Genomic DNA, 60,948 nt, shown 5'->3' with positions numbered 1-60,948 from the left:
CCTGAATTCAAGTTGACACCAAAAAGCTGTAAACATCACACCCAAGTCTTGAGCTTGAGCCAGGACTCAAGTTCTCAGTTGCTATCTCTCACCACAAAGGACACCCACAGAGATAACCTTGAATTCAGCTGTCCCTTCTGGTGGCTTCTTGAGTGGCCAGAGCTGGGCTGAGGGGCAGAAGATGCAGTTTCAGGTAGGTTCTGGTCTGTCCTGCTCTGAGATGCTCCAAGAATATCAAGTGTGTGTATGTGTGTGTGTGTGTGTGAGAGAGAGAGAGAGAGAGAGAGAAAGAGAGAGAAGGAGGAGGAGAAGAAGAGGAGAAGGAAGGAAGGAGGGAAGGAGGGAGGGAAGGGAGGAAGAAAATAGGAAGAAGAGGAGGAGGAGGAGAGCAACAACAAGAATTAAAGGCAAAAGATTTATTTGATCTAAAGAGAAACCAGAGTAGAACAACAAGAATAAGAACAAGAGAGAGCCCATACTCCATTTTCTGGAGGTATGGAGATGGATATCTGGAGGAGGCAACACTTGAGTGGCAGGCTGTTAGAAGGATCCATAGACAGGTTGTCTCTAGCCCTGAATTGAGGGGAGTTTTGACTTCACTTCCTCGGAAGTCATATGTGGGAAGAGGCATTGACAGGGGAAGGAGTTTGGGGCAGCTGGGCCCAGGGTCTCCAGCTGTCTGCTCTTTCTTCATCTGCTCATGATCTCAAATGGAAGGGACTGATCAGGTGATAACAGGGGTTGTCATGTCCCCTGCTATGTGTGTGTGAGGTGAGAGGTCTGCAGGAATATGACTTAATGGAGATTCCCTGATCTCCATTTTGTGGTACAACTCAGAGAAAACATGGAGGATAGGAACTGCATGTATGAGAAATCAGGGACACAGAGTAAGGTGTAATGTCATGCTCTCACCTTCCCTTCTCTCATTCTGAAATGTCTGTGTTGATTCTAGAATCACCCATATTTTTGATTTGTGAAAGAGGCCAATATACACCCTGATCTTCTTATATCCACAAACAGACCAGGTCAAAATCTGTAGGAAGAAAACCTAGGACCTTGGACCAATTCCACCTCCAATTCCACAAAGTGCTCTCTGAGCAATAGGGATGCCAGGTTGGGAGAGAGAATGACATTCTTTTTTCTTTGTGGGAAGACTTCTTGTGAGATACTGCATTGTGAGAACAGCAAACACAGTGTGTGCAGGTGATAGCAGCGTGGGAGCCTCATCCAATGACTTGAGATGAAGAAGCGAATTTGCTGAACCTTGGCAATTCCATTACTTGAGAGTTCAAGGCCAGTCTGGGCTACATAGTGAGACTCTCCCACACACCATCTCAAAAACAAAACAAAAATGCTGAAGGAATTAGGAAGCCAAGAGATGAGCCAGGTATGCATACATGCTTTTTTCCCTCAAAAAGAGTGCTCATTCCAAGGAGTTACTGAGAAATTAAACAGAATATTTGTAAGTCTCAGGGGGCTGGAGGGATAAAAGCTTGACTGGGGCTGTCAAAGTTTCTAGTGAACATTGCAGTCTTCCTGCAGGAGAAGACTATAGGGACTTATAAGGTCCCTAAATTGGGATCTTACAGAGTAAGTGTGGGCTGAAAATAAGTGATACCTCATAAAGATTGAAACCATACTTCTAATTCCCTCATCCCTGATTAAAGTGATCTACTTGCAACAAGCAAGAGTAAATGTGTACTGAATAAAATAGTATGACCCGGAGTCTAATGTCATCTCTGTAATTTTTCATAATTGTATCAGGCAGAATGCATCCAGGGAAACAAATTCACTGAGGGAATTACAAAAATAACAGATTAGCAGACCTAGCTGAGCACTGGTGGTTTATCCCTGTAATCCCAGTTTCTTAGCAGGCTGAGATTAGGAGGATCACAGTACCAGGCCAAGCCAGGGGAAAAAAAGTTTGAGAGATTCGATCTCAATGGAATAAAGCTAGGCATAGTGGTGTGCACCTGCTATCCCAGCGACAGTAGGAAGCATAAACTAGGGGAGCCACTGGTCCAGCTGAGCCTGGGCAAAAAGCGAGACCCTATCTCAAAAATAACCTAAGCAAGAGGGCTGTATGGCTCAAGTGGTAGAGTGCCTATCTCGAAAACACAAAGCCCTGAGTTCAAACCACAGTACCATCAGACGAGAGAGAGAGAGAGAGAGAGAGAGAGAGAGAGAGAGAGAGATACTGAATAGGAGGACAGGACCATCACTAAGCAGTTCATCTGAGCACAGGTGTAGAGGGACAAGATAGAGCTTGCAGGGAAATCTGAGAAGCTGAGCACATTCACTGCTATTGTGGGACTTCCAAAAGGGTCCTTCACAGAAAGTCCTGTGGGAAGCTGGTGTCTCTGTGAGGACATGGCCAAGAAGATGCTAAGGCCGATCATCACCAGGGCTGACAGGTGGGAAGATGAGCTGCATCCCCTTCCAACTCCACAAGGAAGGCCAGACCAAGGTAGCTCAAGTTTATTCACAGTGACATTTCCAGGCAGCCCCCGCCTGGAGGTCCCCTCTGCACCCCGGAGCCATTAGAAGGCGGGGATGGCCTCGATCCCAGCCCGCCCCCCGCCCCGCGGCGGCCCCTCCTCGTCCAGCCCGCGGCGGCCCTTGCCGATGGCCAGGCGCGGCCGGCCGCGGTTCAGGCCGTCCAGGAGCGCGCAGGCCTGGCAGAGCGCGCGGCTGGCCAGCGCCCCGCAGCGGGAGCAGGCGCCGGGACGCGGGGGCCGCGCGGCCGGAGCCAGCGCCAGGCGCTCGGCCGAGTGCACGAGGTCCAGCACCGCCGACGGCCGCGCCGCCTCCAGGCGCTTGAGCAGGTCGCGTGCGTGGCCGCGGAAGGCCTCGGGCGCGTACACGCACTCCTCCGAGAAGTAGCGCAGGCCGCGGAAGTGCGCGTACAGCACCACCTCCTTCTGCGACGCCAACTGCAGCGGGCGGCAGCGCGGCAGGGCGCCGCCCTCGCCGGGGGACCCCAGGCCCCCGCCCCGCGCCAGCCGCCCCGCGTCGCCCCGCAGGAAGTTCATGAGCACCGTCTCCGCCATGTCGTCAGCGTTGTGACCTAGGGGAGAGATGGCACGGGTGAGGCGAACGCGGAGGGCGCTGCTGGCTGTGCGCCCCCCTCCCCCAACCAGGGGCAGCCAGGACCCAGGGAGAGGCGGGAAGGAGAGGGGTCATGGAGATCCCCAGACCCCCAGGACCCAGACAGAGAAAGGGGGCCATGAAGACAACCCTACCCTGGGCACCCCAAGCAGCTAAGAGCCAGGAGAGGCGGGAAGGAAAAGGGGCCATGGGGATCCCGGACACCCAGCACCCAGAAAGATAAAGGAGAGAGAGGGGGCCATAGAGAACCCCCCCTAATCTTGGCAACTCTGGCAGCTAAGACCCAGGGAGAGGTGAGAGGAAGAAGGGCCCGTGGAGACTCCCAGACACCCAGGACCCAGAGAAAGAAAAGAGAGAGGGGGGGCCATGGAAGACCCACCCTCAGAGGCACCACAGGCAGCCAGGACCCAGGGAAAAGCAGGAGAGACAAGGGGACCTAGAGACCCCTGGGCACCACGGGCAGCCAGGACCCAAGGACTAGAAGGGAGGAGGAGTGGGCCATGGAGACCATCCTGGGCACTGCAGGCAGCCAAGATTCAGAGAGAGGCAGAAAGACAGGGGGTCATGAAGACCCTGGGCACCAGGGCAGCTAGGACCCAGAGAGAGATGGGGAGGGAGGGGGAGTAGGCCATGAAGACTCCAGGCACGGTGGGGTAGGAGGAGGCTGAAAGTGGTCACAGCAAGCAAGAAACTCAGGATAGCATAGACTCCTCCTTTGACACCCACCTGCTATATACCAGGTCCCATGCTGGTTACCCTTTCACATAAATGCTTGTGCCTGAAAAGCCCATTTCAACCTCAGGTAAAACTACCTCAGACTACACAACTACAAGTAGCAGTGGAGATTCTCCAGAGAGCTGGAGATACAGGTGCCCCCTGGGAATGCAGGTCAGTGTTTAGAAAGACCAGAGAGAAAGTTAGTATTTACACACCAGCCGCCGTAAAATTTAAACTCAGGCCAAACTTACTCTGCATCTTTTCCTCTTATACTTGAGTCTTTGTACTAAAGCATTAGTCTCTTGAAGGCTTTTCTAGTTGGCCATACTTCCCCTCCTCAGGGCGTTTGCATAATGTTTCTTCTGCTTAGAGCACCTCTCCCAAGCCCCTACTCTTACATCACCTGGTCAACAATGTAACCTTCAGGTCTCAGCTCACTCAGGAGAGACTTTCTTCATCCCTATTTCTTCCCTTTCACTAGGACCTGTACTGTAAAGTCACAAGGTTTGTAGCAGTTGTCAGAATATGGTTATTTTGTGAGAATCCAGCAGAGGCAAAGACTCGGTCCAGGAAATCATCATAACATAATGTTCACTGTCTTTCAGTCTATAGTCTAATTACCTTACAATAATCCATCTAATTCCCAACAACTCCAGGATCTAGGTATTACTAATATACCCATTTTACAAAAGAGCATACAGAAGCTAGGTAATTTGCCGCGGGGCTACACATCTTATAGGTAGTGTTTAGCAAATGACCAATAATTACTTAAGTAATGATTGGGAGAAAGCTTCAGAAAGAAGCTGATAGAAGTACTTCAGCACAATCGTGTTCAGACTACATATGGCTTCTGATGGGAGACACCCATTCCCACTCCTCCCTTTGTGAAGGACAACACAAAGGTCACTAAAAATGTTTAAAATTATTTTTAAAAACATGACAAAATGTCTTTTTTTTTAAGTAAAGGAGCCTAGGATTAGCCCCTCCACACCTCTATGTGGCAATGTCTTCATACCAAGAATGATGGCGCTCGCAAAGCCAACCCTACTCAAACTAGTACTGTACATGCCATACAAGTGAACCAGCAGTAGGCGCCACTCAACTTAGCGCATGCGCAAAACCCATATCCATACTAGGCTCCTTCCCTTAGGTCAGGCGCAGGGGCTCCTTTCCCACCCCTTGAACATGCGCACTAGTTCCCTTTCGAGCCGCCCCCTTCCTGCGCATGGTCCTTCTGGCCACGCCCCCTGCGCCCACCTGTCACGATGTGCGTGGCTCCCACGAGGCGCGCCCCTTCCTCTAGCGCACGGCGCCGCAGCACCCCGCAGAAGGTGCAGCAGGAGCGGCTGCGGCCGGAGCCGGCCGTGCTGCGGGCCACGGCGTCCATCGTCCAGCCCCCGAAGAGGTCTGCGTAGGCCACTACGGTGAGCGGCAGCTCCCAGCGCTCCGCCTGACACCGTACGGCCGCCAGTGCCGCATCCCGGTAGCCGCCGATGCCCTCGTCCACCGCCACGAGCTGCAGCGAGATGTCCAGGCGCGGTGCGAGCGTGCGCAGCACGTGCGCCAGCACGGTGGAGTCCTTGCCTCCCGAAGCGCCCACGGCCACCACGGCGCCGGGCGGCAGCAGGCGGCCCGCGAGCACCGTGTGCAGCACCTCAGTCTCGAAGGCGGCACAGAAGCAGGAGCCGCACAGCGCCTGCCCCGAGCGCGGGCGGCGGAGGGCGGCGCGCGCCGCGTGGCAGGAGGCGCACGTCGGGGCGGGCATCGTCGGGTCACGGCGGGGGAGGGCGGGTGGGGTCGGCTTGTCCTGGACGGGGAGAGAGAAGCGGGTTACACGGAAAGTCGGGACTTAATGGGGAGGCTGCCTGGGTAGCATCAGTGCTGGAATGGACCCGGCGCAAGGGTGTGCACGGGAAGAGTAGCTTCTCCCTGAGCCGGGGACCCGAGGGTTAGACATAGCTTCTGTGTAAAGGGGGCGCTGCCTTCAGGATGATTGCGCTCATCATGCACCCCAAAAAAGAGGGGAGAAAGGAGTTGATTTCAGGGGGAAAGAGAGAAAGACACAACCAGGTTATACTCAGAATTAGGATGTGTCTGCTCCAGAGGTGCCTTTAAAGGTCTATTGCACAGCCTCTACGCAGGCCACCTGTTACAGTCCTGATCAGGGGGATAATGTGGATATCACTGACCTCGGCCTTCAGGGCTGTTCAGAGAGCTCGGAGAGGACCAGTTAAGGACTCTTAAGTCCTGAGGCCGGAGGACTGCAGCTGTGTTCAGGGGCAGGACACTGTCTCCAGGAATTGGTCCTGATTGTTTCCTTTGAAAGGCAGGTGATCACTCCCTCTAGAGAAAGACAGACGAAGCTTGGGTGGCACCTCCACGGACACCAGCTGGGGTTGCTCCTGTTACAGATGCACAAGCTCCTATGGTCCCATGGACACAGGGGTCGATCCATCCTCCCCTTTCTTGCCTCATCCCTCCCCAACCACCCAAGATTCCAACCCTCCAGCCATACCCTCCTTGGTCCTGCCTGTGAGCCCAAGAAAACCAAGTTTAGTCTACCTCCCCAAGCCAATGTCACCTCCAGCTTGGGCCACTGTGGTAGTCTCTTGCCATATGGAGCAGGCCAGGCTGCTTCTAGGGTTTACCACAGTGTTTGGAATGATTTTACGTAACTGTATCCTGTCTGTAACTTCCATGAGAGCAGCGACCAGTGCCATTCACATGTCTAACAAGTATCTCAAATCCCTGATTTCTTTAACTAAAGGGACTTCTGTAGTAAAGGGAGGCTCTGAAGCCAGGGCATGATAATCCTAGCACTGGCAAAGCGGAGGCAGAAGGATCACAGAGTTCAAGGTCAGCCTGCGTTTCATATTTACATATAAATATGAAACGCAGGCTGACCCTGAGTGTGAGAGGAGGAGCTCTGTCTGACCTTCTGGCTGTTCTAGTTGTTCACACCAGAAGTTCTGAGGTCCAGGACCACTCTGGTTGACTCCAAATTGCAGCCTGCCCTGATCTTTCAAATTCTTGATTTAGCTTCAAAACAGATCCAAAAGCCAACCAGTTCTCACCATCTTCATTGCTGACAACCTAGTTTGGGCCATCTCACTCCTGGATCATTGGCATAGGACTCCTTGTTGTTCTCCCTGACTCAACTTCCCCACCTCCTCACAGGCTCTTTTCCACATAGCAGGCACTGGGATCCTACCCAGTATCTTCTCAATCCCTCTGTGGGTTTCATTTCATTTTAGGTAAACAGTAATGGCCTATGAGGCCCTATGCCATTTTCTCCTTTTTTTTTTTTTTTTTTTTTTTCCTGACTTCATCTCCTACTGCTTACCATGCTGGTTTGTGCTCTCAAGCATCCCAGGACCATGCCTGCCTCCGGGTGCTGGTACTGGCTCTTCCGTCTGCCCAAGTTCTCTTCCCTGTTGCTGAGCCCAGCAAGCAGCCTTCGGGGCATAGTTATGGTGCCCATCAGGCACATCTTTCACAGCCAAACAATGCCCCCTTGAAATCTTTCTATCCCACTGTTTTGTTTTTTTAATCAAGTTTTCCCTTTGCTCTCCTTGTTTCTCTCTTCTCACTCAGGGAGACCTCTTCATGGTCCTCAGACCCTGCCCTGCACCCCTCTTCTCATTCTCCTTTTGGGTGACTGAATCACAACATCCACCAGCCTGGTCCTCTAAATGCTCGACTGAATATTTACACTGTTTCTCACATCTCGGTGCCAAAACTGAGCATTCTCCACACCCCAAGGCAGAAACTTAAGTCTATGTATGTTATTGGGGTTTGAACTCAAGGCCTAACAGTTGCTAGGCAGGCGCTCTACCACTTGAGCCACTCCACCAGCCCTTTTTTGTGTTGGGTATTATCAAGATATTGTCTCTCAAGTATTTGCCCAGGCTAGCTTTGAACTGCAGTCCTCCTGATCTCTGCCTCCTAAGTAGCTAGGATTATAGGTGTGAGCCAATGATGCCCAGCTAGAAACTTAAAATCTTCCTGAGCTGTTCCTCTATCTCCCCAGAGCTCTACTCAGCTACTCAGCATCTCTGTAGGACAGCACTCATCTTTCCCATACTCTTAAATCCACAGTCACCCAGTCCTGGAGTCCACTTCCAGAGGGCTTCGTCAGATCCTGTCCCACTCCGGTTTGGGCTTCCAATTCTGAGCCAGTGAGCACTTGAGATCTTTTCTGGCACTTTGTGATCTGGCCCCACCAACCTCAGCCAGATGAACTTCTGGTGGGATTTTCAACAAGTGGGCTGGGCACTCTGCTAAACATGGTAATGACCTGGCTCTTACCTTCCAATCTCTGCTCAAACTTTCTTTCATTCATACGCACATTCATTCAAATATCCTTTGAGTGCCTCCTAGGTACCCAACATGCCCTAGGCACTGGGGACACAGCATAAGACACGAAAGGTTGCAGTTCTCCGGGCACTAACATTCTAGTGGAGGAGCCAAGCCATGGATAAGCAAGTCAATAACCACGATGTTTTCCAAATAGGAAAAGTAAGAAAGAGGAACAGAGTGGAGGGTGGCAAGGGCAGAAACAAGCAGAAGAGCGAGGTGACTCCTACCGTGATGCAGGGGAGCAATAATGGTGACTCAGAGCACAGTGAAAACAGCAGAGGTGGAGAGATGGGACTCAACACAGACTTGGCTGAGGGAAAAAGGTGAATAAGAGAAGAGAGGACTCCCCAACTCCAAGGTATTTTAGCTTAAGCACTTGGAAAGACAGTGGAGCCCATCTGGTGGAGAGGAGTGAGGTTGGGCAAGAAGGGGAAAACAGTATGAGTTTAGGGCAAAGAATCTGTAATTTCATTAGGACGTTCTCTGCTGTGGGAAGTTTCCTAAGCTGAGTCTGGCGTCTCCTTTGGGCCGCCGGGACGCCCTTCGTCCAGCCCCGACCACTTGGGGTCGTTCCCAGGGCACAGGAGGACGCGCTCGCGTCGCACCCGGTTGGAGGACAAGAGCGAGAAGGGAAATAAGCCGAACCCGGCCCTCAGGGTCCAAAGCGGGTCAGCAGGTAAAACAGCTATTAGGGCATTCCCGTCCAGAAAGAGGTGTTGAGAGATCACAGAGAAGAGTGCCATTCTGCCTACCAGAATGTGGAAGAGAAATAAAAAGACGTTCAATTCCGACACGCAAGGGCGACAAAGGGCGGAGACTCGCGCGCTGCGAGAATGGGTGCTCACCTAGGCAGAACACACGCTGGAAGGTCCCCGCTCCAAGAAAAAGCGGAAGTAGATGAAAGAACTATAATTCCCAGAAGGCCCTGGGCCGACCCGCCTGCCTACGACTCCCAGGTGCCTATGGGTCGCTTGGAGCCAAAACGCTTTTCTGCTACGAGACAGACTTGGCCTACAACTCCCTCCGACACTCGCGGCAACTTTGCTTGCTCCGCCCACCGCTCCCAGAGTGCACTAAGCCCGTCCGCTCCGTTTTCTGTTGCGCAGCGCCATGTGTGGCGTTTGTTTTCAACATGGCGCTGGGCAGTTTGTTTCAAAGATAAAGTGGACGTTTTTTAGATTGTTTTCTGGTCTCGTGGGGGTATAAAAGTTTGCAGTGTGCAAGGAGGGAAAAAGGCAAAGAAAGTGGATGCGAGGGTGGAAGGGGAGGCTAGCGCCTGCGCTGAATACACTCAAGGGGATGCGGTTGGGCTTCTGCAGCCATGGCGACGGGTGTGTGCAGGGTCGAGCGGCGGAGGCCGAAGGTTTCGGGTCACTGCGTGCGCGGATCGGTTTGCGGGTCTCTACGCGTGCTGCGGACTCGGGACTTGGAGGCGGTAGACAGTTACACGCAGTCTTCCGTCTGCCCTGCCGTGGACTCCTGCCAGGTGAAGTTGAAGTCTGAGGTCAGGATTGAGAGCCAGATCCCAAAACCAGGGACCAGAACGCTCTCCCTATAGTTCGGTGGAGCTTTGCGTCCCAGGCCCGAGCCCTAGACCCTCAACCTCCTTCTAACTCCCAAACTGCCCCCTTCTTCTGTATATTCTAAGACTTTGTCTTCTGTGAGACCGCAATAAGGAGGATTGAGAGTGAAAGGTGATGGGGGCGTGCCTCAGATGTCTCAAGGGTTGAACTCTGGTGTTTGGGGGTCCTCACGCCCTGCCTTCTGGTAAGCAGTTGTATGGGGCCTAGCCCAGGAGGTAAACTCAATGTGGAGGTCCCAGATGTTAAGGGCTACAGGAGCCCAGAGATTATCAGTACTGAAAGCCAGGATATGGTGGGAAACAACAGCACTTAATGAACAGTTAGCTTGTGCCAGATACAATGCTCTGCACCTTGCCTGCATTCTCTCAGCTTCCTCATCTATAAAATAGGCATACTACTACTGCTTGCCTCAAAGTGTGTGTGATGATAAACCTGTTCACATGAAGTGTTTGCAACAGTCCTCAACTTTATTTTCATCTCATTTAGTCCCCATAACCAGAGATGACTTTTTTTTTTCCCCCTGAGGCAGGCCTAAGTTTTAGCTCTTTTAGAGTAAGCAGTGAGATGAGAATTTCAAAACTTTAGGTAAGTTAGTCTAAGACACTGGTCCCCAACCAGGGAGGTTAGGGATGATTTGGTTCTCAGAAAATTTTTGGTAATGTCTAGAAACGTTGGTTGTTGTAGAGTAGAGAGGGAAGGGGTGGGGCTGGCATCTAGGAGGCAGGGACTGGAATGCTGCTGAGTCACCTTGGCTCTTCAGGTGACAAGACACACTTTGCAAAACAGCAGCCTTTCCTGTCTCAACACTAGGTGAGGGAGTCTCCAAATGTGATTCTGTACGCCCTCATCCTGGAGGACGTGTAACAGTTGCTATGTTGGCTCCATGGAAACCATCATTTGCATTTGACTCCTGCAGGAAGAATCATGCTCTGGGACCAGGAGACCACACATACCATCTAGGACTCTTCATTCCTCCAGTCTCACCAACACCCAACTCCCTCTCCCTGACCCGGATGATCCTTCATGACTTAACCCTGGTCAGCACTCTGAAATTCTTCCCCTTCCCACCGCAGGGTCTTGACACTTGCTGTTCCCCCTACCAGAAACACATGCCATGGTTGTCTCCGCATCTTACAGGTCTTGGATTAAATGTCACCTCCCCAGCCACCCTAGCCTTATATTATTCCTTTATTCTACTCCATTACTCCTTTTACTTATTTTGGTATCACTCTCACAAATGTTTTGTCCTCTTGTCTTTCCCAGCAGAATATAGGTTTCATGGGAGCAGAGATTATTGATTGTGTTTGTGGCTTTATCCTTATAGCTGCTTAGTAAACATAGATGAATAAATAAATGAACACTCAGTCCTTGGACTGGGTGATGCTGGGGACTCACAGACTTGCCCTCACAAGACTTCCAGGCTGGTGAGGGAGAGAGACCTGGACATATATCATTCCTGGTGATTAGAGATGTGACAGCAAAGATACCAGGGCCTAGGAGAGCCCAGATGGAGTACAAGAGAGCCAGGGACTTGGACAACACTCTCTAGACAAGTAGTACCTATGATGACTTATGAAAGATGAGCAGGAATTCATTGAGGGAGAGAAGAGCCTCTGTCTGCATTAACTCATCCATCCATTTCCTGGGGTCTCATGTGCTCAGAAATGTGGGGGACCTCAGCAAGTGTTTGATGGGGGAGATTGCTCAGATAGTCATAATCCAGGATAGACTGTAGCAGAGGGAGGCCACTGAACTGTGGAAACTGGTAGAGGCCACTTGATATTCGGGGGTGGAAGAGAAAAAGTATGCAAAATGAGCCAAAGTAGTGTAGGAGCCTTTCATACCAGATGCTAGAGATGTTGGAGAATCTGACCCAGTGCCAAAATAATGCTGAGCCCATGTCACACTCCAAGCTATGCACATTGCATGGCCTACCACTACAACCCCAAAAGACTGATCCAGCCATAAGCCCTACTTTACAAAGAAGCTCAGATTTAGAGATGTCAAGTGCTCACTAGGGAAGCAGCACATCTGGTGTCCAGTATTACCAGAGAGTTTGGAGGGAGTCAGAGTGACAGAGGAGAGACTGTCAATATGCACAAGGCAGCCTCTCATTCTGGCTTCCCTTCTGTGGCACCTGCAAAGCCAGTAAGGGAAGACTGGACTGAGCCCCAAGGAGCTCTGAGCAAAAGTGACAGGTTTGCAGAGTGGGAGCAATGACCTTCTGTTTCTTTTTCCCTAGTATGGAAAAGCAGAGAGGGCTCCTGTTATTTTTGGGCATACAACTGCTGCTTATGGGTGCATTCCTCTACCAAAACCACTACCGCCGAGATGTCACCTCCTTTTTGCGCCTCCTAATACAAAGCAGGCCAAAGGTGGGAGAAGAGCTGCCTTTTTTGGTCCATGGCTCCTCTCCAGGAATCCCTCGCCAGGACGTCTATTCCAACCTCAGCCAGATCCACTCTGTAGACATCCGTGAGGAGGATCTGCCCAACTGCTCCATCATCTCACCCTACATCAGTAAGCTTGGGGTGGGCCTTCTACACCCCCTAACCCCACCTCATATTGCAGGGAGCTGGAAATAATCCCTGGGGAGTGGAGTAGAACCTAGATGTAGAGAGCAGTGGACCTGGTGGCTGCTGGTGATGGAGTGTGTTCTGGTTACCTGTGGCTACAACACAACAAATCACCCCAATAATTAGTGTCTTTGAGCAAACAAACACTTTGAGAGGTTGCAGAGTTTATGTGACTCAGGAATTTTTGGAAGGGCTCAGCTGGGTGGTTGGCGTCCACGTTTTCATGCAGTTGAGATGTGACTGGAGTTGGAACCTCAGGGGACAATGCCCTTGGAACTGGCTGAGTATCTCTTTTTTTCCCCCGGCTACTGGAGATTGAGCTCAGGTCCTTGAGTTTACTAGACAGGCACTGTACCACTTGAGCCATGCCCCCAGTCCAGTATCTCACTCTTTATATCCATCATGGCCATCTCAGGGCCTCTCCAGTTAGTCTCTCTTTTTGGGCTCCTTTGGCTTCTTCAAAGCATGGGGATCTCAGTGAATCAAATTCTTACATAGCAGATAAAGGTTTCAATAGCAAGTATTCATATAAATGAGGAAGAAGCTGACCTTTTTTGATACAGACTCAAAAACCATATAGCTTTGCTTCTGCCTTATGGTATCCACTAAAACAAGAATAAATAAAAACTCACCTAACTTCAAGATGTTGGGAACACAGACTCGCCACTCAATACAGAAGAGTCAATTTTACATTATAAGAACAGCATGCTGAATAAGAGCTATTATTGCCATCTTTGAAAAAATATCTGATTCAGAAGAGGAATGGGGCATGACTGGATGTCCTCAGTGAGAGAGTGGGAGATCTGAGAACTATCCACAGGAAACATCTGGGAGCTAATATTTGGGAACATTGGTCCATGGGAAGAAAAGCAGCAGGTCCTCACCTGCTTGCTGAGAAAAGAGTGAGACACATGGGAGCTAGAGTAAGGCCAAGGGCCATATGTAATCAGGAATTGGGGGATGAGATAAGAATGACAGGAGGAAGTACTGATAGGTGGCAGGAGAAGCAGGAGCACAGGCATCTGAGTCCACATGGGTGTCCCAGAACCCTTCATACTGGAACATTCCTGGGTGGATTAAAACAACAGAAATTTATTGTCTCACCACTTTGGAGGCCAGAATTCTGAAATAAAGGTATTGGCAAGCGTTGGTTCTTTCTGGAGACTCTTGGAAAAGGAACCCTCCTAATTTCTGGTGTGTGCCAGCAATACTTGGTACTGCAGGGCTTGGAGGCATGCCACTCTAATCTGTCTCCATGGTTGGTCTTCCTTTTCTGTTCTTTTTTGTTTTGTTTTGGCTTCTTTGAGACCAAATCTCACTATGAAGCTGAGGCTGACCTGGATCTCACGTTGTAACCCAAGCTAGCCTCAAGCTCATGATCCTCCTGCCTCAGCTTCCTGAGTGCTGGGATTGCAAGCATGGACAACCACACCTGCCTTCTTTCTTCTCTCCAGGTCTTCCCAAGGCTTTCTTATAAGGATACCTATTATTGGATATAGGGTGCACACTGATCCATGTTACCAAGTTACATCTGTGAATACCCATTTCCAATAAGACCACTTACTATTTCCAATAAGGCCACATTCTGAGGTTCTGGAAGGACATGAATGAGAACGCACTAGTCAACCCAGCACAACTTGCAAGTTTGCTGGGGTAGGTGCTTGGACATTCTGATGTTCTACATCTCTCTCAGATGGTCCCTTGAAGGTGATGATCCCAGAGAACCTGACAATGGAGAAGGTGGTGGAGAAGAACCCATTAGTGAGGCTGGGAGGCCAGTACTGGCCACACGGCAGTGGTGGTACCCTACTATGGGCAAGCCCAACACCTGCAGCACCTTCTCTTCCATCTTCACCCCTTCTTGCAGCGCCAGCAACTGCACTATGCCATCTATGTGGTGAACCAGGTGAGGCAGGAGTGGCAAGGGCAGAAGGATCTGAGCATGACTTTGGAGAGTCAGGGTTGAAGTTAGTGCTCTGAGGTGAGTGTCAGGGTCAGAGAGTGTCTGCAGTGGGGGGAGGCTAGATCTGTGAATCAAGAAGAACTTGAATTGGGGGAATTTTGAGCCCATGGGTTTAATTTGTGTTTAGACTTGTTGTGTCTTGGATCAGCTTGAATGGCTGAGACAAAGACTCAGTCCTGCTGAATCTGGGCCTCTTTGAGACCAGGGCTGGTCAGCTTGAGCCTACTGTGTGGTAGGAAGGATTCACTGAGTTAATGAATATAGAGCAGTCAGGTCAATGCCTAGTACAAGGTCTAAGTGCTCAGTAAATGGCAGCAATGATGACAATGACTGTAATGGTATGATGATGAAGACGACGATTTTGAAGACAATGTTGCTGGTGGTGATGCTGGTGGCGACACTGAAGATGGAGTAGTGGAGGGAGTGTGTTGGTAATGTTGATAATGGAAGTGAAGTGACAATATTGACAGTGTTGAAGATAATGTGATCATGATTATGGCAACAGTGATTCTGATGCTAATGGTGAACATGATATTGATTGTGATGTTGGTACTGATTAAGGTGATAATGAAGAAGGTGAGGGAAGGGGGGTGATATCCTGAGGGTCACATGAAATGGGAGAAAGAGGAGAGTCAAATCCTATAGTGGTTTCTGGGCCTCGGACCTAGTCTTTGTCTGAAGACAGCAGAAACAGACATAGGTAGTACCTCATCACTCCTCCCATCAGCCTTCCTCAGATGGCCTCTTGAAGATTATGAAACTTTGAGAACCTTGAAGATGTCCAGAGGCGAGAAAGTGAAGATGCTGAAGTAACTGACTGGGATGAGGGTGGGATCCAAGAAAAGTTTTCCAGGGAAGGAAACTTTGAACTGCATCTTTCTGGTCAAGTATGGGGCTCTCATTCCACAGTGGGAATGAGGTGTTCCAGGTTGGGGAATGGTACTTGGAACCTGAGAGGAGCAACCTGGCAGGTAAGGGACGACTACTGTCTGATGGTGAAGGTGACACTGACATCTATGTCCACCCCAGGTAAAAAACACTACCTTTAACCGGGGCAAGCTACGCAATGTGGGATTCTGGGAGGCCATGCAGGAGGAAGACTGGGATTGTATCTTCTTCCATGATGTGAACCTACTCCCAGAGGATGACCGCAACCTCTATACTTGTGACATCTTCCCCGCCCATGTATCTGTGGCCATTGACAAGTTCAACTACAAGTAGGTGGAGAGGAGGGGACCTCTTGTGAGAGACTACTGCAAAGGCCCTGACTTTCCCTGCATCTCACCCTTCCCATCTGTACAGTGAAGTCAAGGTCAGGCTCTGGTCCCTGGAGCTAAAGTTGTAGGAAGGCAGGGCTGTTACAGAGGTTGGAAGGGGGAAATGAGAGGAGGGTCTAACCAGGGATGAGGTTTTGGAGAGAGGGGGCCATCAGTTGAGGTCACGTGGTGAATCTATCAGATGACTAGGGAAGGGGGATATCCCAGGGATCACAGGAGGGTTAGAGTGAAGCTAAACCCAGGACCAGGCAAGGATATACACTAGTCTTCAAGGGGGAGACTATCACAGATCTTGAGAGAAGTTACCACAGAGCTTAATGGAAAAGGATTCACCCAGAAATGAACCTTGGAGATCCTGGCCAGCAGGATCTCTGTTGCCTGAAATGCCTTGTGCTTTCAATGTTATCTGCCTCTCTAGGCTACCCTACCAAGGCTACCTTGGAGGAGTGTTTGCCCTGCGCCCCATTCACTACCTGAGGATAAATGGCTTCTCCAATGCAAACTGGGGCTGGGAAGATGAGGATAATGACATTGCTGCCAGGTGAGGGACTCTGCTCCAGGGAGCCAAGCAGAAGGGGCTCAGAGTCCCATGATGTGGGAGACACAGGATGTCCTGGACCGAGGGTGATATGGGCTGCCCTGGGATTGGACTGGGGAGGTGGGCTGTGGCACAGTCAGATGACACAAGGGCCTGGCCTCCATACCTTTTGCTCTGTCCCTGGAAGGGTGAAACTTAGTGGGATGCTCCTCTCACGGCCCCACCTACTGTTTGGGCGCTACCACATATTGGAGGGACAGGATCCTGGCTACAAGCAAAGTTCCCAGAGGTGAGTCAGTGTTGGGGGGGTGGGGCAGATGGCTTTGGACCCTTCCTAAAGACTGGGCTCCTGTGACTGCTTCTTCCCCTCTCCAGGTCCGGTCTTTTGGCTAGGATCCGCCAATGGTGGCAAGATGATGGCACCAACTCACTGGGCTACAGGCTGCTCTCTAAGGAGTGGTGGCCCCTCTACACCAACCTCACTGTGGACATCAACTTCCAAACCTTAGAAGCCCCAGTGTCTATTCGAGGAATATCTAGAGGGTGGGAAGGAGCTCCTGAAGCCAGGGTTTTCAGGGCAGCCCGATAATCCATCCTACCTGTTTTTTTAATTAAAGTTTATTTTACTCAATTCTCCTCTCTGCCATTCCTAATTACCACTCATCCATCCACCCATTTGCTCGCCCATCCATCTATCAATCCATTTACCCACCTATCCATCTATCCATCTACCCATCCACTCAGTCATCCATCCATCCATTTTCTTTCTTCCTCTCTTCCTACTCATTCTGCCATATCCAGGGGGGCCTTCTTACCAAACTGTAATAAGGCCAGGAAAAGTTCTCTTCAAGTGAGTGTGCTGAAAACGGGAATGAGAATTTTATGGTAAACAGTGTGCATAAGGAAAGTTCTGATCCAGCTTCATGTTGAATAATGGAATTCAATTTCTGAAAGCATCCTCATTTCAGATTTAATGAAACTCCACATTTAGTGAGTTGTAAGGACAAACATTTGTGGACTGCACATGGTGGACAGCCATCACGCTTGTGTTTATATGATTAATGCATGCAATTCACAAAGGAGGCCATCAGGTAAGAATTACTATCACTCCCATTGTGCAGCTGAGGAAATACAGAACAAAGAGGTTAAATCATCTGCCACCAGGCTAGTGAGAAGCACACCTAGGATGTGCAGCATCAGTTAGACCCTGACCCCAACTGCGAACACCCCCAAATCTTGTGTTGATTCTTAGAACTATCAAAGGATAGACCAAATCAATTTTGGGGGGGGGTGGGGTATTTTTAAAATTATTTAAATCACATATTTTATTATTGTTAATCATATGATTTGAAATATGACATTCCGTGTTTCACTATAGCTTTCACTGCCCAATAATAAAGAAGGTTATGGGAAGATAGGTAGCCTGGGGGGTTTTATCATGACTAGATTGTAGATTTTTTTGGTCTTAGGAAGAGTTGTACCAAATTCATTCTCATTCTTATTCATGTCTTCCTTCCCTTCTCCTCGCCTCTCTTCTCTTTTTCTCTTCCCCCCCTCCTTTCTCTCTCTGACAGGGTCTTGCAGTATAATCTAGGCTAGTCTCAAACTCATGATCCTTCTGCTTCACCGTCTGCATACTGGAATTGCACGCATGTGCCACCATGCCCAGTTTCTATCACATTCTTTAGACCTCAGTTTCTCATCTCTGAAATGGGGGTAGATTACCTCCTACAATGGTGGTGAGAAATGAATGAGTTAATTAACACAAGTTCCTTAACAGTAGTAGCTGCTGCCTCTGGAAATTCAATTAAAATGCAGAATCCCTCAATCTCACTTTGAGGTATTCATCTCTTAGTTCTCAAAGTCAACAGACCCATTCAGAAAGATTTGGACAGGCCCTCACATGAGTGAAAACCTCAGATTTCTCCCTACATTAACTCCAAAACTAGTCACCCCACCACTCTCCAGATTGTTTAGTCTATGCTCCAACCAGAACTAAGTACCAAATGGCTGCTCCCAAGGATCACTACTGAGAGAAAAAAAAAAGAGAATAATAAAAGGGTCAGAGACTGGAGGGACTGCGCAGGGGAGTGTGGAGGCAGGGGAGAAAAGGGAAGGAAGAAGGGAACAAGGAGTTGTGGACAATAGGCCTGGCAAGAAGTGTGAGGTCAAAGGTGTGGGATGCCAGGAAGGGACAGCCTTCTTTAAGAGGAAGTGCCTGCCCTAAGAGGTGGTTAGGAAGGGTCATGTGAGGAATGAACACCTTGCTGGAATGAGGCCCCAAGAGTGGGCCTCCAATTAATGTTTAGGGACAGGGAAAGCCCAGGTCAGAGGGTGTGGTCTTAGAAACCCTTTGCCTGTCTCTCCACTGTGTGCTTAAGATTAAATGAGGTCTGGATCTAGGGCTCTCATTAGTTTCCCTAAAAGTGGATGGTGCACCACCCTGAGCTCCAGGGCACACTATTTTCTTCATATTATCCAGATCCCTTCATCACCAGAGAGATCTCTGAGGCTCCCCTCCCAACTGAAGCATGAACACAAGCCTTAAGCCTGGAAGTCCAGGTGAGACTTGGTTTTCCACTGTGATGTGGAGGTGAAACATGTCACTGGCATTACCTCCTGGACAGGGAGAGACCAGTGAGACACAAACAGGACACATTTATCTCCAGAGCCCAACGTGGGTCACTGAATTTAGGCCTGTGCTCACTTCTGACCAGCTATGTGGGAATCCTCCTTGAAAGGGCCGGAACTGAGGCTGTTGGTCTGACCTTCAATACCCTCTCAGATGTAAAAAAGACTCAAAGCAAACTATTATCTTCCACTGCAGTTCCTCACCCCGCCCAGTATTGTCCAGGTATGCTTAGGAACGTGGGGTCCCCCTAAAGTTCTCTGAGTACTTGGCTTCCCAGTGAAGCTACAAGGGCTTAGCACACTCATGTGAATAAAGCACAATTACAGTCTTCCTTGTGTAGATGAAAAACCAGTACAGGTAAGACAAATGATTTTTGGCAGATGGACAGTGGAACTGGGAATCAGATCCAGGAACCTGGCTTCTTGGCCTGACCACTTAAGATTATGCTGCTCTGGTTTTCATAAGTATAACAGGATTTTTAAGGCAAAAATTGTAAAAGAGAGAATAATAAAAAATGAAGGAATGATTGAATAAATTATAGCATTTCAAAAAAATAATATGCATAGATAATGATCTGATCTTGTTTTTATTTGAGAAAGGGTCACACTGTGTAGCCCAGGCTAGCCTTGAACTCATGATCCTCCTGTCTCAGCCTCCTGAGTTCTGGGATGACAGGCATGTCACCACACCTGTTTATGACCTGATTTTTATAAAATAGATCATAACTCTCAACAATGTTAATGACAAAATAGGTTAATTTGCTCCTAAATCTAATCTTTCTTAGACTGAAAGAGAAACAGAATAGCTAGGCGGGAGACAGCTCAAACACTAGCACAGGGTTTATTTGGGAAGGAACCCTGCAGAGGGGAGTAGCTAGACAAAGCCAGAACCCCACTGCCTCTTACCGACTTGGAGTAGATATAGGGGAGGGGTGTGGAGGGGAAGTTTAGCTGGGTAGGAAAATTGCTAGGGGAAGCTAAAGAAAATAAGTGATAATTAGGTAGGTTAGTTGCTCAACCAGCTCCAGACACCCCCCACCAACTGCCAGCAAGGTGAGAATTTGTCACTCCTGGAGACCAGGTGTGGTTCTTCCTGTAAGTGGTGGGGTGTCTCCAGCAAGCTGCCTGCAAGGGTGTGTGTGTAGGGGGTCCAATCTTAACATGACGTCTCTATGTTCATCCTAACAATTCTCACACCTACACCCCCACTAAGCTCGCTTCATTTGCTCCTTTGTTCCAATCAAAACTGCTTCATGAAGCAAATCTCACACTGTGCCTTGAAAATTAACTCCCAATGTCACCCTACCTCCAGGGTGAGACCAATTCCTTTGAACCCCAAAAGCAGTTCCTCTCTACATCCCATGTTGATAGCTGTTTCAGGCAGTCTTCCATTAAACAGACAGGATGAATGCACCCAGGCAATTCCTTTCACATCTCACACCATAGTCCTCTACATGTGATTTTTTATTACACTCTCTGCCCCTTTCAGCTTACCTCGGTATATATTGAAACTATCCTAAAATAGGGCACAACATTCTCTTCTGTCTTCAGAAATTCAACATATTTTTAATATGCATGGTGTTCTTGGGTTTAACATAGATGTGATGAATGGAACACGGCCAGGTGTAGACACCTAGGTTGCCTCCTCCTCCCAGTTTCTACAACTAATTCTGCAATACATTATGTTGTAAATGTGGAGTGGGAGCCAATAGAAAACTTTCTCAAAGGTGAATACTTGGTGAACTCAACCATTTTGTTCTTATGATGGGTTGCACCAATCTACACTCCCCTGTTCAAATGCACAAGAATTTGTATTTTGCATTTTGTCTTTTCTCCTTAATTGTGGTGCCTCTAGCTTGGTGCTCTGTATGTTTCTCTGGTCCTTTTGTCCAGGTCCTTAAAGGCCCATCCATCCTGAACGCTCAGTCTTCATGTTTGTATTGTGCCTCCAGTTCCTGGACTTAAACAGTTTCCTGCTGCCTTATTTAGCTATGTGGAGGATGGTTCCCATTAGATGACTTCTTTCCTTAATTTTGGGAGTTCAGAAATTGGAATATCCTCATCTAAATGAGAAATTCTCCATCTGACAAATTTTATCAGTTTTTTCTGCCCTTCTGGACTCTTCTATCTCTGTCCTCTAACTGATTACTTTGGAGTTCCTACCCACTTTTCTTTTTGAATACACAGTTTGTATGGCTCTTTTCTTAATCCCTGTGGTATCAATACAAACCACAGCTTCTTATTTTCTTATTTAGACTATTGCTAAAGAGATTTCTGGATTCCACTTGTTTGTGAGTTCAGTCAAGATGCCACTGACAGATATTATTACACCAAACATTGCTATCTTGCTGATTTCTTTCAATAGATTTTGCAGATATATAGTTATCCCTTATTATATAGAATTCATATAGAAGTTCTCACAGCCACATATTTCCCACTTAAAAATACACCTGAGCAGTTTTCATCACTCATGCTCTGATCACTGTCATGTTTTGTTAGTGTCTATGAGGTATGTGGTCCACTTTGCATACAGTCTGTTGAGAAGTGTGTGCTTTTCCCTCCTTAATTTCCATTACATTCTTGTTAAGTCTGGAACACCATTTACCATAAAAGATACTGAATTTCTGAAGATAGACGGAAGAGAATGTGTTGCCCTTCTTTCAAAGGATATTTTTAAAATCCATAGAGGTAAATTGAAAGGAACAGAGATTATAATCAGATGTAGAGAAGTATAGTATGAAATGTGGTTTGTATCTGCCTTTGTGCTTCATTGCTGTCTGTGTAATAGAGGACTGCTTGAAACACAGCTATCAACATGGGAATATAAAGAAGAAGTGCTTTTTCTTTTGCATTTTTTTCTGGTGGGGCTGGGGTTTGAACCCAGGACTTCATGCTTGCAAAGCAGATGCCCTACCACTTGAGCCACCCCTCCAGCCAATTTTGCTCTGGTTATTTTGAAGATGAGGTCTCTCAAACTATTTTCCTGGTCTGGACTAGAACCACAATCCTTCCAATCTCAGCCTCCCAAGTAGCTAGGATTACAGGGATGAACCACAGGCAACTGGGAAGTACTTTTGAGGTTCAGAGAAAAATTGCCTCACTCTACAGCTGGGGTGGTATTGGGAGTTAATTTTATAGCACAATGTGTGTTACTGCTTCATGAAGCAGTTCTGAAGTGGAATGAAGCTGCAGATGAAGCGAGCTTAGTAGAGGTGGAGGACACGGGTATATGCTTGGATTTGGGAGTAAATTGAACTTTTTTGCATCAATATTTTTAAGACGCATTGGAGAGTTATGGAAACACATTCCAGCATAGTTTTGATAGCTTACATTGGATATTTGGGGCAGTAATTTAAGTATGATCAGGTAAGAATTTATGACCTGTACAAAGTGAAAAAATAAAAATGCTCCAGACCTTTTCCTGTGAACACAGTGTACAATCAGCAGAACAAGTTGCCATTTAGGAGTGAAAAATGCAACAAAGTTACCCTGGTTAAAAACTACACCAATGACATGAATAGAAATTTCTCCAAAGAATAGCAGAGAGCAACAAGCTTAGAAAGAGATGCTTAACATCAATAATGATTAGGGAAACAAACCAAAACCACACTGAGGTACCCCTCACACCCATTAGAATGGCTAATCTGACATGATCAGGAGACAATAACAAGTATTGGTGAGGAGGAGGAGAAATTAGAATCCTTGTGCATTGCTGGTGGGAATGTAAAATGTTGCAGCTACTGTGAAAAACAGTGTGGTCGTGCCTCAAAAAGTAAACATAGAATGTCACATGATCCAGAAATTCCACTTTAGGGGAGACACCCAAAGGTATTGAAAGCAAAGAGTCAAGCAGGTATTTTCATACTCCTGTTCATAGTGGCATTAGTCCAGAGATGGACAAATTAAGAGACAAAATGTGGTCTCTACATGCAAGAGCATAATACGTAGCTCTGAAAAGGAAGAAAAAATCTGATATATGCTGCAACATGTATGAACCTTAAAGATATTGTGCTTAGTGAAATAAGTCATGCAAAAAAAAAATTGTGCGATTCTATTTCTATGAAGTGCCTCAGTTAACAAACTCACAAAAGCAGGAAGTAGAATGCTACTTGCCAGGGAGAAAGGAGGAAGGAAGTTGTTTGGTGTATATAACATTTAACTGCTCCAGATGTAAAATTTGAGCTAGGCGTGGTGGTACACGCCTGTAATCCCAGCACTCAGGAGGCTGAGGCAGGAGGAACATGAGTTCAAGGCCAGCCTGGGTTATATCTAAAAGAAAAAAGCACTGAATGAGAGGAATTGGCCATATTTGTGCTAGCCTTATTGAGGATTATAGAAATTATTTGCAGAAGAAACCTTGACCAATGCATTAGGTGAGGTCTTTTTACAGAAGATGTTACAACTTGAGTGTCCCTTGTATGAAATGTATGGGTCCAGAAGTTTTAACATTTTGGAAAATTTGCACAGTCTTTACCATTAGAGCATATCTATTCTAGAAATCCAAAATCTAAAATCTAAAGTTGTTCAGTAAAGGAGGTTTTAAAGCCTTTCGGAATTTGGACTTGCAGTAAGCGTGCTCAGCCTTTATTTGCATGAAGTTTGTGGGAAATCATTAATGACAAATCTCTTATTGCGAGATAGTGACATTTTAAATTGTAAACAAAATGAATGATAGGGCACTATGAATGATGTGTGTATATATTTATGTATGATATATGTATATACATGAACATATATGTATATAGTTATTTATATATGATCTGGTCATACATTTCTTATTTAAGGAAAGAGAGAGAGAGAGAGAAGAGAGACACAAATTGCCAGTAACAAGAATGAAATTGTTCTAAGAAGGAGGGGGAGAGGGAAGGGAGAATGATGGAGGGGTGAATCTAAGATACATTGTAAGCATATATGTCAGTATCACAATGTATCCCCTGTACAACTGTCATATGCTAATAAAATAATAATTTAAAAAGAATGAAGGGGAAGCCACTGTGACGCCTACAAATGTTAAAGATAATAAGGGGAAATTTATAAATAAGTCCATGTGAATTTGACAGATAAAATTAAAAATTTTAAAAGAATAAAAGAAGTCTTGCCAATCTACGAATTGCTAAGAGGAAGGATGAAAGATCAAAGTAAATGAATATGTAATGTATTCATGAGCATGATATATATATTCATAAATGGTATGTATATGTCATAAATGGTGTATATATGTGTTCATAAACATTATATATAATATATGAGAGATATATTTGAGAGAGAGAGAGTGAAGAACATGAATTGGAAGACTTAACATAGTTATGGTACCAATTTTTCACAAATTGATCTGCAAATTCAAATCAATCCTAAACAAATCCTCTCAATGACAGCGTTCATAGAAATTGATCAGATGACTCTAAAATTTATGGACAGAAAATTAGAAAGTCTTAAACAGTATTGAAAATTGATAATAAATCCATTACAGGCGAGCCCTGTCACACTCCCTTGGGATTCTCACTGCTTCCTCCATAGCCCTCACCTACACAGCTGTATTCTAAATTAAGTGGCAGGAGTTACTTACTAACAAATGCTGTTGGCTGCCAGCATGGATCCTTCCCAGGCTGGTCATCTTCTCTCTGTGTTTGCTGAGACCACAACACCCAGCAGAGGTGTGTGCATGAGAAAAGCCCTGGAGGCTTGAAGAGCTGGTCACGTCCTGCCACAGTGAGGGAACAGATGTCTGGAGTGAGTCATGGAGGCCAGAGGGCAGCGCAGCATAGGAGGTGCTTGCTCTCTCTCCTTTCATTCTCCACATAGTCTGTTCTACAGAAATCACAGTCATCCTCAGTGTGTGCTCACAAACCTCCACGGTGTCGTGTGTGGTATCTCATGTACTCTCACCACCTGTCACCCTGGAGTCCTGGTAACATCTTTTCTGCCAATTCCTTCCCAGAAACTCAAAGTCAGCCTGAGAAGGAGCAGGCTCCCCCACTTTCTGTCTGTGTGTTCCCCATCACAGTTTGTGACTGCTGACTTGTCCTGGTCCTTGCAAGACTGTAAGGACAGTGACCTCCTCCTATCTCTTCTTCCCAGAGGACAGTAGTACACATCTCCACACATTTGTAACAATGAATGATTGAATGAATGAATGAAATGGAAGAAACATCAATAAACTTAAGGATTCAGGAAGGTTAAAATTAAAGATGGCTGGAACTGGGCATGGTACACACATGTGTAATCCTAGCACTTGGCAGAGTGATGCAGAAGGATCATAAGTTCCAGGCCAGCTGGGGCTAAATATTAAAAAAAAATTAGTCATCCTACACCAAAAGTGAATATTCACAGAGTTCTAGTGCCTTTCACAGAAGCTCCTGATTCTGAAACTTTGTGTCTCCCCACTGGGTGGTGACTCCCAGAGGACAGTGTCCAGGTCTGCTGTGTTGACTCACTGTGCAGAGAGGCTGATGATGGAGGGAGGAGAGTGCTGCTTACCCACCTCCTAGTCTCCTGTCAATTCCAGGAATGTTGACAATCACAGGGGTGATTCAGGGATCCTTCAGAGGGGAACGATTTTCACAGTGTATAAAATAGCCAAGGAGAAGGACATCAACAGGGAGGGAGGAGATGGGTTCAGGCCCTGCCAGAGGGATTTGAGGAGAGTCTCTCTCCCACTGTGGCCTCAGGGTCCCCAGGAGTGGCCATGGGTGGTAGGCAACTGAGCTCCCAGGGCTGACAGGAAGAGTTCCTCCTCTGAGGGCACTGTCCTGACCTCCCCCTTTTCTTTGGGTCCTCCTCCAAGCCGAGCCTTGCAACTCTTAGTTCCTCAGAGAAGAGCCAGAAGAAGCAGATATTGAATGGAGTCCCTGCAGCTCAAGGCTAGGCTGCTGCCACCACTATTGCTGCTGCTCTGGAGGCGGGATGGGGTGGAGAGTGGGAGGGAGGCCAAGGGTGGCTTTACCCTGCAGGTGCAGCAGCTGGTGATTGTGCAGGAGGGTCTGTGTGTCCATGTGCCCTGTGACTTCTCCTATCCCTGGAAGGCTGGACTGACTCGGACCCAGTTTACGGCTACTGGTACCGGAAAAGGGCCACTGGAAGCCAGAACACTTTGGTGGCCACAGATGACCCATATCTACAAGTGCAGGAGGCAGCCAAGGGCTGATTCTATCTGCTTGGGGACCCCCAAGTCAACAGCTGCTCCCTGGACATCAGAGATGCCAGGAAGAAGGACCAGGGGGCATACTTGTTTCGGGTGGAGAGAGGAGATTTAAAATGGAGTTATGCTTTGAACCAGCTGTTTGTGCAGATGGCAGGTAAGTCACAGCTCCAGGTAGGCCACAGGGGAAGGTCACTGAGGCTGCAGGGCAGGGCTGGGATGGGGAAGGATTGGGGTTCTAACATGAGGGGCTCATGGGAGGAGCAGGATCAGTGTCTGCTCTTCTCTCAGGATCACACATTGGACCCTCCCTCCTGACTCTGTGTCCCCCTCTCCTCACCAGCCCTGACACAACCCCGCCACATCCACATCCCAGGGCCCCTGGAGCCTGGCCGTCCCAGCAACCTGACCTGCTCTGTGCCCTGGGCCTGTGAGCAGGGGACGCTGCTCATCTTCTCCTGGATGTCAGTTGCCCTCACCTCCCTGGGCCCCAAGACCACCCTCTCCTCAGTGCTCACCCTCATCCCCCAGGCTCAGGACCATGGCACCAACCTCACCTGCCAGGTGACCTTCCCTGGAGCTGGTGTGACTGTGGAGAGATCCGTCCAGCTCAATGTGTCCTGTGAGTGCTGGGTTGGGACACCTGGGTCTTTGATGTAGAGGGAACACTGAGGGCAGTGTGGTTAGGGGTCAGGGCCTGGAAACAGGTTGATGAGTCTTGGAACCTGGGAGGGGCAGGTCAGGAGGATGCAGCCTCCACACCCCCATTTGCATAGCTCCTGGGGACAGAGGGGTGATATCCACCCAGCCTGACGGCTGATGACCTGCCATGTTTTCCTGTCTCAGACTCTCCACAGAACCTGACCATGACCATCAGTTGAGGATCTGGCCCAGGTAGGTAGAAGCCTCCTGGGCTGAGGATCCAGGGCATCTTCAGCTCAGGAAAGGGAGGGCCTCTTCATCCTGGTCTCACCCTGCTGCCAGAGACAGCAGGGTGTCTCTGCTGTCTGCTTCTTGGGAAGCCAGTGTTTCCTCCCCATCCTCAGCATCCTCAGCCACTTAAGCCCCTGTCCCCACCCATCCCTCACATCCTCAGACTCCTACACAACCTCTAGGCCACCATGGGACATTGACACAACAAAACTGAACCCTCCGGGCCCTTCTCGTCCATTTGTGGATCTACCTCCAGCCTCCTCTCTTTCTCCCCCAATGGCTGTGATCTAATTGCTTGTGGAAGGAGACACGGTCACATGGACAAACACTCAGAACACATGCACAGCAGTCTTTTCCCAGAAGCTCAGTCCCCTTCCTAGAAGTGACTAGTGTCCTCATAGGCTGTGTTGAGCCTTCGTTTGTCCACCTGAGAATCCGGGAGATCACTGATGGCAGTAGATGGGTGGTCCTTGTTTTCATGATTGTGGTACCCACTGCATGGATGAACCCTGATTCTGTGGGCACCTACTACTAGTAGACAGTGATGGCCCTGATTTCCTTCTACCAGCAGAAATATACAATGCACAGTCTAGAACCTACTTCTTCACGTGTGTGTGTGTGTGTGTGTGTGTGTGTGTGTGATTAATTCCTAAGAAAGGAAAATATCTGATGATATATTCTCTATAATTTTGAGAGGAACAGCAGAATGCTCTCCATCAAACTTATGTTTCCAGCACTGAAAGATGATAGCATGTGTTTCCTGCAGCCTCACTGAACATGACTAGGGTAAAACACTTTCTTGATCATCTCCAATATCAGGTGACAATTGGGATGCCATGGCATCAGGACATGGGCCTCACTTACGCTAGGCAGATGCTCTATCTTTGGAGCAGTTCCTCCAGCCCTTTTGCTTTAGGTTATTTTTCAGATCGGGTCCCTCTTTTGACTTGGGGTCAGCTTCCTCCTACCTATAGACACCACATAGTTAGGATGACAGGCATTTATCTCCATGCCAGCCTTGACTGTTAAGATGGACACTCCCTATCTTTTTGCACAGGCTGGTCTCCAACTGCAATCCTCCTGGTCTCTCCCTCCTGAGTAGCTGAGACTCCAGGCATAAGCCACCATGCCCATCCCTGTTTCTCTTATCTGAACAATGGGCCTCTTTTTTGCCACAAACTAATTATGTTTCTTTTATTCCTGCCACTGCAGTTCTCTTCTTTTCTCACATTTCCAGAGCAATTTGGCTTTTTAATTTATTATTGAAAGCATTTTCCAAGCTAGAGAAATTAACATTTCATGCTGTGCTACTTGCCTTTTCTTGAAGTTCAGTGATTTTTATAATGTGCAGGAATCGATTTTGTAGTAGTCACACCAATCCATCTATTTTTGGTGTATGAGTTCCCCATCTGAGTTTATAAAAACAAACTCTTTCTGCTTGCCCTCCTATGATCTGTTTCAGAATTGCCCCCATACTTCCACCCTGTGCACACCCCTTCCATCCAACCCTGAAGGTCAGTTCCCCTTTCCTTGGATGAGCTTAAGTTTTTCTCAGATGTGCACTCTCTGTTCCCCTTCCTGGAAACCCTTCCCTACTTTCTTCGGCTCCACAGTGTGGACAGAGTCATTAGCATTGCATCCCAGGGATGCTTCTGTCCTGACTTGTCTCTGTCACATGTCACATAGCTTCATGAACACTTACTCCTAAGTCTCCAGCTGACCAGACTGAATTTCTGCCAGGGAGTCTCTTCAGAAACAGACTGATAAATCAGTACCTGGTTTCAGGTGAAAATGTGGATGAAGGATGAGAATCATGAGGGCGAATCTGGCTTCAGGGTTTTCAATGAGAACATCCAGGGATGAGGATTCCAGGGCTGCACTGACAACTTTGTGGGCATCCTGTCAAAGACTGTCCCTCTGTGCTTCCAGGGGCCTGAGTCCAGTAGGACAGAGCCCATCGGGAAGAAAGCTCAGTACAGAAGGCCTTGGGCTTGTACACACTCCCTGTCTCTAGGTCCATCACACAAATCTGGTGTCCTTCTGTCTATGACTTTGTGTTTGAATCCATCCACTACTCAGTCTCCTTCTGTATCCTTCCTTTTCCTCTTGAACTCTGTGCACTTTTTCTTTGACTCTCTATTTCTTCCTCTCCAGCATCTACAGCCCTAAGAAATGACCTGTCATTGACTTTCCTAGAGGGAGAGTCCCTGCATCTTGGGTGTGTTGCTGACAGCGACCCTCCTGCCCTGTTGAGATGGGCCTGGGAGAGCTTCACCCTGAACCCCACACAGCCCTCAAACCTGGAGGTGCTGGGGCCTCCTGAGTGTATTTCAGGGATGAAGGCACATTCACCTGCTGACCTCAAAACTCCCTGGGCTCCCAGCACATCTCCCTGAGCCTGGCCCTGGAGAGTAACTATCAAGGTCTGCTCAAGAGACCAGGAATGGTAGGACCTGCAGCTCAACTCTCTGAGTAAGGAGCTCTGTGGCTCAGCAGGATGAATAAGGTTTGTTCTATTCAGTCTTGAGTCAGCTCTGAAGCTCAGAAGCACCTGTGGCCCTGTCCCCTGTTTTCCATGGATGATGAGGAAGAGAAGCCTAGGCTGATGTGGTGCCATGTCCAGGGATGAGGAAAGTCTGGAGGAGCATATCCAAGGCCAACTGTGAGAGGAAGGATTCAGGCTGTGGTTCAGCAGTTGAATCCAGCTTTGTCCACTTCTCTCAGGGAAGTCAGGGCCCACAGCAGAGGTGGTGCTGGTGGCCATCGAGGAGGCAGCTGTCAAGATCCTGCTTCTTGGCCTCTGCCTCATCTTCCTCAGGTGAGCACTGGTCCTGAGATGAAGAAGAGGCACAAGGAGGTCAGAAGGCTGATGCTGAATCCCAGAGTCACAGTGCTTAGAAAACTGAAGGAGTTGAGAGGGGCAGGCAGGAAGCTGGTGGTGGTGAGAGCTCCACATGGACCAAGTGTTGTCTGTCCCCAGCTGTGGTCCAATGTGGGGAGGTAGGTGGTCCCGCTAAGGAGGTCCTGGGGTTGGACCATCTCTCTCTGCCTTGCTCATCCCTCTGGTCCATGAGCAGGAGGACATAGGGGAGATGGCCACTGTTCATTGCCCCTTGAGTACACACATACCTGGTCTCTTCACTCAGAGTGAGGTCCCCCAGGAAGAAGGTGACAAGGTCTGCAGCCATGGTGGAGAATGCAAACACTGTCACAGATTAGACTCTCAGGTGAGTGACACCATATCAAAGCATCCCACATGCCCCTGGACAACTTGGCAGGGTGACCCAGGTCAACATGGCCACAATTGGGCCACCCCCCACCTTTCCCTGCTGAGGTCACCACAGTGCTCACTGCTTAGTGGCCTCATCAGTGACAAGAATCGTGTGTGGTCCTTTATTTTGAGCTTTCTCCACATCCCTTACCCCATGAATCACTCATTGGTCCTCCTTCCCTCCTAACCCTGGCCCATCCTTGCTGCTTTCACCTTCTTGGTCCTGGTCCTCATATCTTTCTTAATCACTGAACTGACCACATCTCTTGCATCCATGTCTCTCCACACCTTCCTCCAGAATTGCTACCACAAGCCGTCCTCCATCATCCAGGTCCTGCACAGTCTGAGAGCCCTGTGTCTCACCATTGACAGAGATGTGGCAATGGCAATGCCACAGGCTGCATTCAGTCCTTGTGGAGTCTGTGCCAGTTGAACTTCCTTACAGAGCCTCCTCTCCCTGGTTCATAAGCCTCCCGCACCCACCTGCCAGCCCTGAAACTCTGCATGGGCAGTTCCTGCTTCTCAGAGCCATCCTCCTCACCTGACTGTCCAGGTCCGGACCACCCTGTCACTCGGGATGTGTGCCTGTGATGCCTATGGGACTGGGTACAGGATGACTTTCATCCACTCCTTATGGTAAACAATGACTAGACTTTCACTTTAACAGGATGCCTACAGCTTGGTTTTTCAAAACAGACTCGAGCATGTATTTTGGGGACACTTCTGATCCAAATAGAGCCAAGAGAAGTGGCTACTGGGTCCTTGTGGGGAAGGTGATGGTGGTGTGGGCCAGGGACATGCTCCAAGGTGAGAATGTGATTTTGATGTCTATGAAAGTCAGGCCCACCAGGGTCTAAGGGATGAGGTCAGTGAGGAAAAGGGAAGAGCAAGAAGAATGCCAGATCCTTCCCTGGGCAGCAGGAAGGATGGAGTCTTGCACCCTGGAAGAGAAGGTTTGAAGGAAGGGCATTAATCTGAGAACTGTCTTGACATCCACATGGGGACATCAGGCCCAAGCCAGACACAGGCCTGTGGGGCGGGGTGGGAGGTGTCCAGCTGCAGTGTGACTATCAATAACTGCATTAACGTGATGCCCATGGGGGACAAAAGAAAGAGATGATTACAGATGTAGAGGAGGAAACAAATGTGTCATTGTTTACCTCAATAACAGCTAGCTTTGTTTGTTTATTAATTCTAATAAGTTATTTGGCTTATCTTTGGATATTTGCAAGATATATTTCTGGCTTATTTATTCTGTGCCTGTCAATCATGAATGGATAAAGAAAATGTAGATAGACACAGGTACATCTACACAATGGATTATTACTCAGGCGTAAAGAAGAATGAAATTGCTTCATTTTCAGGAAAATAGATGGAACTGGAGACCATCATGTTAGGTGAAATAAGCCAGACTCAGAAAATACTGTGTTCTCTCAGATGTGGTATTTGGCAAGGGGAGAAAGTAAAAATAAAAGGAGACTTTGGGGAATGTACAAATGGATCAGGGGAGATGAGGAGTGAGTATGATCAAAGTACACTAGATGTGTACATGTAAATCCCATAATGAAACCCATTACTTGTATAACTAATGCACACTAATAACGATTCCTGTGTCTGGTGTGTTTGTTTCACGTTGTTTTGTGATGAGAGCATGTAAGGTTTACTCTCTTAGAAGTTTTGAAATACACGGTGTATTATCATTGCCTATGGTCACTGTGCTGGGCATTAGGTCTTCAGAACTTCCTCCTCCTGTGTAACTATTAATCTGGATACTTTGACTGACCTCTCACCTTCCACCCCAACCTCTGCCCTAGCAACCACCTTCTACTCTTCTTTATAAGTTTGAAAATTTCAGATTCCACTTAAAATGACTTAATGTGAAACTTGTTTTTTATGCATGGCTTATTTCACATATAATATTCATCTATGCGGTCACAAGTGGCAGAACTTTTTTCGTAAGAAACATAATATTCTACTCTGTGAGGGTGTGAGTATGTGAGAATGTGTGTCAATGTGGGTGCGTGTCTGTTCATCACAGTTTTTTCCCACCACCCACGGATGGACATTTAGGTTGAATCCATACATTGGCTGATATGAGCCACCCAGCAATACACATCGAAGGGCAGAACTGTCACTTCCTGTGGATGTCTCTCTATCCAGAAAGGCCATTGTTGGATCACAGGGTTGTTCTATTTTTATTATTTTTTTGAGTAATCATCCTGTCCTTCACAATGGCTGTACCAATTTGCAGTCCCATCAATCGTGCACAAGGCTTCCCTGCTCTCTACATCTTTGCCAGCACTTGTCCTTTTCCTTTGTGATAGCATCAGGCTAACCCGGGTGAGGTGAGGTCTCATTGCATTTGATTTGCATTTTGAGGTTTGATTTGCATTTTCCTGATCATTTGTGATCTTGGACATTTTCTTATATACCTGTTGTCCTTATGTCATCTTTTGAGAAATAGCTATTCAGATATTTGGCCATTTGAAATTTATTTTTAAAACAGAACCTCTGTTTTAATACAGTGTTTCATTTGTCAAGGTGATTTGGGTTTTTTCTATTTATTGGTTCTTTACATAGTTTAGATAATATTCCCTAATCCAATATATGGTTTGTAGATATTATCTGCTATCTATTGACTGCTCCCTCGCAGGCAAGGTTTGATTACTTCCTTTGCTGTGCAGAGTTTTATTTTATTTTATTGTTATTCTATTGGTTTTTACTGACCTCATACTCACAATCTCTCTGCCTCTGCTTCCTGAGTGCTGGGATCACAGGCATGTGCCACCACAACTGGTTTTATAACATTTCATTAGTAAATATCAGTTGTACAGCGGCTTTCATTGTCACATGTCCACGTATGTTTACAACGTACCTTGTTTCGATGCATCGCCTCCATCATTCTGTCTCATTGCATTCTCCCATACTTCAAATAATCGCATCAAATTTCCTTGTTCTGTTTTTATACAAGTATATACAGTACAGCACCCTTATTCCTCCTGCGCCCTCCCAAATGGCCCTGCCCCTCCACTCGCACTCGCCCCCAAGCAGGACCTGTTTCTCATTCCTGTGTTTCATTTGTCAATTGAATAGTCCTTGTTCAAAGGGGTTTCACCAGGGTATCTCCCCGACCGATGGATTTTACTGTAATCATATTAACCTCTCTATTACTCTCTCTTAACCTCCCCAGCTGCTGTTAACCAACAGCTTTCAACATGTTTTTTGATGCCATCTTGCTACACAGAAGAAATGTTTCAATATTATTCATTCTCTTTTTTGTCCTTTCTCTCCCTAGTCCCCTCAAGTGTTGACTTTTCCAGTGTTTTTTTTAGTGCAAACTATTAGTCTATTTTGACTGTTGTTGCCTCTGCTTCCTACAGTGCTTTTACAACTCCAGGTCAGACATGGGAGGCTTTTGCCCTTCTTGAGCTAAATGTTCTGTATTCTGTAAGTTCCTTGACAACACAGTTTTAGTGGAGTGGTGGGAAGTGTGTGAAGATAGGTCAGAAAAAAGTGGAAGTAGGAAGATGAGACAAAGTAATGCAAACAGCACTTAGAAATGTTGCAAAGAGAATCAGAATGGGCTTGGAGAAGGAGTCTTCCTCTTCCTCTGTAAGCAAGAGCCGCTCAGTAGATTTCTCCCCATCAGTCTTGATGGTCACTGACACTACACAGTTCACATCTGAAGCAGGGACATTTACTTTATTAGGGTCAGTAAGGCAGAAATCTGAAATCATTTTCTGAGGGACCAAATCCAGGTATCATGTGAACAAATGTTCAACATCACTGGTCACAGACACGCATATCAGACACAATATCCAAGTACCACGCTGTACATCATACACATGCAATAATTATCACAGGGGACAGGAAGTTGGCACATACCTCTAATACCTGCTACTTAGGAGGCTGAAGGAGGATCTCAAGTTGGAGGCAAATCTAGGGATATTAGTGAGACCCTGTTTCAAAATAAAAGAAAAGAGCAGGGCATGACAATGAATCTCAGGAGTAGAAAACGTGCCAAGCATACCCACAGCTCAATCCACAGAACCACAGCACACACACACACATACCATGCTCACACACACACACACACACACGAAGTACCACTTCACACCCATTACTATTATCACTGTTTAAAAGTTGGAAGTGACAAGTGCTGAAAATGATGTGGAGAAAAGAGGAACTCTTGTGCATTGCTGCTCAGAATGTGAGGAGTGCAATTGTTGCAGAAACAGGATGGCAGTTCCTCAAAGGACTAAAAATGCAATGAGCATATGATCCAGCAAGTCCACGTCTGATGATACACCCTGAACAACTGAACGCAGGGACTTGAGCAAGTTGTTATGCATCCATGGTGCTGTGGTTTACGATACAGCCCCCTTAGGCTCATGTGTTGAGGGCTTTGCCGCCAATGCAATGTTCAGAGGTGAGTTTTATGGAAGTCATGAGATAATGAGGGCTCTGACATAATCGATGCATTAATCCACTGATGGCTTCATAATTGATTGGACTATTGGAAGGAAGGTGCCAGAAACTGTGGAAGGTAGGACCTAAATGGAGGAAATGGTTTGCTACAGGTGTGAATTTGAAGGGAGCATCTTTTCCCTAACCTCTTCTGCTCTCTGTCTCTACCTCCTGGTTGATATAAGGTGGCCAACTTTTCTCCACTGTGTCTTTGACCATCATGTTTCTGCATTGCTTCAGGATCCAACAACGGAGCCTGCTGAATGTGCACTGAAACCTCTGACACCATGAGCCAAAATACATCCTACCTCCCTGACATTGTTATCTCAGGCATTTTGCACAGCAACAAAAAACTGCCTGACATGCATGGCCATAGCAGAATTATTCCTGATAGCTAAAGAGGATAAACCCAAGGGTCCATCCACACATGCACCTGTCACATACACGCCATGCAGTGTAATCCACCAGTGCAACAGCATGGATGAACATTGACTATCTTATGCTCAGTGAAAGAAGCCAGTCACATAAGGACAAATACTGTGTGATTACACACAATGAGGTCCCTGGCATAGGTGAGTCTTTCTAGAATGAAATAAGATAAATTGCTGCCAGGGGCAGAGGAGAAACAGAAGGTACTATGATGGGTTGAAAGTTGCATTTTGCAGAGATGAAAGCATTAAAGCATTTCTGGAGATTGATGGTGATGGTGGGACAAAAATGTGCTTTACTTCCTGCCACTTACGTGGACAGTTAGCATGATTAAGTTGGCATATGTTTAATTCATATTTTACAATGAACAACAAGGAGGTAAATATTTGTCCATCTTCAATGCTCAAAAAATTATTTATAATTATATGAAAACATGTTCACCCTCACATGCTGGTATGAAATAATGTTAAAACCCAAATGAGATACAAGTATAGAGTAAAAATGAAAATGTTTTAAAGAATCCATATGAGGATATGGAGCAAGTGAGCTCACATGCACTTTAATGTGGAAATAAAAAATGGTATGATAATGTGGGGAAGAGTTTGGAAATTTCATAAAAATTGAGACTTACACTGACCACCTGATCAAGCAAACTATACCTAAGGGCTGCCCAAGTGGAAAAACAGTCTCTGTCTACAAACACCTCCAAGTTATTATCAGAGCAACTGTGTTTCATAGACACCAAACATGAAAATAAACCAAGGGTCCCTGAGCTGCTGAAGGTGTGCAGCAGGTGTCCATAGAAGCTGTGCAGCAGAGTCAGTGATGAAAGCAACATCTTTACATACATGTGCCCCATCACATGGATGACCACCACAGGTACTCTTGCCCTATGCCACCAAGCTGAGAATGAAAACGTTGGTAAAAATCATGCTGAGTGAGGTAGAAGCCATCAGACCTAAAAGCAAAATTTAATTTTGCTTTCTTTCATTCATGGTATGTTGAAATCTAATATCATTCAAGACACAGCTAACTGTGAGAAGCAGATCTGCTATATGACATGAAGTGCTAATGTGTGTGATGAGGCCTTAAATTTTCTCCCATCTGCAAAACCAATGGCTGCACTAATGAAACAGCAGTTGCTTCTGCACTGGTTAAGAACACACAGTGTCACACGTGGACACTGCACGGTTGTTGCCCTAGAAATGACATTGACCCTGCAAGGCCGGGCACAAGATGCTATGTGCAAATGGCATGCTCATATTTCACAATACCCCCAGTATGCTGCCATGGCAAATTCTCCATGGTGAGTAGCTCTGAATTCCACCACATGTGTGTGTGGTGAGGCTGTGGGCCTCATGCATGGGGACAGCTGCTTGGGTTAGGGACTAGGACACAGATGTCAATTTCTATCTCCAGCCACATTGCACAGAGCTCACTGTCTATTTACTGAATGAATGAGTGACTGGGTGGTGGCTTCAGTTCACCTAGGTGACCCTTCTTATTCTCAGCCACACAGAACCTACAGAATCTGAGACATCTTTCACGACTGACCACCCTCAGAGACTATATAAAGTAGTAATACTCTGGGGACAGGGTGTGACAAGACCCTGGTGTTAACAAGTATAGAAAAGCCCCTCAGAGTGGGAGGACCCTACACTCTCACCCATGACCAAATTCAGGTATGGGTGCTTCAGGGGAACCCCAGAGACAGGAGTAGTACAGGGTCTTACTCTGCCCTTAACTGGAGAACCTTTGTCTCTGACCATGTGGTTTCCAACCGCTCTGTGCAGAACGGAAGACTCCAAATGCCTGTGGGTCTGAGGTTCCTCTTCTGCCAACCACAGAGGTCTTGTGTTCCTCCCATTCTTGTGTGGGTCCCTCAGCTGTCCCCTCTTCACCCCCTTCTCTTCTCTGCTGGCTTGTGGGAGCCTAGGACCCTCCACCTCCTATGAGATGCTGCTGCCCCTGAAGCTGCCCCTGCTGTGGGCAGGTGAGTGGGCACCAGGAGCCAACCTTGCTTTCACCACAGGGTGCAAAGAGGTTTCAAGATATCAGCTGCTCATGCAAGAGTCTGTAATGGTGCGGGAGGGGCTGTGTGTCCTCATACCCTGTAGTTTCTCAACCAAGAGTAACCCTGTATATGGCTACTGGTTCTGGAAAGGGGCCAATACAGGCAATGATCCTCCAGTGGCCACAAACAACCCAGATCAGCTAGAGAAGAGGGCTACGCAGGACTGGTTCCTCCTCCTTGGGAACTTCAGAAACAAAAACTGCTCCCTGAGCATCAGAGACACACAGAGGGGCGACAGTAGCTCTTACTTGTTTCATACAGAGAGAGGAAAGGTACAATGGAATTACTGTAGGAATCCTATCTTTGTGAATGTGACAGGTAAGTCACCACTCCAGGTCAGCTACAGGGGAAGGTGAGGGGTGAGAGGGCTGAGGTGGGACATCCTGGGAGAGGTTTGGGGTCAAGCACGAGGGCTTTGGGGAGGAGGTGGATCAGTGTGTGTGTGTCCTCCTCTCCTCACCAGCAGTTACACAAACCCCCCACATCCTCATCCTGGGAACCTTGGATCCTGGACATTCCAACAATGTCACCTGCTCTGTGCCATGGGCCTGTGAGTGGGGAACACCCCCCATCTTCTCCTGGATATCAGCTGCCCTCACCTCCCTGGGCCCCAGGACCACCCTCTCCTCAGTGCTCACTCTCATACCTTGGCCCCGGGCCATGGCACCAACCTCCCCTGCCACATGACCTTCCCTGCAGCTGGTGTGACTGTGGACAGAACAGTCCAGCTCAACCTGTCCTGTGAGTGTGCTGGGTCCCTGAGTATGTGAGGGAACAGCAAGGCCATGGCTGAATATTAGTTGGGTTTTGTCCTAGAGGCGTGGCTGAGTAGGGGACCTGGAAGGACAAGGTATGTCACTCTGTGAGTTGTGGTTCCAGGGAAAGTGGGAGAAAAGGTGCTCTTTCTCACCCTCATGCAAGTGAAGAGGAAATACACTCTCTCTTGCTGTACCCCACGCCCGAGGCGCTAGCCAGGCAGAGAGCAGCCCCATCTGTGGCGCTGTTCCTAGGAACGCTCTCTGCAGGTCTGGTCTGACCTTGGGTGTTCCAATTCCAATGTGGTGTGGCCACTGTTATCCTCAGCAGCACACAGCCTCCTCCCCATGCTTTCTGCTGTTCAGGTGTCAGGTGAGGATGTTTGGGCTTCAGTAGCAACTTCACCCTGCCCTCCCTAAAGAGGCTCTGTTTTCCTTCCAGTCACAGAACATCGTGCAGAGTTTTACAAAACAGCCTTTAGTGTTTAGGAAGGTTTAAGGTTCACAGCAAAATGGAGAGGCAAACAGAGAATCTCCTGTTCCTGCTGCCCTCTCACCTGTTCTCACCCCACACCACAACCAGCCAAGGTTACAATCCATGCCCTTCACACACACGTAACTGTCACCTGGAACCTCAAATGAGATCAGGTTCATCCTTGGTGTTGCACCTTCCTGGTTTTCTATTGGCAGTACTAGGGTTTGAACTCAGGGCTTCATGCTTGCAGGGCAGGTGCTCTACCACTCAAACCGGTTTGACAAATGTGTGACATGTTCCATCACAGTAATATCATACGGAATCGAGGAAATACCCGTGAAACCTCTTTGGGACATTTGGTTCTTACTGTCAGTCCCTGAGCACTCCCTTGGGGAGTACTCAAAATGATACCTGTTCCCTCCCTGAAAAATGAGCCCTATCAGTCCAGGATGTCCTCTCAGCAGCATTGACAAGTAAGGCCTGAAACTAGGTGTTGGGATCCCAGGAGGCACAGTCAGGCAGATGAGGAGGGTTGTCTGGGCTGTCACTAGGTCTGATGATTGTGTCCTTGCTCATTGCTTCCAGGCCCTTCTGTAAGCAGAGAGCACAAAACTGACCCTGATCATGAACTCCTTGGACACCAGGAGAGGAGACGCAGACTCCCTCCCTGGGAAAGGGGAAGAGGCATCTATGAAGGTCCCATAGGGAACCTTGTCACTGTCCCTGAGTCTAGTAAAATGCCCTGGGAACCCAGAGTTCATGGTTCTGCTGTGATCAGGTCAGGGGTCTGCTGAGAGACCCTGGGGAGAGAATAGCCTGGGTCCTACAATAGATGGAGTTTGCTGGGCAGGTTGTGGGAGTGGGATGAGAGGGACTGGTGGGTTTTCTCCTTTATCCTAAGGTTCTGGACAAGGCTTAGGTGCTAATGGGTGGGAAGAGTTACAGGCCAAACCCCATCTCAGAGGAGAGGGCCTGTAGGTGCTTAACAGGAGGGAACACAGGCCTGTTATCAAGGTTGGAGTTCATCTCCCCATCTCCTTTATCAACAGGGAATCGAGGAACCAGGGCTCCTTCAGGAGTGGTGCAGGGAGCAAACTGGGGAGGTGGAGTCACTGTCCTGCTTGCGCTTGGTCTCTGCCTCATCTTCTTCATGTGAGCCTCAGCTCTGGGTCAGGGAGGGCAGGGCTGGGAAGTAGGATATGGAGTTGGAGGGACCTGAAGGGTTGTGAGGATTTATGGTAGGGATGGGGAGGTAATGGTGCTGAGAATCCAAGCTGTGGTCACTGGCAAGCCTGGGTCTGATCCCAGCTGCTGACCCCAGATATCCAGGAAGTAGAGTGAGAAGGGCCCTTGTGAAAAGTATTCTCATGGAGGCTCTTAGGCCAGTGCTACCCATCCCTGGCAAATCACTTATTCCAGGCTCCTAACAGTCATCCACATTCTGACCAAATCAGGCTGAATGACCCTGTGTCCCCCATTAGAGTGAAGACCCAAAAGAAGAAAGAAGCCAGGACAGCAGGGGCCAGGAACACCATCTATCCTGACATCGGGCCAATCTCCCAGGTGAGTAACATGTTCATCCAGGGACCCTGTCTGCCTCAGAACATCTCCCTTGGGTGACTCATAAGTGTGCTCCACTGGGCGTGTCCACAACTGAGCTTATCACTTGTCCCCTTGGAGCTTATCACTTGCCATGTTTGTTTCAGTATTATTCAGGTATGGCAAGACCCACCAATCAGGAGACAATTGTCATTGAAACAACAGTTTGTGGCTTACAATTCCCAGGAGGACTGAGCACATAGCGGCAAGTCAGGGACAACATGGGCACACAACAGGCCTGCTCAGGAAGCAGAGGGAGTGAGGGAAAGATGGGCAAAAGCTGGTGCTGTGGTTCTCATGAAAGGGCAGAGACTAGGGGAGCGGGCACCGCAAGTTCAGGACTGGCCACTCTGAATAATTTCCACTGGTTCTGGGGTGCAAGGCTGTCTTCAATTCCTGGTGGATGGCCCTGGGGTTATCAGGGTAGAAGGACAGTGGTGCAGAGTGAAGGAGCTCCATGACAGACATGGTTGTGCTGGGCTTCGGATCACTGAGTTTGCACATGAAAGTTGCACTTGTTGCATCTCACTTGCTGTCCCTAGAGACTGTCTCTCTCTAAGAGAGGCAGCTCTCTCCAGGGTCCTCTGGGCCTGGATGTCAGCACATCAGACACATATGGTGAGCACCCCCCAAACATGCTTCTTCTGCGGGGAGTCCATCTCACTGATAGCACTCTTGTCCTTATACCCAACCAGAGGCCTGCCCCTTCATGCACCCCTTCTTCCTCTGCAATGGACCCAAAGGTTGCCTGTGCTTCTTCCAAACACAACTTGACACAAGCACTCCCTGGATCTAGCTCCCTTGTTTCTCCTTATCCTGCGCAGAACCTGTTTTCTACCCCTTGTTCCCAGCATCCCCTATACAACAGGCCACTGTGCCATCCTCCCTAGCTTTGAAATGCACTGCTTTTCCTCACTACTGTAGATTAGCAGCTTGGTCTGCACTGGGGGCCGGTATAGCTGGGTCACCATCAGGGCTGAGTTCCATCCACACTTCACTTCTCACTTCCCTAAGCCAAGTAGCTTTCTGCCTCTCAGGAACAGGGCTAGGCTGCCCCTCCTCTGCACACGCCCATATCACCTGCCCAACTCCTGCTCATCTTTTCAGTTCTGTTTTTCATTTCTTTACTTAACTGTGACTCAAGTGAACCCCACCTAAAAGATTCTGAGCACAGGGTCAGCAATCCTGGTCTGTCCCTCTGGTCCTTCCGCAAGTATCTGTTAACTTCCACCAACCATTTAGTCTAAGTGTTTTACAAATGCACATTTTACCTAATTCTTATGCACTGTTAGCAGAGGAATGACATGAACTGTGACTTATTTTAATGTGTTGCTCTGGCTGTGGTGTTGAGAAATCCTGCACAGGGTAGGGTAGAAGACAACAGATGAGACAGGAAGAGACAGGAATAACTTGAGCAAGGGAGGAGGCAGTCAGGTATGGTTGTGATACCTGTATGCCCAGCATGCAGGAGGCCCTGACTCAAACAATAACAGCAATGAAACGGTGGTGGGAAGATGAGGCAACCCATTGCACTAATGATGAATCCAAGCTGTGATCCAGACTCTGGATACATCTTAAGGCTGAGGCAACGGGCTTTAGTAATGGAGTGATTGACCGCATGTGTGGCGTGAGCCAAGACGATTCATTGTGTCACCTTGCACCTGTCATAGACATCAGAGATGGCTCCACAGACGTCTGTGGATGTCACTGATGTCCCTAGAGGTCACAGGTGACACCACAGTGTTTGCCCTGAGAAAATTAATGAGTTGAATTGTCAAAGGTTGAAATCACCAAGCCTGCAGGAGGAGTCAGTTTCCAATAGGGATCAAACATTAGTTTGGTGAATACAAGTTTGAGGAGTCTCTGAGATGTCCTAGTGAGGAGGATACAGATGGTCAGACTGGAGTCAGGACTGGGGTCCAGGTGGCCCCTGTTTGGAGGACTCCACATCAAGGTCTGATAGTGGCAAAATCACAGAGAAAAGCAGGGTCCCCAGACAGCGCCCTGGGTCCCTCTGGCTCTTACCTTAGGAGGTGGAAGAAAGCAAGAAGATTGGGAAGGAGCAGTGCCGAAGAAGGTAAATGACCAGGAGAATGCAGATGCCAGCTGGTGGCCAATGGGAGATGCAGCCCAAGAAGGGGGACTGTTTGCTTCCAATGCTGACAGGCCCACTAAGACAAGGCCTGGGATTGTCCTCTGAAGCCCCACTGCTGACCTTGACAAAAGCAGATGTGGTAACTACAGGAGGAAGAAACCTCTCTGGATTGGTGAGAATTAGAGCAGTGGACACCATTAATGCCAAGGGTGCTTTTGAGGCGAGGGAGTGGACACCATTAATGCCAAGGGTGCTTTTGAGAATTGCTGCAGTAAATCCAGAGTCAGGAAATGGGTCCCCAGAAGCAAATGGCTGTGCACTATAAACCTCTGCCATTCCCGGCAGCATACAGGCTGGGTCTCCACACAAACCTGTCGGTGTCAGGCACCCCACTCCTATGGTGACTGCCCACTGTGGCCTCCTCCACCATATGGGAACTCCACAAGGACAAAGTCAGGTCTGCTTAAACAAGGGTTTTTCTACCTGTCTCTTGCTCACCTGCACGGTATACAGGAGGCAATTGCACATTTATTCAGCAGACTGTTTGTCTCCTCCTTCACATTTCTGTGCTCCCTCCTGCGTAGCCACTACTGAGCACACAGGAGGCCTCAGAGAGATCTGGGTTGAGTCCATGATCAATATGTGTGACCTTGTGAAGTCATACCTTCTCTGAGGCTTACTTCCCTGTCTGAAAAAAGGTAAAATGATAGCATTTTCCTTATAGGTCTTGGGAATGTTCAGTAGGATTGGCAACACAAATAAGTACATATTTATTGCATAATTGAATGAGTGATGGCCTAGGAAAGAGTTGATGGCAGAATGAAATTCACCTCACAACCCCCTCTGCCTTCATTCACTCTGTCTCCTTCCCCACTCCTTGCTGTGACCCCCCACCTTTCCTCTCCACACAGGGTCCCCAGCAGGAGCTCAAGTCACACAGCCCCACTGAACCCTCACGCTCTCCAGGGACAGAACCGACCTTAGGAATGGATCAGGATCTGCATTATGCCTGTCTCAGCTTTCATGGGAAGACACCCCAGGAGGACACCTCCAGCCAATACTCAGAGATCCAGACCCATTGAGGAGCCACAGACACATGGGTGTTGGTCAGAGACTCATGTCCTCTACCAGCCCCAAAGGCTGACACTCAGAGACTTAGCATCCCCAAGGGAATGGGTTATGAACTACTGCGTGTGAGTTTCCTGCTGTGTTGAGATTTTTCTCAGATTTTGCAAGCAGAGACCTGGGAGCAAATCTGTGTTCTCATTTATAAGATCATGACATCAGGACAGTCACGTTCTCCTCCCTGTCTGGGGTTTCTGCTCTGTGAAATGGAGGTAAAAATCCTAGTTGTCAGGTGCTCTAAGGATTAAATACAGGTTCAGATAGAAAGACATCCAGCAGCAGTCCAGGTTTGTGGGGAGAATTTGGGTCACACAGTGTCCCTTAAACCTCTGCTCCAGGGTTCAGTGTGTCAGTCCCAGAAACTGTGTCAGCAGTCTTCCTGCCTCATTCCCTGCTTGAAATCCTGCAATGGCTCCCTCCCTTGATTGAATTCTCCTTCAGCATTCTCCCACTCCCACTCCTGAATCCTCCCTTCTTTCCATCCCTTCTCCTACTCAGACTTGTAGCTTATATATGTCCTGGTACAGGCAAAATTAACACTGGCAATTAGAGAAGCTTCTAAATTGAGAGCTAACAGCAGTGATAATACTTTCCCCATTCTCCAACTCCAAAATTATTTATAGCATTTTCAACAGGACCTAGGACAAAGATCAGCAAACTTTTTTTGTTCAGGATCTGATGGTAGATATTATAGGCTTTGAAATCCATAAGACATCTACTGTGACTACTCTACACCACCCTTGAAACACAAAACCAGTCATAGACCTTCTGCAAACAGGTGACCTGGGTTCCAGCAGAACTTCACTTACAAACACAGGTGTCCCATGGGCTGCAGTTGGCCGAGCACTGCTCCAGGTTGTCCTCTTCTCCTCATGGCCAAGTCCTCACCTGCCCATCCCTGATCCATCTCTACACATCCAACCAGGTGCATCTCTCCCTGTTGGATGCAGCCATGGCCTTCCTGCAGGAAGGGCCTTGTCATCCTTGGGTGAGGTCTTCTTACCCTTCAAAATGAGCTCAAAATGACATGCCTGGGTAGAGATGGTGGACAGCAGCAGGAGCTCATAATATACCTCCTCAACAGCTTATTAAAATACTAAAAAATATTTAAACAAAAACAGCTCCTGGTCTCCAGCAGCACCCATGATAGGGGTTTACCCTCCAGCCATACATTCATAATGACCACTAACTAAACAAATGGAACACTCTAGAATTCTGTCAAAATCACACGATGCCAACACCCCAATTCTGTGTCCCCAGAAAGCACCACTTAGTCAAGCTTGCATTTATGAAAATTGCAAGCTAATGTTGCATCTCCACCTGCTAGCTAAAACTTTAGTGGTTGACCAACCAGTAGAGTTCAGAGAAGGTGGTCCAGTAAAGATGGCATTGATCCGTTTTTTTCTCACTCTTCCCTATAAGCACAAGTACAAACCTTTTAAATGGTGGAAGAGACAAAGAGAACTTGACAAGAAAGCCAGTGTGTTTGGACCCCAAGACTGGAGGAGCAAAACCATTGCTGGGCATCTTGTACCTCCTCCTCCCCACCCACCTTCCACCCACCTGGGGAAGGACCCTCAGCACTGCCCTCTCCAGTCCAGACCAGCAACAGAAGGTAGCTGAAGTGGCACCTTGGGCTCTTTTCTCTCCTGGTAGAAGACAATCCTTCCAATAACACATGACAGGTCCCACATGGCAGTAAAGGGGATCAATTGTGACCAGAGTTGACTGGTTATAAAGTGCTCTCCTTCATCATAGGGCCTGACACTCTCCTCTCCTGCCCAGAGGGACAGGGCTGATGGGCAGAGCTGGAGAAAGGACTCAGCCATGATGCCTGGTATCACTTTGTCCACCATGTTAGGATGGTGGGAAGTCAGATCCTAACAGGAGCAATGCAAGACCAGAAGCAGATCCTTAGCACCTACAGCCCCTTCCCTGTCACTCCCCCAGCTGGGCAGACAAATGGTGTCTGCAGAAGGAACACTGCCTGAGAGTGGGTGGGAGGAGAGGCCAGAGAGAAATGCTCAGCGCAACCCACTCATTCTCTGCTGCTCCTCTGACCCCACTCATCCCGCTCAAGAAGGCCTGGCTATGCCCCAGCCCTGCCCTCACTAGCCAGCACTGGGATCCTGAGACTCTGGGCCATGTCCTTCTGCAGGGTTGGGAGGCGCTGAGTCCAAATCCTGATCTTGTTTCAGTACCATGGTCTGAAACACCCCTGCTTGGATCAGCCAGGAACCTACCTGACTTAGTGGATGGAGCCTCCCTGGGCAGAGCCTTGGCCAGAGCTCAACACTGAAGTGCAAGGAGCCACCAGAAGGGTTTGGGGACATCCCAGGTCAATGGAGCTGGTCACAAGTGACAAGAATCCTCTAGAAGTGCATCCTTCCTCACACTTGTGTCCTTGCTCCATGGGTATTAAGTAGGGGTCACGCTTCCTGAGACAGAAGGATGAGGCATGGTGTCCTCAGTAACCAGATGTGAATAGCCCAGCCACTCTTGGGGCATGAAGTGTAAGAAAACATCAATCACTCAGAGATTGGCACTTTGTAGTTGTTGCAAGACCTTGGGAAATACAAGGTTTCCTTTCAGTGTGCACCTCTGCTCCACCCAGCCTGCACAGCTGCAGGCCTTCTGTTTTGTTTTTTTCTTCATCTCAGCTTATGTTCTTTTTTTGTTCACTTTTTCTCTTTCTCTGTTTTCTCACATTTTTCTGGAACTTTCCAATCTCTTGCTAGGTGATATCAACCGCTGCAAGGCTCACACCCCAATTTTTGCCATACACTCTCTGCAATTTCTCTCTAACTCAGGCTGTCCTGAACCTCTGAGCCTAGGTGCTGCTCAAAGCATGGTGAGACCTGGAAACAGGAGCTTCCTACCCTCCCCGAGTTCCCATACATGTGTCTCTATTTCTGTCCTTGCACTTTTCAGGTTGACCTCTTGGGAGCAGCTTCCTCATCTATTATGGCCTCCCCAGCACCTGCTACGCTATTGATTAGGGTGGGGAGCTGTGTCTGGTGCCTATAAAACACCACAAACCTAGGAGATGACACAGGCACAGCCTCTCATGAGTTTCTTCATTTATTCTATCAAATGATCCTCTCCCCTGCCCCCCCTCAAAAAATCGGTTAATGTCATGACTCACACAGCGTAAAATTAACACTGGTTAAAAGTTTTATTTTACTCATTATTGAGTGAAAAAGAGAGGGTGGTGAAATACTAGTACAAAAGGAGCAAATCTGTGTTGAAAAGGATTTGCATACTTATGAATCTGATCTGCTGGGGGATTCGAGCCTTCCTCCAGCAGACAGAGCATCTGTGCATCACTGTGGGCATGGACTGATTGCACTTCTCTTGATTGTCTATGAATTATAGTTTTGTAAAATGGTCCAATGGCAACACAAGGCTAGAATTAGATCGACCTAGGAGAATATGCTGTTGAAGAACACATGGTCTTCCATGGGAGGCACCACGTAATCTTACTTCGTTTCTCTAAATTCCCTGAAAAGTCTTCACATAGCTGCTCATTGAGTACCTGTCAAATGGCACATATTGTTTTCCTAGGAAGAGTAGCTTCAATAGAAAATACTCAAGATACAGAGTTCTTTATGAAGCTTACATAGTAATGGTGCAAGAACAGGTAAAGAACTGCAAAGAACACTAATGTTATATTGAATGGTGATAAGAAGTTTGCACCAAAACAAAACAGGAGCTCTAGAGGGACTATGGGATGTCCCTGTATACTCTTCCACATGTTGTCTGTGGGTATTGTCACTGGGAAAACAACATTTGACAAGGCATACACACCTAGGCAGTTACACAGACACACACTTCACCCCTGGAGACACAGAAACCCCAGACACACATATCAAACATGCACACACACAATTATACAGACACACTTCAGAACACACACATATACCTCATACAGACACACACATTCACAGACCAGATCATACAAGCACATGTCATATACTCACAGAGGCCACAGATACATGCAGACACATACACAACTCAGACATGCACACAAAAACACATGCACAAATACACACTTCATAGAGATGTATGGGTACCATATGAACATACATTCCAGACACACATGGAGACCACAGATGTTCACATACATACAAAGACACACATATATGCACTACATGACATAGACATAGACACTTATGATGAACACATGTGTGTATACACACTACAAACACACAAAATAAGACAACAGCCACTCTGGGATATGAAATGGCTCCTTCCCTGAGAACTTGGCCCTGGGAAACCAGACATAAGTTCTCATCAGAACAGAAGTAACAGGTTGCTTGTGCCTCTCAGCCACTTTCTGCCATTTGAGTAACTTTGAGTCCTCAGCAGCCACCTTCTCACCAATTATGTCAACATCCACCTATTCCTGGTGCCTGAGTTCTATCAAACCCCTGGCCTTGCCACCTAAGACATTAGCCCATGCCTGGAGCAGCAGTTGCATCCACACTCACACTGGGGAAGAGACAGGGCCCTTCAGCTTCCTCAGGAAGTGAGAAGGGAGAAGCCGAGTCAGCTGAGAAGGGATGGGGTGGAGAGTAGAAATGCATAGGGACAAAGGATGAGGAACTCTGAGGTCACACACCAGTGTGGGAGCCCAGGGGCAATGTCAAGTGACTTCTGTGGAGCTCCTCTCCCAGGTACTGCCCTAAGGCTGTCATGGGGGTGTGAGTGGACCCACAAGACACTGAGAGCCCCTCAGGGTGTCTGTAAAGTTCTCCTGCTCCTGGGCCCATCCTAGCTCTGGTGGAACATCCTTTGGTACTGTAGCTTCTACTGCCTGAACGACAGGCTCCTCGAGGAGGTTCCTGAGGTGTCTCCTACGGACCAGTCTGCTGATGAAGGGATTGGGCCAGGGGCATGTCCCATGGGACAGCAGTGATTTTTTTTTGTTGTTGTTGTTGAGCAGAACTTTAGCAGTAGAGGAGGAAGGGGAGGAGCAGGAGGAGGAAGAGGATAACTCCAGCAGTGAAACTGAGTGACTGGCTAACAGTTGAAACACCTGTGATTGATGACTGAGGGCCTTACAGAGGGACTTACCAAGAGGTTGATTTAGTGAGATTGGAGGGAGTAGATAATCTCACTAATGGATTAGCCAATTTACAAGGGAAATAGTTGAATCACGAGGCCATTCACCTCATCATTAACCAACAGAGCAGTAGCTTGTCTTGTTGGTAGACTGGTGACCCACTAGCTTCTCTTTCAGGCTGATCAGGCAGTCAGTTGACGACCACAGAGATGGGCTCCTGGTGAATGGACAGGTCTGCAGTCCACAACTGGTGATCAAAATTGTCCTTTTGTCAGTAGGACCAAGGGACTCCAGGGGCTAACTTGCCTGTGGCTACTTCATTCCAGGCCCAATGATGTGCTCGCTGATGACCACCTAACTGCCTGATCCTGAAGCCACACATTCCCAGAAGCCAGTCTGGCTGTCCTGACACAGGTCCCACACACAAAGATTCCAGGAATGCCAACAGACCAGTCACAGTCATTGTCTGTCTGAGATGTGCTATGGTCCTCCCAGCGAGGCTCACACAGTGTGTATCAATCCACCCTTCAGACATTCAGCGTCTCATGGGACTATTCTGTAGACAACCAGCAGTTGCACAATACTCCACAGCCAATCCATTAGGCAGATGGAGTACCATGCCTCTTGCTGATGATGCACAGCCAGCAGAGCCAATCAGGAGCTGAAATGCATGTCCCACCCCTCTTTGTTCCCCAGGGAGCTTGAACCAATCAGTAATTTTATTGTTATTTCTTTGCTTTTATGTGTTTGTGGCAGGGTCTTTCTATGTACACCAGACTAACTTTGAACTTGCTGTCCTCCTCTCTTGCCCCACAAAGTGCTGGAGTCACAGACTTACTTATATAACACATTTGTTTATTTTCTCACAATTCTGGAGGCTGGTGTTGTTAAATCAAGATGCTGGCAGGATGGATTCCTCCCCAGGCTTTTTCCTTGATCTGAGGATAGTAGTCTTCTCCCCACGTTCTCACATGGTCTTTGCTGTGTTACTGGGTTTGGGACACTAGGTCCAGGGACCAGAAGTTTCTTGGTCTCATCAGAGAAAGAATTCGGGGAGGGACTCAGAGGTGACAAGCAGGAGTAGTTTAATTAAGGCAAAGCAAAGTGGAAGCAAACAAAATAAACCCTTGAGGTAGAAGGGCAGGCAGGGACAAGAAGGAGCAGCTGTCTTGGAGTCTTAGAACTCTGTGGATATGGTGGTGGTCATTTCTGGAATACTTGGTTATGCGTCATCACAGACTCTGTAAGCTGGGTATCTCCCCTACACGTGTGTCAGGGGAGTTCTTGGGTTGATGATGAGATTGTAACTGCCATTTTCCATAGGTTGCAAGGGCAGTGTTATTTGTGGGTCAATAACACACTGCTGTTTGTCATGAGTTGTTTCTTTAATGACAGAGTGCAAGATGTGATTTTATCAATATCCAAGCTATCATTCTCAATCATCAGGCTACCTCCCTGCCTAACACTAACCCTGTGTCATGCAGAGAGCCTTGCCTCCCTTACTTTCCTTTCAGTGTGGAATGTCATTTTGTTAAATAATGAACATGAAAGTTGTCTTAGTCTGCTTGAGCTTCCAGAAGGAAAACTACAGACCAGGTGACTTACACCCGATGCTTACTTCTCACTTTCTAAACACCAGGTGCTCTTCCTAGCCATAGATGGCCTGCTTCTGCCCTTGCTGTCCTCCCATGGTGGAAGACTCTCTGTCTCCCCTGTAATCTCACTAACCCCATCTTATGTCCCTGCCCTCGTGAGCGCCTACAACCCTAACTTCCTCTCAAAGCTGTAAATCTCCAAATAACTCTCATATGTGGGTCAAGGGTTCAGCATTTGGATCCTGGAGGAATAAAATTCAGCTCACAGAAAAATTCAATAAGAACAAATCATCCTGAAAACTTACTTTTCTCCTTTCTTGGCTGTCCTTCACAGAGGAACAGTCCACACACTTCTAAACACCTGCACTGTTCTAGTCACACTGCCTTGTGTCTTTACAATTTTTATTTGTATTCATTTTTGTAGTGCTGGAGATTGAACCCAGGTTCTTGCACATGCTAGGCAAGTACACTACCCCTGAGCTACCTACCTAACCCTTTTATGGTTTTTAAATGAAATTTTCATTTTGGAGTAATTTTAGATTTACAGAAAAGCTGTAAGCACAGTCTAACGATTGTCCATAAAGTCATTGTCTGGTTTCCCTCATTGTCAAAAAACTTATTTCACTGTTGTCCCTTAGTTACAATAAGAAAGTGACAGTGGAGCTTGAATTACAGTCACATTTATTTCAAACCTTACTGTCTCTTGGACAGCTTTCTGATTTGTTGTCAGGAAACCATCATGCAAATTACTGGCTCATGGTTTTCCAGTTATAAGGACGTGGTATTAGAAAGAGTTCATCTGGTTCTCCATGGTGGATTACTAGTGTTTCTTGTCTTTTGCTCACAAAAATACTTCAGTAAGTAACTTATGTGAACATTCCCCACATTTGTGCACAGGTTCTCTAAGGTGATTTTCTAGAGAAGAGAGTTCTGGATCACAGGTGGAGCTGTAACTCCTGCAGACATGGCCACATTGCACTGCATGGATTTATCTTATTTGTACTCCAGGAACACTGGGCCTCTTTCCATGAGAAACAAACATGCCTTTCCCTGCTGACGTCATAAGGGAACTCACTGTAGTTTTAATTCCCATTGTCATTCTGTAGATAGGTTCAGAATCTTTCATTGTGTTTAAGAAACACGTCTTACTTTGTGAATATTCCTAAATGTCTTCAAGTTCTTTTCATATTATGGAAACAGCTGATTATTAGCAGAAAGGGTTCATTTCCAGTTTAACGGAGGCCTTTTGGCCTAGCCTAGGGTAATTTGCTAGGCAAAATCACAGGGTGTGTTTCCTTCCTTTGCGTTCAGTGGGGCACTAGAGCTGGAAGTTTATGGTGGGATTTTCCCTGGCCACCTCTCTCCTGTTCTTCCTCCTTCCATTCAGCCTTCCTCCTCCAGTAAACCCTCCTACTTCTGATAGACCTGATAAGTTCTCAGGGCCACCTTTACCATCCCATGTCCACCACCACACAGGTCATCATTGCTGGTGAGGACCTGCTTTGGGGTATCCTGTCTCTAAGCCTATGAACTCCTCAGACACTGCTAAATTAGACAAATCTTAGTGAACTATAGCCAAAAGACTAAATAGATTAATGGCAAGCCAGGGATGTGTGGCACAACCAGTCAGGACAAAAGGAAAGGGGGCCAAGCAATTCAGATGGCCACATGCCAGCTATTGGGGGGCTGTGTGCTATTCCTTGCCTGTCCTCTTGTACAGTGTCCTCACAGTATGAGTCCATCAGGACATGGAAGAGAAAATTTAGTCCCATGTGATAAGGAGAAAGAAGACAGAGAGCCCATGGGGCCTGGGCTTAGCCTCCTGTCTGCCTCCCCAGGATCTGAAGCCATGGGCAATGGCTTATCTCTGCACATCCAAGATGGAGAGTCCCTGTGCATGATCTGTGTTCCTATGCCTGATATGTGTCAGAGACTGCAACCCACCTGTCTTGCTGAGTTGGACCCAGGGGAACCTGAACTGAGGCTCTCACCGCCCTCCAACCACAGAGTTCTGGTGTACGTTGGTGGAGTTGGAGAACCATGGAAAATACGTCTTCTATGCTTAGCAATGGCTGGGTACTTAGAGAGCCTCTGTGAGCCTCATTGTGAGGGGTAAGTTGAAGGATACCTTAGGGCAGAACACCAGATTAGGGAGAGCCCCTCTCATCCCTCTACCTCTCTACACAGCACTGCTACACATGCTGGGCCCCTCTGCTTCTTGGGGAAGGCTGATGGTCTGTGCTACAGCTGCTCTTCCTGCAACTAGCCAGCTGCTTCCCCAGCTGGAGGTTTCAGGAGGTGATGTGGGTAGGGGACCAGCAGCAATGCCTCACTCAGAGTCACCTCCAGCTCACCCTGGTCCTGTGTCAACAGCTTTCTGTCTAGTGGGCTAAGTTCTGTGGCCTGGAATATGTAGGGTGTGCCAGGCCCCACTGTCCTGCTGCTGCCTGGTGAATGGGGAACTCAAGTCTGGATCTCAGATACAATGGACTGAGAAGAGCATTCTGTCCTCAGAAGCTCAGTGCCCTTCTCAGAAGTGACAGTGTCCTCACAGGCTGTGCTGAGCCTTGGTTTGTCCACCTGAGGATCTGGAAGGTCAGTGATGTCAGTAGGTGGATGGTCCTCATTCTCCATGACTGTGGTACCCACTGCCCAGATGGACCAGGAATCTGTGGGCACCTCCTGCCAATGGGCAGTCATGGCTCTGACTCCATTCTCCAGCAGAAATATGCAAAACACAGCCTCATGTCTACTTCCTCTACAAACACTGACCCTTTTTGTCCCTGTGTATTTGCCTGTTTGGGACACTGCGTATAGTTGGAATCATATGTGGCCTTTGTGTCTGGCTGCTTTCACCCCACAGATTTTATGGCACATTTAAGTGCTTCATTCTTTTTAAACTTAAAAGACAAAAACCCAGTGCATGGACAGACCACATTTTGCTCATCCACTCATCAGGTGATGGATGCTAGGTTGTCTTCACTTTGTGCTGTTATGAGCTCCATTCTAGGAACATAGGTGCACAGGATTTCATTTGGGGATAAGTTTTCGTGTCTCCTGGGCACACACCTAGAAGTGGAATTGCCAAGGCTATTGTCACTGTGAGCTTTCCTTTTTTGAGGAAATTCTTAGTACTTTCCATGGTGTCAACCTCACCTTGAGTTCCCACCAGCAGTGCACAGAGTTCCAAACTCTCCATGTTCCTGACAACATTACCTTTCTCCTCTATGAGCACACAGCCTGCCGCTGGATGAGTGGAACCGCATTGCTGTTCTGATTTGCATGAAGGATGGTGAGACTACCCTTCTGTATGTACTGGTCATTTGTATATTTTCCATAAGAAGTTTTTCCCAACTCCTGTGACCAGATTTTAATTGAGTTGTTTGGGTTCTTTGTAATTTGAGCTGTAAGGTTCTTTAGGTGAGCCTGATAGCAGACCCTCTTCACATCTGTGATTTATAACAGTTTTTCTCCAGTTAGGTGGGTTGACATTCCACTTTCTTCATAGTGTTATTGATGAAGAAATTATTTAATTTTTATTTTTAAAAAGGTAGTTATGTCTTCTCTGTCCAACTGCAGGACACTTTGGGCTTGGAGGGTGAGAGGCTGGGCTTATGTGTCCCACATCCAGGGATGAGGAAGGTCCACAGGAACATATCCAAGTCCTACTGTGAGAGGAAATACTGGGCTGTGGTTCAGCAGGTGAATCCAGCTTCATCCACTTCTCTGCAGGGAAATCAGGACCTCTGGCAGAAGTGGTTCTGGTGGCCATCAGGGAGGCAGGTGTCAAGATCCTGCTTCTCAGCTTCTGCCTCACCTTCTGCAGATGTGCCCAGGAGCCATGAGGAGGGTGGGGGCCAGTGTTGAATCCCAGAGTCCCAGTCTTTGATGGGATCAGGAAGAAGGTTGTTGGTGGTGAAAACTCCAAATGACCCAATTATCTGTCCCCAGTTCTGGCCAAAGTGGAAGGATATGTTTCTCATCAAAAAGGTCCTGGGGGCTGGGCCTCCTCTCTTTCTTTCAATCACCCCACCAGCCCCTTTGTAAGGCAAAGCGAAGGCAAGCACTTCAACTGACCCTGAGGCCAACACTCCTGGTCTCTTCACTCAGAATGAGGTCCTTGGGAAGAAGGCAGTGAGGCCAGCAACAGATGTGTAGAATACAAACACCATCACGGTTAGTCACTAAGGTGAGGTACAAGAGGTCATCACATCCCACAGTCCCTTGGACACATCGCCATCTTGGCCCCATCACCATGACCTTTCTCAGCCCACACTCCCTGCTGGGATCCCATGGTGCTCATGGCTCAGTGGCCCCATCTGTAACCAGAACCACGTGTGCTTCTCTACTGTGACCTTTCTCCATTCCCCAGTGCCATAAATCACTCACAGGTCCACCTTCACTCATAACCCTGGCCCATCCTCATCTCACTCTCCATCCTGGTGAATCCTGGTCCTCATCTTTCCCTGGACATTGAACCCACCTCATCTCCTGCTTCTACATCTACCCAACACTGGTCTCAGGAATGTGCTTCTCGACACCATCACTGATCACTATCACCTAGTCTGAACAGTCTGGCCACTTTGCCGTGGACAGAGACAGAGCCATCACCGCAGCCTGCGCTGGACTGGAGTGGTTTCTGAAACAACAAAGAAAATAGTGTGTTAGTCAGCTTCCATCATGTGACAGAGTAACTGAGGTGAACAACTTACATGATGGGAAAGGTAATTTGGGCTCATGGATCCAGAGGTTTCAGTCCATGGCCATTTGGCTCTGTCACATTGGGCCTGAAGTGGCACAGTACATCATGGTGGGAGTGCATGATGGAGGAAGTCTGCTGATCTTGTGGCAGAAGACAAGGAGAAGAGGATGGTTGTCAGGGTCTCAATATTCCCATTAAGGACACGTCCTCAATGACTTAATTTCCTTCCACTAGTCCCACCTCATAAAAGTTCCTCTATCTTACAACAGGTCCACGGTCTGCAAAATGAGCCTTCAATATCTGGGCCTTTGTGGGACACTCCTGGTCCAAATAGAGCAAAGAAAGGGGCACTGGGTCCTTGTGGAAGAGGTGATAGTGGTGTGGACCAGGGAGGTGGTCCAGGACGAGGACATGTGTTTGACACCTGTGAAGGTCAGAAACACCGGTATCTGATGAATGAGCTCAGTGAGGGAAAGGAAAGGGCAAGGATGACCCCAGATGCTTCCCTTAGCCACAGGGAGGATGGAGTCGAGTCCTGCTACTTGGACGAGGTTTGAAGGAAAGGCATTAATTCTGAGAAGAGTCTTTCCATCCACATGGGGACATCAGGCACAGCTGGACACAGGTGTGTGTGTGAGGGCAGAGGGTCCAGTTGCAGTATGACAATACATACAGGTGTAACAGGATGACCACAGGGGACAAAAGAAAGAGACAATTACAGATGGAGGGGAGGAAGGACACATGTCATTTCTGACCTTTTAAATAGCAGCTTTGCTTTGTTCATCAATTCTAATATTTATTTGGATTGCATTTGGATATTTTCAATAAATATTTCCAGCTTATTGTGGATAGTCACCTATGTACTTTATAACTATTATCTCGCCATTATTTTATTGATGAAGAGAACCTGTATGCTACTGTACACAGCCTAAAGTTCTGCCATATGTTTACACTACAGAACACTAAGACAGGCTAACTCGCACATGAATTACCTCACACACTTATCAACACCTCTGAACTTCTACCTAACACACCTTACGCCCATCAAAAGATTTCTCAGTATGCAGTAACATTTGTTTTCTGTTGCTTTGTGATGAAAACATTTGAAATTTGCTGTGTTGGCAATGTTGAAATATACAATATATTACCATGAGTTATGGTCACCACACTGGGAATTACATCTCCAGAACTTCCTCTTCTGTCTAAATATAAGTTTGGACACTGACCAACCTTTCACTCCTTGTCAGTCCTTACCCCAGCTATCTCCCTTCTACTATTCCTCTTAGGAGTTTTAAATTTTCAGATTTCATATAAAATGTCATACTGTGATATCATCCGTCTTTTCCTGCCTTAATTCACAAAGCATGATATTTTCCAAAATTGCCTAAGCTGTAGCAAATGGCAAAAGTTCCTTTTCTTCTAAGGTGCACAATATTCATTATTAAGTGGGTGATTGTGTGTGCATTTGTATGTGTGCATTTAAAAACAGGTCAAGGTCATATATTTATATTTCGACAAAGATATAAAGGTTAATAAGCACAGAAGCTGATACTCAATGTCACTCATCATTACAGAAATGCAAACCAGACCCATGATGTCAACACATCCTGTTGTGCGTCTGAAATGTATGCAATAAAACAATGATTTAGTTGTATGAGGAAATAAGCCAGTCTCACAACAGTGTGTTTTCTCTCATGAAAGGAAACTAGGGGGCAGAAGGACATGAACGTAGAAAGGGGACTATTAGAGGGGTCAGGAGGAGAGGGTGGGGTTTAAGAGAAGGCAATAGAAGAGGCGAAGATGATCAAGTTACATTATATGCACATTTGAAAATGGCACAGTAACCCCATTATTTGGTGTGGCTGATATGCACTAGTGATAATCTTAAAACCCATAACAAGGTACCACTTCACACCCATATAAGGGTTACTGTCTTTGAAAATGGGAAATGGAAGACAATGTAGAGGACTCTTGCCCATTGCTGCTGAAAATGTAAAATGGTGGCTCCTGAAAGAAACAAAAATAGGACAAGCATATGATCCAGCAACTCCACTTTAAGCATATACCCCAAAGGACTGACTTGAGTCATGTCCCAAGCCCTGAAAACAGGTTCTTGAGCCAGGAGCCTTTTATGCCTGCATAGTCATAGCAACTGCATTCACAAGAGATAACACGGATGCAACCCGAGTGTCCATCAACAGACACCATGGGCATCTGTTACACACAAGGGGAACGTCGCTCAGCACATGCTATGCTCCCGGTGACCTGAAGACGTTACTGTAAGTGAAACAAGCCAGTCACACCAGGACAGATGTGCACACTTCATTTACATGAGGAAGCTGGAGTGGCAAACTCACAGAAAAGGACAATAGAAAGAGTGAGTTCAGGGGCAGAGGAAAATACGAAGACAGTTTGTAATGGGTGCAGAGTTCCACTCAATGGAGATGAAAGAAGTTGAAGGGCTGGGGGTGTGGCTCAAGGGGTAGAGCGCCTGCCTAACTGAGTTGAAGGCCCAGTAATGCCAAGAAAGAAAAAAAATAGTGGTAATGGCTGCAGAGCAGTGTGAATGTACCTCCTGTCACTCACCTGCACAGGAGCAATGGTTAAAAAGGTAAATCGTGTGTACAGTTTACCAAGACCTCAGCAAAGTGAAGCCCAACATTTGACTATCTAATCCACAGAGAAGAAAACTCTGAGTAATAATCACACGGAAACATTTCTAACTCATTTGCTGATATGAAATGACAGATTAAAATCCGATGAGACACCAGTATCTACCAATGAGAATGCTGAAAAATAGAAGTCAGTCTTCAAAAATCCACGCCAAATGCTAATGAGGCTGTGGAAAATCACGTGAGCCGATGAGAACTATAATTTTACCTGTAGGTGCACTCAAGCTGTGCGAAAGCATGATAGCTTTTGAGACACGTTTTGCTGTGAGATGTGGATCTGCTGTGTGACAAGAAGTCTCCTAATCTGTGTGGAGAGGACAAAAGAATTCCTTCTGTCCACTCCACACCAATGACAGAATTAATGGGACAGTGGCTTTTTCTGAAGTCGTTAAGAACACAAGTTCCCCTTTTGTAACACAGGAGGACTCTGCCTGGTTCTTCTGGAGATGTCCCTGACCCTTCAGGATTCCGTGCACAACATGCCAGAGAAAAATTCTACCCTCCTTTTTGACAACACTGGGGTTTGAACTCAGGGCCTCATGCTTCTTGACCACTCTGCCAGCCCTTTTTTGTGTTGGGTATCTTTGAGATAGGGCTTCCCTAATTACCCTACCCTGGGGTGGGTCTCAAATCACGATCCTCCTGGTCTCTCCTTCCCAAGCAGCTAGGATTTCAGGTGTGAGCCACCAGTACCCAGTTTCCATTCTCATGTTGTACAAATATTCTACCAGAGCCTGCAGCTTTGAATCTCACCACATGTGTATATGGTAAGAGGATTTAAGACTCCTGCATGGAACAGCTCAGGGTGGGAACCAGGACAGAGGTGTCTCTTCTTACTCCAGCCCCATCAATGCACAGAGCTCACTGTGTGCTTGCTGAATGAATGGATGAATGAATGAGTGAGTGAATGCTGGCTTCCACTCAGACACATGCATTCTGTTGTATCCTATATTCTGTAGGACTGACCTCCCACAGGGTAAAGTTGACACTGCAACACTCTGGAACCAGGTTGGAGATGACACTCTTCTTATGTAAACTACGGTGCACATAAAAGGTTCTCAGAATTCAGGGTTGGTGAATCATGCCTGTAATCCCAACACTTGGGAGGCTGAGGTAGGAGGATCCTGAGTTCCAGAGAAACCTGGACCCATGACCAAACCCTGTCTCAGTCAAACTAGTGCTGGGGATGTGGCTCAGTTAACAAGTGGTTGCCTAACTTGATTAAGGTCTTTTTGTGGTTCTATCACCAGCACCCCCCAAAAAAAATCCCCTCAGAATGGGAAGTCCTCAGACTCTCACCAGTGTCCAGGTTCTGGCTGGGATGCTGCAGGGAGCCCCTGAGATGGGGCCAGGACGCAGTCTCTGCATCTTACTTGCTCCTCCCTGGCAGTGTCTGTGTTCTCTTCACTCTTTGGTCTTGGAGTTTCCATCCACTCTACAGAGAGGACAACTCCCACTGTCTGTGGGCGTGAGGTTCCTCTTCTGTGAACCTCCCAGGTCTCAGGCTCCTCCCCAGCTTCCTTGGGTCCCACGGTGCTTCTCTGCCTGTGCCCACTCTTCTCTGCTTACATCAGGAGCCCAGGACCCTCTGCCTCCAGCCAAGATGCTGCTGCCCCTGCTGCTGGCTCTGCTGTGGGCAGGTGATTTGTCACCAGAAGCCGATACTGCTTTTACCAAACTGTGTGAGGATAAGGGTTGGAAATGCACAGTGCAAGTGAACAAGTCCCTCACAGTGCAGGAGGGGCTATGTGTCCTCTTGCCCTGCAGAATCCTCTATTCCTATGACGATTCTTACTTGTTTACTCATTCCTACGGTTACTGGTTCCGGGCAAGGGCTGACACACGTCACAACCTTCTAGTGGCCACAAACAACCCAGAAAGACAAGTACAGGAGGCCCAGGGCCGGTTCCACCTCCTCAGAGACGTCAAAGATGACTGTTCCCTGAACATCAGAGATGCACAGAGGGGTGACAGTGGCTCATTCTTCTTCTGGTTGGAAGCACGGACATACAAATTGAGGTGCTGTAGTAACCAGGTTTCTCTGCATGTGACAGGTAAGTTTCAGGCTCCAAATTGGCCAAGGAGAAGGTGGTTGAGCCTGCAAGACAGGAATGGGATGGGACACTGTGGTGAAAGGAGCTGGGGAGGAGCATGAGGGGCTCCAGGGAGGAGCCAGATGAGAGCCTGGGCTTCTCTGAGGGGTGCACACCTGATCCTTTGTCCCCCTCTCCTCGCTAGCCCTGAATCACACCCCCCATATCTTCATCTTGGAGACCCTGGAGCCTGGCCAAGTTAGCAATGCCACCTGCTCTGTGACTTGGGCTTGCGAACAGGGAATGCCCCCCCATCTTCTCCTGGATATCAGCTGCCCTCACCTCCCTGGGCCCCAGGACCACCCTCTCCTCAGTGTTCACCCTCACTCCTCAGCCCCAGGACCATGGCATCAACCTCACCTGCCAGGTGACCTTCCCTGGAGCTGGGGTGACTGTGGAGAGAACTGTTCAGCTCAACCTTTCGAGTGAGTGTCCTCATTTCCTGAGGGTGTGAGGATACAGGAAGGCCAGCCCTTGAGATGTGTGGTTGCTGTGTCCTGGAGGCCTGTCTTAGTAGGGTACCTGGAAGGACAAGGTCCTGTCTCTCCTAGTATTTTGGTTCCAGGGCTGGTGGGGGGAGAGCTGCCCTATCTCACCTTCATGCAAGGGAAGAGAAAAAACGCCCTCTCCTGCTGTACCACAATGCCTCAAATACCCCACATCACTGTCCTGAGGTGCTGGCCAGGCAGGGAGCAGCCTCCCTCCTTGTTGCAGTTCCTGGGAATGGTCTCTGCAGGTCTGGTCAGACCTGAGTGTTCAGATTCCAGTGTAGAGAGGCCACCATTATTCCCAGCAGCCCACAGCCTCCTCCCCATGCCCTCTGCTAAAAGAGATGTCAGGTGAGGATCTTTGGGGCTCAGCAGCTTCACCCTGCCCTCCTTAAAGGGGTTGGTTTTTCCTTCCAGTCACAGAACATAGTGCAGACATTTCAAAACAACTGTTGGTGATTAGGGCAGTTTAAGGTTCACAGCAAAACTGAGTGGCAAACAGTGGATCCCCTGTGCCTGTGGCCCCCATACCTGAACAGCCCCGTGCTGTCCATGCCTTGTACCAAAGCTGGCCATGATTACAATCCACGCCCCTTCATACACATCACCGTCACCTGGAGTTCCAGGTCCCATCAGGTTCATCCTGTGTTGTATACTACAGAGATTTCACAAAAAATGTGTGACCTGCACTTCCACAATATTGCACACTGAGTAGGGGCACTGCCCTAAAAATCTTCTTGGGACTTTTTATATATATTTTACTGTTAATTCCCTCAGCTCTTAGCTCTGACCTCTATCCCAAACCAGTAGTCCCCACACTGCTCTGTCCCACTATAATTGACATCTGTCTCCTCACTGGACAGTGAGCTCTCAGTCGAGAATGGTCCTCTCTGCCACATGGACAAGCAACCCTGACCCTGGTGATTGTATCCCTCAGGGCTCGGTCATGCAGAACTGGGAGGGTTGTCTGGATCTGCTGTGGAGGTTGGATGGTCACATCCCTACCACCTTATTCCAGTCCTTATTGCAGGCACAAGTGATCAACCTTACACTGAGTGACAAGGCCAGTGGACACCAGGAGAAGAGACTCAGAAGGGAGAGACACATCTGTCAGTGTCCAACAGGGCTCTTTGTCATTATCACTGTCCCTATTGGCTTGCCCTGGGACCCAGAGTTCACAGTTCTTCTGTGACCAGGTCAGGGGTCTGCTGAGAGACCCT

General features: G+C 47.8%; 2 protein-coding genes, 1 long non-coding RNA gene, 1 other non-coding gene and 3 pseudogenes across 10 annotated transcripts; 4 read left to right on the top strand and 3 right to left on the bottom strand.

The window, feature by feature from the left end:
- Nucleotides 1-238: 238 nt before the first annotated feature.
- LOC109689961 (cytoplasmic tRNA 2-thiolation protein 1) lies at nt 239-9,120 on the bottom strand. 7 transcript variants are annotated; one of them, XM_074058120.1, is made up of 5 exons: nt 8,937-9,025; nt 7,169-7,280; nt 6,015-6,168; nt 5,083-5,632; nt 239-3,067 (listed from the first exon to the last, which is right to left on the bottom strand). In XM_074058120.1, the coding sequence occupies exons 4-5, from the start codon at nt 5,588-5,590 to the stop codon at nt 2,541-2,543; spliced, it is 1,035 nt and encodes a 344-aa protein (XP_073914221.1). In that variant the 5' UTR covers nt 5,591-5,632; nt 6,015-6,168; nt 7,169-7,280; nt 8,937-9,025; the 3' UTR covers nt 239-2,540. The 7 variants fall into 7 exon arrangements, with proteins under 7 accessions (XP_073914221.1, XP_073914217.1, XP_073914219.1 ...); XM_074058116.1 differs by lacking the exons at nt 7,169-7,280; nt 8,937-9,025 and adding an exon at nt 9,030-9,120; XM_074058118.1 differs by lacking the exons at nt 7,169-7,280; nt 8,937-9,025 and adding an exon at nt 9,030-9,087 and having other exon boundaries at nt 6,015-6,227.
- A 135-nt stretch (nt 9,121-9,255) lies between these two features.
- LOC109689965 (beta-1,4-galactosyltransferase 3-like) lies at nt 9,256-17,805 on the top strand. The gene is made up of 5 exons (XM_020169053.2): nt 9,256-9,670; nt 15,336-15,523; nt 16,002-16,124; nt 16,309-16,410; nt 16,497-17,805. Exons 1-5 carry the CDS (start codon nt 9,506-9,508, stop codon nt 16,708-16,710), a joined length of 792 nt encoding a protein of 263 aa, XP_020024642.2. The 5' UTR covers nt 9,256-9,505; the 3' UTR covers nt 16,711-17,805.
- A 3,806-nt stretch (nt 17,806-21,611) lies between these two features.
- Trnaa-ugc (transfer RNA alanine (anticodon UGC)) lies at nt 21,612-21,684 on the bottom strand. The gene has a single exon. It is a non-coding gene; the product is annotated as a tRNA-Ala (tRNA).
- A 3,907-nt stretch (nt 21,685-25,591) lies between these two features.
- Nucleotides 25,592-34,835, top strand: LOC109689964 (sialic acid-binding Ig-like lectin 7; annotated as a pseudogene).
- Nucleotides 34,836-36,658: 1,823 nt separating this feature from the next.
- Nucleotides 36,659-43,876, top strand: LOC109689962 (myeloid cell surface antigen CD33-like; annotated as a pseudogene).
- A 6,561-nt stretch (nt 43,877-50,437) lies between these two features.
- Nucleotides 50,438-58,596, bottom strand: LOC141418085 (uncharacterized). Its single transcript, XR_012442718.1, has 2 exons — nt 58,447-58,596; nt 50,438-54,412 (listed from the first exon to the last, which is right to left on the bottom strand). It is a non-coding gene; the product is annotated as an uncharacterized lncRNA (long non-coding RNA).
- LOC109689960 (myeloid cell surface antigen CD33-like) overlaps nt 58,505-60,948 on the top strand; it is a 3,633-nt pseudogene continuing 1,189 nt past the window's right edge.

This window comes from Castor canadensis, chromosome 16, assembly GCF_047511655.1.
Source record: "Castor canadensis chromosome 16, mCasCan1.hap1v2, whole genome shotgun sequence".
Classification (NCBI taxonomy): domain Eukaryota; kingdom Metazoa; phylum Chordata; class Mammalia; order Rodentia; family Castoridae; genus Castor; species Castor canadensis.
This window is presented reverse-complemented; position numbering and strand designations above follow the sequence as displayed.

What these genes read in the sequence shown, in the direction of transcription:
- LOC109689965 (XM_020169053.2), top strand. Translation starts at nt 9,506, where the DNA reads ATGGCGACGGGTGTGTGCAGGGTCGAGCGGCGGAGGCCGAAGGTTTCG. An exon ending in ATTGACAAGTTCAACTACAA is followed by an intron (nt 15,524 to 16,001) that starts GTAGGTGGAGAG and finishes CTGCCTCTCTAG; the next exon opens with GCTACCCTACCAAGGCTACC. An exon ending in GATAATGACATTGCTGCCAG is followed by an intron (nt 16,125 to 16,308) that starts GTGAGGGACTCT and finishes TGTCCCTGGAAG; the next exon opens with GGTGAAACTTAGTGGGATGC.
- LOC109689961 (XM_074058116.1), bottom strand. Translation starts at nt 5,590, where the DNA reads ATGCCCGCCCCGACGTGCGCCTCCTGCCACGCGGCGCGCGCCGCCCTC. An exon ending in AGCCACGCACATCGTGACAG is followed by an intron (nt 3,068 to 5,082) that starts GTGGGCGCAGGG and finishes TCTCTCCCCTAG; the next exon opens with GTCACAACGCTGACGACATG.